This window comes from Oncorhynchus masou, chromosome 24, assembly GCF_036934945.1.
Source record: "Oncorhynchus masou masou isolate Uvic2021 chromosome 24, UVic_Omas_1.1, whole genome shotgun sequence".
Lineage (NCBI taxonomy): Eukaryota > Metazoa > Chordata > Actinopteri > Salmoniformes > Salmonidae > Oncorhynchus > Oncorhynchus masou.
The window spans coordinates 63,426,879-63,498,967 of record NC_088235.1 but is presented as its reverse complement, the minus strand read 5'-3'; the positions used below and the strand labels follow the sequence as shown (position 1 = coordinate 63,498,967).

The following is a 72,089-nucleotide window of genomic DNA, read 5'->3' as shown; positions in this document are numbered from 1 at the left end:
TGAGCCGGGTGTTTGAGTAACTAAACTAGCTAGCTGCATTTGCTAGCTAAGTAAGTGAAACTGAAAGTAATTTGTTTTGAAGAAATGTATTTGTTGAAAACTGTTCAACTATTGTCTTTCTCGCTTTTTGAGTCAACTACTCACCACATTTTATGCACTGCAGTGCTAGCTAGTTGTAGCTTATGCTTTCAGTACTCGATTCATTCACTGATTCTTTGATTGGGTGGACAACATGTCAGTACAAGCTACAAGAGCTCTGATAGGTTGGAGGATGTCCTCCAGAAGTTGTTCCTAATTACTGTGTAAGTCTATGGAAGGGGGTGAGAACCAAGAGCCTAGATTTTGCATTGAAGTCAATGTACCAAGAGGAGGACAAAAGCTAGCTGTCCTCAGGCTACACAAGGGTGATACCCTACAGAGTCTGTTGAGGCTACTGTAGACCTTCATTGCAAAACAGTGTGTTTTAATCAATTATTTGGTGACTTAAATATATTTATTATAGTTTTAATCAGAAGGGATAACTTTTTTAATGTTTCACTATTTTTCATTTTTATGAAATTCACTGAGGAGGATGGTCCTCCCCTTCCTCCTCTGAGGAGCCTCCACTGGACCCCACAGACCTTAAATTTCCCTTGACAGGAGAGAATGTGAAGGTGCATCTTGTGCTTCGCTGTTGTGATGCCGCTCTCTTTCATATCTGGAATTACCACAGGGAGTTCTATACAAGCAATCTACAATCCAATTTGTTGATGATTTCCCATGAATCAAAAATACCTTGGATGTTACAGTGACATGGTAGATGGGTCATTCCATGAATTGAGTGCCTTTTATGTCTCTCAGACATTATGTGTGTTGATAAAACACTCAATTTAACAATTGGATCACATACATCTACACTCTAACAAAATAATTCCAATAGGGTCGTTCCATGTCATTTCAGTAAGCCATGACACCCACCATCTCAGGTTGTTCTGAAATCATTTCTGTAGTTAAAATCAGATACGATTTAGCCTTCTTGTTACATTATTTTGTTGAAATATAATTTGATCCCTGAGATGTTAAGCTAATCGATTGCACCCAAATTGGCCATTTTAATTTATAGGATTCATATGATATTAAATAAATATAGTAGCTAACATCCGATTTGAACCAAACTTTTTTCTAACAATGACTAAGACATGAGGAATCCAAAGACATCAAAAGCCATCCATGAACCCCCCACGCCAATCCCAACCCAACAACAAGTACACAATAACAGTTCTCTATGTCTGACAAGTAGCATGGCGCTGCAGCTGGGAGTATTGTTTATTCATCATTCCTTTCTTAATTTTCTAATTTAACTGTAAGATGTAAACATTTTTATTGTTCCTGGGGGATGTTGCCATAGTGATAACCAAAAGATACCTGTGTTTCCCGGAGGCTCTTCCTGGAGGCTGTTGCCATAGTGATAACCAAAAGATACCTGCGTTTTGCAATGTTGTTTTACTCCTGTTCAGAGAAATTAGTTATAGAAGTTAGGTTTAAGTTCCATCCTACATCGTGATATTACCAGGTTCTAGTTTTTGAAAAACCCAATTCTAACATTTAATCCTATCCAATTGCCAAAATCTGATCAGTTAACTTTGAAAAACTGGGCCATGGTGTGGAAATCAGAGATTACTATTCAGGAACACCTTTCTGCTTCACTTGCCGCCCTCTAAACATGCATCAATAATGAACCATCACATAAAGATGGAAACATATAAACGTGACATGTGCCAAATGAATACATTTTCTCCCATGAGGACAAAAGTTGACTAAACAGACTGAACACGCAGTAAACCAAACTCACAGTCCTTCTGTCTCTCATTCAATCTCTCCCTCACATATACAACATGTTTCACATAGACCCATACACACAGAGAGATAGTCGTACAGAGACATGCACTTGTACGCAAGGACACATGCAAGCACATGCTTGCACACACACACAATCATGGCAGGACCGAGATAAAGTTGACCAAGATCATCAAATTCAAATTTATTTGATGAATAGTTAATTGCTGACTCTGTTTTAAAATGCACTATAAACTTCAAGGTTTTCATTTAATTTAGTTGTGTGCTCTGAACGCTCAGAGAGCAAAACGCTCTGAATTTAGGAAAGGAAAATCTGACAATGCTCTGAATTTACGTACTTCCAGGGCGCACTCTAAGCTCTGGCACTCCAGAATTTACAAACCCACCCTATGTTAGCTTTATCCTCAGTTAGATATTGTGTTTTCACTTATTGCATCTGCATGCTTGTTATGTTCTCCCTGGTGCACTCGTCCATTTATGACGTGAGATGGCTGCTTGTTCTAAATAGCATAGACCAAATCAGAATGTTTGTAAACCATTCTGGTAGTTCAGGTTTTCCATTCATTGAGGAAAGGCTCTAGCCTTACAAAGGTACATTGCCTTGGTTGCAGCTGCCCTGTATGCTAGCCAGAGCCATGCATTGTATTTGTATGTATTTAAAAAAAATACATAGCCAGCCAGCTAGCTCTATTTGCAATGTTGGATAGATAGCTAATCGGTTCCATTTATGGAAATAACAACATTTATCTAACGGTATTTTAATTTTAACTTCACTTACTGACATTGCACAGCATGCATGTTTGCAAAAACAGCAGCTAACTAATATTAGCTAGCTTATCAGTTGCCCCCAACTACCTAGCTAGTTAGCTAGCTGAGTTCCAGTTACTGTCTTATTATTTTTCAACTATCTTGTTTGAACACCGAATGACAGCAAGCTGCCTTGCCAGAGGGTGCGGTAGCAAGTATCAGTGTGTTTGATGCCATTCCATTTGGTCCTTTCCCGTCATTATTATGAGCGTTCCTCCCCTTAGCAGCCTCCACTGATGTCAACCTGTAATCATTGCCATGTGAATGTTTCCACAACTTGATTGGAATCTATCTGATTGGAGTCTAACCTTTCCTCATAGAATTTTGCCGGTGCTTAACTCTATTCCAAGCATACTCATAACATGATGCAGCCACCACCATGCTTAAAAATATGAAGAGTGGTATGTTTGGCACCATGAGTGAAGGAGATTTTGTTGCGAAATAGGAAGCCGATTCTAGATTTAATTTTGGATTGGAGATGTTTGATGTGAGTCTGGAAGGAGAGTTTACACTCTAACCAGACACCTAGGTATTTGTAGTTGTCCACATATTCTAGGTCAGAACTGTCCAGAGTAGTGATGCTAGTCGGACGGGAGGGTACGGGAACAAATCGGTTGAAGAGCATGCACTTAGTTTTACTAGCATTTAAAAGCAGTTGGAGGCCACGGAATGAGTGTTGTATGGCGTTGAAGTTCGTTTGGAGGTTTGTTAGCACAGTGTCCAAAGAAGGACCAGATGTACAGTATACAGAATGGTGTCGTCTGCGTAGAGGTGGATCAGAGAATCACCAGCAGCAAGAGTGGCATCATTGATATATACAGACAAAATAGTCGGCCCGAGAATTGAACCCTGTGGCACCCCCACTGAGACTGCCAGAGGACCGGACAACAGACCCTCCGATTTGAAACACTGGACTCTATCTGAGAAGTAGTTGGTGAACCAGGCATGGCAGTCATATGAGACGTCAAGGCTGTTGAGTCTGCCGATAAGAATGCGGTGATTGACAGAGTTGAAAGCCTTGGCCAGGTCGATGAAGACGGCTGCACAGTACTGTCTTTATCGATGGCGGATATGATATCGTTTAGGACCTTGAGCGAGGCTGAGGTGCACCCATGACCAGCTCGAGAAACCAGATTGCATAATGGAGAAGGTACGGTGGGAATTGAAATGGTCGGTGATCTGTTTATTAACTTGGCTTTCGAAGATTTTAGAAAGGCAGGGCAGGATGGATATAGGTCTATTACAGTTTGGGTCTAGAGTGTCTCCCCCTTCAAAGAGGGGGATGACCGTTGCAGCTTTCCAATCTTTGGGGATCTCAGATGATACAAAAGAGAGGTTGAATAGGCTAGTATAATAGGGGTTGCAACAATTTTGGCAGATAATGTTAGAAAGAGAGGGTCCAGATTTTCTAGCCCAGCTGATTTGTAGGGATCCAGATTAAGCAGCTCTTTCAGAACATCAGCTATCTGGATTAGGGTTTATGAGAAGCGTGGGGGGGTGCAAGTTGCTGCAGGGGGTGCTGAGATGTTGGTCGGGGTAGGGGTAGCCAGGAGGAAAGCATGGCCAGCCGTAGAAAAATGCTTATTGAAATGATTGATTATCATGGATTTATCGGTGGTGACAGTGTTTCCTATCCTCAGTGCAATGGGCAGCTGAGAGGAGGTGCTCTTATTCTCCATGGACTTTACAGTGTCTGAAAACTTTTTGGAATTAGAGCTACAGGAAGCAAATTTCTGTTCAGGTCAGTCAAGTCTGGGGTGAACCAATGTCTATATCTGTTCTTAGTTCTACTTAAGATGGAGAGGAAAGCAATTTTGAAGAGCAACCAACCATCCTATACTGACGGGATGAGGTCAATATCATTCCAAGATACCCGGGCCAGGTCGATTAGAAGGGCCTGCTCGCTGAAGCGTTATTGGGGGCGTTTAAGAGAGATGAATGATGGTCGTTTGACCGCGGACCCATTACGCACGCAGGCAATGAGGCAGTGATCGCTGAGATCCTGGTTGAAGACAGTAGAGGTGTATTTAGAGGGCAAGTTGGTCAGGATGATCTCTCAGAGGGTGCCCATGGTTACGGATTTAAAGTTGTACCTGGTAGGTTCCTTGATAATTTGTGTGAGATTGCGGGCATCTAGCTTACATTGTAGGACAGCCAGGGTGTGAAGCATGTCCAAGTTTAGGTCACCTAGAGGTACGAACTCTGAAGATAGATGGGGGGCGATCAATTCACAAATGGTGTTCAGGGCACAGCTAGGGGCTGACAGGGTCTATAGCAAGCGGCAACTGTGAGAGACTTGTTTCTGGAAAGGTGGATTTTTAAAAGTAGAAGCTCAAATTGTTTGGGCACAGACCTGGATTGTATGACAGAACTCTGTAGGCTATCTATGCAGTAGATTGCAACTCCGCCCCCTTTGGCAGTTCTATCTTGTCAGAAAATGTTATAGTTTGGTTTGGAAATTTCAGGATTTTTGGTGGCCTTCCTAAGCCAGGATTCAGACAAGGCTAAGACATCCGGGTTGGCAGAGTGAATAAAGCAGTGAATAAAACAAACTTAGGGAGGAGGCTTCTAATGTTAACATGCATGAAACCAATGCTTTTACGGTTACAGAAGTCAACAAATGAGAGCGCCTGGGGAATGTTCCAGAGGACAGAGGAGGAGTAGGATAAGAGTACGGCTAAAGGCTAAAAGAACTGGTCGTCTAGTGCGTTCAGAACAGAGAGTAAAAGGAGCAGATTTCTGGGTGCGGAAGAATAGATTGAAGGCATAATGTACAGACAAGGGTATGGTAGGGTGTTAGTACAGTGGAGGTAAGCCTAGGCATTGAGTGACGATGAGAGAGGTTTTGTCTCTATAGGCACCATTTAAGCCAGGTGAGGTCCCCACATGTGTGGGGGGTGGAACAAAAGGGCTAGCTAAGGCATATTGAGCAGGCCTGGAGGCTCTACAGGAAAATAGACAAAAATCACTAACCAAAACAGCAATAGACAAGCCATATTGACATTAGGGAGAGGCATGTGTAGCCGAGTGATCATAGGGTCCAGTTGGTAGCTAGGCAAGCTGGAGGCACGGCGATTCAGACAGCTAGCAGGCCGGGGCTAGCAGGCTAGATGATGGGGCTCAGGGGGATGTCGCAACGGGAGAGCCTGTTGAAACCCCCTCGGACGGTTAGAGGTATTGAAGCCCAGGAATTGTCTGATGGATCTCTTCGGCTAGCCGGGAGATGGGCCTAACTTGTGGCTAGCTCCATGCTAACTGGTGCTTGCTTCGGGACAGAAACCCCATCAGACGGTTACGTCGGCAGACCAGTCGCGATGGATCGGTGGGGCTCCGTGTCGGCAGCAAAGGGTGCAGGGCAATTGGCAAAAGAGGTAATTGAGCCCAGGAATAGTCTGATGGAACTCTTCGGCTAGCCGGGAGATGGGCCTAGCTCGAGGTTAGCTCCAGGCTAACTGGTGCTTGCTTCGGGACAGAGACGTTAGCCAGGAATAGCCATTCGGATATCAGCTAGCTAGCTGTGATGATCCAGAGTAAGGTTCAGAGCTTGCGGTAGGAATCCAGAGATGTGGTAGATAAAAAGCAGTCCAACATGCTCTGGCTTGATATCGCACTGTGCAGACTGGCAGGAATTGATCTGGCTGAGGCTGGCAGATGTCTGAGTTAATGGTGATGACCGCTAGCAGTGGCTAACTGACTACTAGCTAGTAGCTAGTTAGCTGGCTAGCTTCTGAACGTGGTTCCGGTTCTACAGTATAAAAAATAGCAGATCCATACCACATTGGGTGAGGCGGGTTGCAGGAGAGTATGTTCAGTCCGTAGATGGAAATTGAGATTAAAAATATTAAAAATATATACAAAATATGTACAAAGAAAAATGATATATACATGAGTGTACTGATACACCATCCAAAGTTTAATTTAAACTTCACCATGCACAAAGAGATATCATTTACATTTACTTATGTAAATGTAATATTTCAGTTCTTTTATTTTTTATAAATTAGCAAAAATGTCTAAAACCTGTTTTTGCTTTGTCATTATGGAATATTGTGTGTAGATTGATGAGGGGATTTATTTTTAAATCCATTTTAGAATAAGGCTGTAAACTAACAAAATGTGGAAAAAGTCAAGGGGTCTCAATACTTTCCAAAGGCAGTGTATATCTATTGGCTGGTGGTTATGTTTAAATAACTCTTGTGGTAAACACGGAACAAAACACTCAGACATTCAATAGATGAAATCCAAGAGCCCTGAACCATGGACCACCGATTCTGTCCTTACATGAGGAGACTTCGACCTCCACAAAACATCCCCCCTTTATCCTCAAATCACTGGCTGTGCCTGATGTGGCATAACAAGGGAATAACTGGGTTAAATCTAATGGTATAAACAATACCCAATGACAGAAATAAATTGTCTGGTATTTTACTCTTTGGTTATCAGTCATTGACCTTCATTGGAAATCTTAATATTAGATTTTGAGTACGAGGCTGTATCACAATAAATTGGAATACATAAAGGAGTAGGAAGGAACAATTTGATGCATCTATCAAGGCTCAATGCGAGACCCAAATGCAGACACAGGAGGCTGATGATTGGAGTCTTACAATGTTTATTAATCCAAGGTAGTAGGCAAGAGAATGGTCATGGATAGGCAATAAGGTCAAAACCAGATCAGAGTCCAGGAGGTACAGAGTGGCAGACAGGCTCGTGATCAAGGCAGGCAGAATGGTCAGGCAGGTGGCTATAAAGTCCAGAAACGAGTTAGGGTCAAAACCAGGAGGACTAGAAAAAGGAGAATGCAAAAAGCAGGAGAACGGGGAAAAATAGTGGTTGACTTGGAAACATACAAGATGAACTGGCACAGAGAGACAGGAAACACAGGGATAAATACACTGGGGAAAATAAGCGACACCTGGAGGGGGTGGAGACAATCACAAGGACAGGTGAAACAGATCAGGGTGTAACAGCATCATTATTTTTTAAACTGAGGGTTGTCCAACATTTTCTTTTTCTTTGGGGAGGGTTATGTGTTTTTTTTATTGGAAACAGGAGAGGGTAGTGCGTTTTTCCCCCCTGGATTACATTCGTTCTTTTGCAGGTTTTACTATATAATTTCTTCCATCCGAGCCAAATTTCCTCATCCCCCTATATCAAGGTGTTTTGGTACTTCTCTTATGCACTACGCTTTTCTGTGTGCTAACTTTTACTATACAACAGGTCTGTAGTGGTAGGTAGATCGTGACAATAGTGGTAGGTATTATTTCCTATTATTCTGTACATATTCCAAATCACTCCATTTAGTATATGTTACGTTTAGTATAGTATGTATTAATTTGTGGATGTCCAAAACCCATTTCATAAGATACTATATATTACGAATTACAATTTGTATTATATGTTACTAATTTGCAAAATGTACAATATGTTACAAATGTACAAAATGTATATGTTCCAAATTCTTGCTAGTGTCAGAACAGAAATTACAAGACTATGTTCTAATACTGTTATTGCATCAAATGGATGTTTTATGTAACAGAATAGTTTTTTTTAGAACACTCATCTGTGTGTGGACTGAAAGTGGACCTCTGGGAGATTTAACACTGACAGTGGATTTACGATGGAATGGTGATAATACAACATTCAATTCCATGATTAGTGTCTGTGTGTCTGTCTGTCGGTAACCGGGAGAACCAATCTCCAGGTTCTTTAATGAAAGGATTTAGTATTCTAGGTTGCATTAGTATTTTTGTACAAGCAAGCAGTAAACGAACTAGAGACAGATATTTGGTGCCATTTAAATCTTGAGATCTGTTGCATGAGAGCAAAATGTGTCTTTGTATAAATTCTCTCATCTGTGATTAGTCATGAATATGTTCAGGATGGATTTTGCTAAAAAATGCTGTGGCTTAGTCCTGCTGGTTGGGCTCTCAACGAATCACCTACGGGGGGCTCGTTGACAAGCTCCATTACTGCAGTAATTAAATAATAAAGTTTACTTGTTTTGAAGAAATGTAGAAGTCTCTCCTTTTGATTACAATATTTCCAAGACACTAGGTGGCTGTTTGCTAGCTGGCTAACATTAGCTAGCCTAGGGGTTAGGGGTTAAGGTTAGGGCAAATGTTAGCTAAAGGGGTTAAGGTTAGGCTGAGGGGAAGTGTTATCTAACATGCTAAGTAGTTGCAAAGTAGCTCAAATGTAGTAAGTAGTTGAAAAGTTGCTAAAATGCTAAAGTTATCCGTGACGAGATTCGAACTCGCAATCTTTTGGGTTGCTAGACGTTCACGTTATACGTGAAGAGGGCATGACAAAACCTTTTCCCCCTCAGGAGACTGAAAAGATTTGGCATGGGGCCCCAGATCCTCAAACGGTTCTACAGCTGCACCATTGAGAGCATCCTGACCGGTTGCATCACCGCCTGGTATGGCAACTGCTCGGCATCTGACCGTAAGGCGCTACAGAGGGTAGTGCAAACGGCCCAGTACATCACTGGGGCCAAGCTTCCTACCATCCAGGACCTATATAATAGGCGGTGTCAAAGGAAAGCCCATAAAATTTTCAGAGACTCCAGTCACCCAAGTTATAGAGTGTTTTCTCTGCTATCGCACGGCAAGCTTTACCAGAGCGCCAAGTCTAGGACCAAAAGGCTCCTCAACAGCTTCTACCCCCAAGCCATTAGACTGCTGAACAATTCATAATATTGCAACCGGACAATTTACCCCCCTTACATTTACTATGTTATGTCTAGTCTATGAGAACAGGCTGAGCAATCATCACCCATAAAAACATTCAAAGGTGCATACATTGTTTTATATGAATCTACAAGAACAAATAGGAATAGCGGATAGGCCAAGTGCATCATTGCATATGAAAGAACAGTGAAGACATTTTTTTTAACCTTTATTTAACTAGGCAAGGTAAGAACAAATTCATATTTACAAAGACAGCCTACCAAGGTCAAACTCGGACGACGCTGGGCCAATTGTGCACCGCCCTATGGGACTCCCAATCACGGCTTGTTGTGATACAGCCTGGAATCAAACCAGGGTCTGTGCCTTAGACCACTGCGCTACTCGGGAGCCCCACAGCTAAAAAAATCTTGTTTATGGACAATACAATTATTCTACCTAGACTAGCCCACAACACCACAATGCACTGACTAATTGCATTAGAGTACAACATCCTAGCCTATTCTAGACTGCATTGAAAATGACATTTGAATAATGGCGCAAAAGCCCTGTGATTTGAATGTTTCAATTGATTTGGATCAGTTGTGGGTCTACTCAACAGTATATAAGGTCTTGAAAGATACAGTAGCAGGCAAGAATGGCTGTATTTTTACTTCTGATACTGAATGCGCTGTCTGTTGAAGATCATTCTCCAAAGTCATCCTATAATAATGTGGCCACATATTCTCCAGGCAGGCCCAGTTATTCGGGAAAGTTTAATACAAGCTCTGCCTCCTCTCCAATCCGAGCAGCTATTCCTTGTGCACCTATAACTTAACTCTTCAATATAGCCTAAATCTGTATAATTTACCTTTAAAAATGTATTACCTTTTATATGTGGCATACACAACCAATCACAATGATTTCATCTGATTAGGCTACTTCAAAAATCTCCTGTAGGCAATTCACATGTTCATCCAAAATATAATTCCGGCGTCCTCAAAATGGCTTGACATTAACTATGGTTCCATCCAACCTTTTAATGTGAGTAAAGTAGCTCACATGTCTGGTAAAAAAAATGTCACCACATAATGGGAAAGCATGCAGTTTATTAGGCTACAGATGAAGTAAGTTATGATGAACTTCACAGGGTGGTGATATTGCGCAGTGATGAGGTTGATGATCCTTTCAACAAATATCTAGGGTCTTATTCTTGGTCACAAGATGATCAATGCTTGGTTGCCCTTTGACAAATAAAAATAACCTCACACTTTTTTTCCATAATAATCTCATCATGTAGTAGGCCATACCTGCACTGTATCTGCAAGCTGTTACTTAGATGGTACGTGCCAATACCAGAGTGGGCACATTCGCTATACCTACGTCAACATTTTTGTGACAAAACCATTAGTATGCCCAGAGTTGAACATGCGATTTAATTCTACTTTGATTTTAAAGCGTAGATTTTTTTAATTCAGTACATTTAACCTCAAAAGGTATTTGTGTGTGCACTACGTATTTACGCACAGACCTTTATCTGAAACAAGTCAATTTGATGGAAACACAGCTCTGATGGGAAAATGCTCCCGCGTTTCCCTTGGCCGGTTGTTGCCGGGATTTGGCCGATAAAAAAATAAAAAGCCGATTAAATAAAATTGTAGCAGGCCAAATTGTCCAGGAGAGGCTGTCTATAATAGCCTACACCCTGGATTCGTGTTTCAGCATCACACTCTCTCTCTCATGCGTTGCACACACATGCGCCTGCTGCGGAGGAGAGCGAGAGCAACAAAGGAGCCTTGGCCTAGGCCACTGTTTATTGTGAAGATGGGGGCCTTTTCCATTGCAGTAAAACAAACGTTAGAGGAACAATAGTATGCCTATAGTGAAAAGCCTACAAGGGGAATTTAATATAAATTGTAATATTGTAGTGGACTAAGATGAGAAGAATGCAGGCTACTGTGCAACTCCCTATTTAAGCAGGATGACATTTTGGAACTAAAATATATTTATAATAATTTGTTTTATCAATATTATTATCATTGTGTGTCATTGTTATTATTGTAAACCTATTTATTAATCAAAACCAGTTCTTTAAATATGCTAAACTCGTTTTGTTTAATTCTGTTGAGACATTTTCATCAGCTAAATTAAATTCAATCTGTCTTTTTAATTGTGTGCTCCGTATTTAGTTTATGATAGGATATAACTAGGTCTGAACTGATTGCTGAACTGACTGATCACATCAAACAGATGTACAACAGACCACACACACAGTCTCAGTTTTTGATAACACAACCCTAGGTAACAGTACAGATGAAAAATGATCAGGCATATTGTACATCTTACTGTAGAAATTATTGCTGATAAAAAGTATAGGTTGGGACTGTTGTTAAAATACAATAAATAATTTTTATTCTGAACTGGAATAAACTAATTGATCACATCACACAGATGTAGACCAGAAAACACACACACACACAGTCCTCATGAGAGGTGTGTGACTGGTTGAAGTTTTCAACAAGCAGGTCTATTCTGGGTTCAGTTTGTGAAAGTGCAACCCTGAGGTCATGCTCAGCATTGAGTCTGTTTCTTTACTTGTTTCTTAAGTATGCTTTCGGAAAGTACTCAGACCCCTTGACTTTTTCCCCCTTGACTCATTCTAAAATGAAATAAATAAATACAAATCCTCAGCAACACACAATACCGTCCAATGACAAATCGGAAAAATATGTTTTTGAAGTTTTTGCTAATTTATTAAAAATAAAAAACAGAAATACCTTATTTACATAAGCATTCAGACCCTTTGCTATGAGACTCAAAATTGAGCTCAGGTGCATCCTGTTTCCATTGATCATCCTTCAGATAATTCTACATCTTGATTGGACTCTACCTGTGGTAAGTTCAACTGATTGGACATGATTTGGAAAGGCACACTATGTCTATATAAGGTCCGACAGTTGACAGTGCATGTCAGCACAAAAACCAAGCCATGAGGTCGTGGGAATTGTCCATAGAGCTCAGAGACAGGATTGTGTCGAGGCACAGATCTGGGGAAGGGTGTGTACCAAAAGATGTCTTCAGCATTGAAGGTCCCCAAGAACATAATGGCCTCCATCATTCTTAAATGGAAGAAGTTTGGAACCACCAAGACTCTTCCTAGAGCTGGCCGCCTGGCCAAACGGGAGAGAAGGGCCTTGGTCAGGGAGGTAACCAAGAACCTTATGTTAATGCATGCTCTTCAACCGATCGCTGCCCGCACCTGCATGCCCGTCCAGCATCGCTACTCTGGACGGTTCTGACTTAGAATATGTGGACAACTACAAATACCTGGGTGTCTGGTTAGTCTGTAAACTCTCCTTCCAGACTCACATCAAACATCTCCAATCCAAAATTAAATCGAGAATTGGCTTCCTATTTCGCAACAAAGCATCCTTAACTCATGCTGCCAAACATACCCTCGTAAAACTGACCATCCTACCAATCCTCTACTTCGGCGATGTCATTTACAAAATAGCCTCCAACACGCTACTCAACAAATTGGATGCAGTCTATCACAGTGCCATCCGTTTTGTCACCAAAGCCCCATATACTGCCCACCACTGCGACCTGTACGCTCTCGTTGGCTGGCCCACGCTTCATACTCGTCGCCAAACCCACTGGCTCCAGGTCATCTACAAGACCCTGCTAGGTAAAGCTCTGCCTTATCTCAGCTTGCTGGTCACCATAGCAGCACCCACCCGTAGCACGCGCTCCAGCAGGTAAATCTCACTGGTCACCCCCAAAGCCAATTTCTCATTTGGCCGCCTCTCCTTCCAGTTCTCTGCTGCCAATGACTGGAACGAACTACAAAAATCGCTGAAACTGGAGACACTTATCTCCCCCACTAGCTTTAAGCACCAGCTGTCAGAGCAGCTCACAGATCACTGCAGCTGTACAAAACCCATCTGTAAATAGCCCAAACAACTACCTCATCCCCTACTGTATTTATTTATTTATTTATCTTGCTCCTTTGCACCCCAGTATTTCTACTTTGCACATTCATCTACTGCACATCTACCATTCTAGTGTTTAATTGCTATATTGTATTTACTTCGCCTCCATGGCCTATTTATTGCCTTACCTCCCTTATCTCACCTCATTTGCACACATTGTATATAGACTTGTTTTTCTACTGTATTATTGACTGTATGTTTGTTTACTCCATGTGTAACTCTGTGTTGTTGTATGTGTCAAACTGCTTTGCATTATCTTGGCCAGGTCGCAGTTATAAATAAGAACTTGTTTTCAACTTGCCTACCTGTTTAAATAAAAAAAGGTGAAATAAATAAATAAATAAAACGTGATATTTCCATTTCCATTTTTTATAATTCAACCGGGGCGAAAGCTCGCCTTCCAACAGGACAACGACCCTAAGCACACAGCCAAGACAACAGAGTGGCTTTGGGACAAGTCTCTGAATTCCCTTGAGTTGCCCAGACAGAACCCGGACTTGAACCCGATGTAACATCTTTGGAGATACCTGAAAATTGCTGTGCAGCAACACTCCCCATCCAACCTGACAGAGTTTGAGAGGATTTGCAGAGAAGAATGGTAGTACTCAGTAAGACTCGAGGCTGTAATCACTGCCAAAACTGCTTCAACAAAGTACTGAGTAAAGGGTCTGAATACTTATGTAAATGTGATATTTATGTTTATATTTGTATAAATTAGCAACAAATTCTGAACCTGTTTTTTTGCTTTGACATTATTGGTTATTGTGTGTAGATTGATGGGGGAAAATATAATTTAATCAATTTTAGAAAAAGGCCTATTTGTTAGTTTTGAGAGACTCATTACTAAGCAATTCCCTGCACAAAACACATTGCTGGCGCTCCTCGTTATTTCTCGAAGTGTGTTTTAAACCAAGACAGAGAAACTCATCACTGTATTTGCGTTTCATGACAATTGAGCTCAGTCAGAACTTGTTGCTAGTTTGAGTCCATTCGATGACAGCGGTGAGTGATGACGAATGGGAATGACAAACCAGTGGCTGACAGCGCATAATAGGTTGATGAAGAACAGCGCTGCAGCGTGTGGGTTGCGGAGTGATTCTTAAGAAAACTGCCGGAAAAAGATCCGATAATCTTCCACCCACTCGCGCAGCTGCCAAACTGAGCAGAGTCACCCACCATCCATTAAAAGATACGCGCGACCCATACTTTGAAAGGCTGATATAGACTACTGCTCATTACGCACCACAAAAAAAAACATAACAGCCCATAGATGTAGCTATGTTAAAAAAATATTACGTGACCTCCGAAAGCGAGATGGAGATCTGTACATTAGAAGTGCATTCAGTCCTTATATTACGGTAGCATATGCTGCAGCAAAAGTAGGGACCACAATAGAATTAACACCCCGATTTTATTGGTCACTTTTACAATTATTTGTGTATACAAACTCAGCAAAAAAAGAAACATCCCTTTCTTTCAAAGATAATTCGTAAAAATCCAAATAACTTCACAGATCTTCACTGTAAAGTGTTTAAACACTTGTTTCCCATGCTTGTTCAATAAACTATGAACAATTAATGAACATGCACCTGTGGAACGGTCATTAAGACACTAACAGTTTACAGATGGTAGTCAATTAAGGTCACTGTTATGAAAACTTAAGACACTAAAGAGGCCTTTCTACTGACTCTGAAAAACATCAAAAGAAAGATGCCTAGGGTCCCTGCTCACCTGGGTGAACGTGCCTTAGGCATGCTGCAAGGAGGTATGATGACTACAGATGTGGCCAGGGCAATAAATTGCAATGTCTGTACTGTGAGACGCCTAAGACAGCGAGACAGTGAGACAGGATGGACAGCCGATGGTCCACGCAGTGGCAGACCATGTGTAACAACACCTGCACAGGATCGGTACATCCGAACATCACACCTGCAGGACAGGTACAGGATGGCAACAACAACTGCCTGAGTTACACCAGGAATGCACAATCCCTCCATCAGTGCTCAGACTGTCTGCAATAGGCTGAGAGAGGCTGGACTGAGGGCTTGTAGGCCTGTTGTAAGGCAGGTCCTCACCAGACATAACTGGCAACAACGTCGCCTATGGGTTTTGTGTCACCAGGGGTGATGGTCGGATTCGCGTTTATCGTCGAAGGAATGAGCGTTACACTGGGGTCTGTACTCTGGAGCGGGATCGATTTGGAGGTGAAGGGTCCGTCATGGTCTGGGGCGATGTGTCACAGCATCATTGGACTGAGCTTGTTGTCATTGCAGGCAATCTCAATGATGTGCATTACAGGGAAGACATCCTCTTCCCTCATGTGGTACCATTTCTGCAGGCTTATCCTGACATGACCCTCCAGCATGACAATGCAACCAGCCATACTGCTCGTTCTGTGTGTAATTTCCTGCATTGGATCGGAGGGTAAAGGCTAGGGCCATTCCCCCCAGAAATGTCCGGGAACTTGCAGGTGCCTTGGTGGAAGAGTGGGGTAACATCTCACAGCCAGAACTGACAAATCAGGTGCAGTCCACGAGGAGGAGATGCACTGCAGTACTTAATGCAGCTGGTGGCCACACCAGATACTGACTGTTACTTTTGATTTTTAACAGATTTTCAATTGTTGTATTACTCTTTGTTGACTCTCATTCTGGGGATTTTAATGATGAAAAGCAGCTCTGTTGTTTGAAAAGGCTTTGTCTGGCATGATTATCAAATTCCATGGTTTTACACACTTTGTTCAGGGACACATTATTCAATTTCTGTTAGTCACTTCTTTGGAACTTGTTCAGTTTATGTCTCAGTTGTTGAATTTGCTGAAAATAAACGGGGTTGACAGTGAGAGGTGTTTGTTTTTTCCTGAGCATATATTTTTTTTAACTGACAAATCAAATCTATCAATCAATCCAAACTGTGCAGGCAATTTGATGAATGGAAAGAGACATCTGTTACAAAACACCAAAAACATTTAATGACATTCAGAGATTGTCAAACAAAGCTTTCGATATGGGGACGCCTACAATTCAGGGAGGGGTGTGTTTTCTGTTTGTCGAGATTGACATAGTCTGTTTATTGCAGAGTTAAAAACGCAAATCATGTCGGTATGTTTTGTTTATTGGTTGTCTGGTGCATTGGCACAGAAACCTGTTGGTGGAAAATTGTATTTTCCCCTAGCTGATCATTGTCTGCTACCGGCTCTAATGATGAAGTAATTAAACACGCAGGGACAATGAACTCCTCTGTGGTGATCTGCGAATCACGAATGTATTTTTTCTTCAGTTAATTCCACTGAAGGGGAGGGAGTTCAATTTATTTTAAAATACAAGGGGAGGGTCGTGTGAAAATGTAGATATGTCCCGAACACAACTTTACCCGTCTGGGGGTACAGTACAGTGGATGCCAACTAATTATAGTGACGGATGGAAACTGCTGGGGATGTAACTCCTCGAGAAATACTCTACATTTGAGCCTTCCATCATCAGGAAAATTGCCCTGTTTTCTCAAAAGAGCTTTCGCACGTTTAACTGGTTTAGAGCAGCTTTAATAATCTGCAGCGCAGAAGATCTTCCCTCCTAGCCACACTAGACAGGTCATCGCGCACAATGTTTGGGAGCGAAGTTATTCAAGCAATAAATCCTGCGAATTTAGCTAGCACTGAAAAAAATACAGAAGAATATATATTTGCGGTTGGTACTTACAAACTTCTTGCTTTTGCCATCGGAACAATCGGAGTCTTCGGATTTTGCATTAATATGATTGTCATCGTGCTGTACTACAGATTCAAGATACTCCGGACGCCCACAAATTTGTTAATAGTAACCATTAGTATAAGTGACGTGTTGGTGTCTGTCATTGGAATCAACTTTACGTTTGTTTCGTGCATCAAAGGCGGATGGGTCTGGAACTCGGCAACATGCATCTGGGACGGATTCAGCAACAGTTTATTTGGTTAGTAGTACTTCAGTCCTTTCTGGGTGTCGCGCCGAGATTCACACATATTACAGGCGCAATCTGAAGATCAAACAATAACAAAGTTGATGATATATTCTACAATAATTAATGAGTAGCCTATATATAATTTAAATAAATGGATGTAGAAATCACATATTATCCCTTTATGAGTTAATTCAAAATATGTTTTTATATATTTGAAGTAATCCAAGTAATTTTAGTGGCATCCTTTCCATTTCATTTGTGTTTCATGTTTTTATGTGTTAAAACTACTCGGATAAAGAAGTTTAGTATTTTGAGCTATTGCATTTTCATAAGTGGTCCAATTAAAGTCTATTGCAGGGGACAATTCCCATCCATCTTATTCTAAGGGAGAACTGTTTAGCCCACTTTCTCCCTATTGATTTAGGAAACCAGTCTTTACATAGTTGTTGATGTTTATGAATGCCATTGCCACTATGCAGATCACTATATGGATGAAAACTTGAAGCTGGTTAGGGCCGTCTTCATTCTCTCTCTCTCTCTCTCTCTCTCTCTCTCTCTCTCTCTCTCTCTCTCTCTCTCTCTCTCTATTACCCTCATCTCTCTCAGGCACATGCAACCTACTGTTGGCTAACCACAAGGTTGACCTACTGTATTTATTATATGGGTGATTTTTCTCATCCTTCCGATATATAATACATATATGTAAACTTCTTACAATATCACATCATGATATTTCTGATCTCCAAAAACAAATGGTTAATTTTTGATGGCTGGATGGATGGGTGTTACCATAGTACATACTGTTACTGTAGTGGATAAAAACATGGTACATGCCCCAATACCTCACTACATTTACATTTAAGTCATTTAGCAGATGCCAGAGCCTTACAAATTGGTGAATTCACCTTCTGACATCCAGTGGAACACCACTTTACAATAATCTAAATCATTTAAGAAGGATTACTTATCCTATCCTAGGTATTCCTTGAAGAGGTGGGGTTTCAGGTGTCTCCGGAAGGTGGTGATTGACTCCGCTGTCTGCTTGTTTGTTCCACCATTGGGGGGCCAGAGCAGCGAACAGTTTTGACTATGCACCTCACTAAAGCGAGACACCTTGGTAAGACAGTGCTGTCTGTCCACTCAAACCATGAACTTTCTAATGACTGTCCACCTCGTGATGTTGTTTTTTCCAGCCTGGTCTCATAGACTAGAGGTAACATAGCAAATGTAAATCCAGGACACTCAATTTACACTGAACAAAAATATAAACGCAACATGTAAAGTGTAGGTCCCATGTTTTATGAGCTGAAATAAAAGATCCCAGAAATGTTCCATATGCACAAAAAGCTTAATTTCTCTAAAATGTTATTTCTCAAAAAGCGTATTTCTCTAAACACATTTGTTTTACATCCCTGTCAGTGAGCATTTTCCTTTGCCAAGATAATCCATCCACCTGAGAGGTGTGGCTTATGAAGGAGCTGATTCAACAGCATGATCAATACACAGGTGCACCTTGTGCTGAGGACAATAAAAGGCCACTCTAAAATGTGCAGTTTTGTCACACAACATCAGTAGTGACCCGTCATTCTGTTTTGAGCCCCACCTGTTTAGCTAAACATTTTTTTGTTGTTGCCTGTTTTGCATTTTATTTTGAAATTAATACTTGTTAATACCAGTTTGCAAGCAATGTAAAAATATATATTATCTTCTCTCATTGCCCTGTGATTGGCTCAGTGTTCTGTCACTCATGGAGACACTATGTCACCGCAAAATCTATGGGTAGAGCTCGGAAATGAAAGTATAGAGTAACATTAGAAGTGCCCATCCGGGGCCTCCATCCAGGGCCTCCCAGGTGGTGCAATGGTCTAGGCACTGCATCGCAGCGCTAGCTGTGCCACCAGAGACTCTGGGTTCGCGCCCAGGCTCTGTGGGGCGACGCACAATTGGCCTAGCGTCATCCGGGTTAGGGAGGGTTTGGCCTTGTCTCATCGCGCACCAGCGGCTCCCATGGTGGGCTGGGTGCAGTGCGCGCCAACCAAGGTCACCAGGTCCATGGTGATTCCTCTGACACATTGGTGCAGCTGGCTTCCGGGTTGGGTTGTGTTTCGGAAGATGCATGACTACATTCGTCTCTCCCGAGCCAATACGGGACTTTTAGTGATGAGACAAGATAGTAACTACTAATAATTGGATACTACGAAATTGGGGAGAAAAAGGGGGTAAAAATTCAACAAACAAAAAAGAAGAAAAAAAACAGAAGTGCCCATCCAAGAAGGTTTGGTCACTGATACAATTACATCAAATCACGTAACTTTGATTGGACTGATCTAATCAAATTTATTTATAAAAATAAAAATCATCAGTGCTGTACAGAAACCCAGCCTAAAACCCCAAACGGCAAGCAATGCAGGTGTAGAAGCACGGTGGCTAGGAAAAACTCCCTAGAAAGGCCAAAACCTAGGAAGAAGCCTAGAGAGAAACTTGTCAACATCATACATTCAAAATCTTAGCTAGCAAGCTAGCAGTCATCATTATGAATCAAGTTGACAATCTACTGACAAATCTTTTCAATCCTTGTCATATGAAGAGAAATTCTGAAGAGAAATTATTGATCAAATGTATCGGTGCTAATCGGCCATTGGACAAAAACATTACACAACAAGTTAGAAATCCCAAATTCAACAATGGAAGGAATCAGTGGCAAACGGCAAGCGTTGCAAAGCAATCACTAGCCTGCTATTCAGTGGAGTGGGTGTGTGGTCCAAGTATGGGTTTAAGGGTCTCTTTTCCAAGATTAAAAGGATAAACATTCAACACCATGGGCACTGGCCACGCTGTCAATCCAGCATGACTTCTGCAACCACTGGAAACTCGGAACGGGAAAATCTCAAACTTTAGCAGGGGTGTAAAATACTTAAGTAAAAATACTTGATCATACTACTTAAGTAGTTTTTTGGGGTATCTGTACTTTACTATTTATAATTTTTACAACTTTTACTTTTACTTCACTAAATCCCGAAAGAAAATTATGTACTTTCTACTCCATACATTTTCCCTGACACGGAAAAGTGGGAAAAGTACCCAATTGTCATACTTGAACACAAGTAAAGATAACTTAATAGAAAATCACTCAAGTAAAAGTGAGTTACCCAGTAAAATATTACTTGAGTAAAAGTCTAAAAGTATTTGGTTTTAAATATACTTAAGTATCAACAGTAAATGTAATTGCTAAAATATACTTAAGTATTGAAAGTAAAAGTAAAAGTATAAATAATTTAAATTCCCTGTATTAAGCAAACCAAACGGCCACATTTTCAAAAATGTTTACATTTACGGATAGCCAAGGACACACTCAAACACTCAGACATAATTTATAAACAATGCATATGTGTTTAGTGAGTCCACCAGATCAGAGGCAATAGGGATCACCAGGGATGTTCTCTTGGTAAGTGCATGATTTTGACAATTTTCCTGTCCTGCTAGTCATTCAAAATGTGATGAATACATTTGGGTGTTAGAGAAAATTTATGGAGTAAAAAGTACATTGTTTTCTTTAGGAATATAGTGAAGTAAAATTAAAAGTTGTCAAAAATGTAGATAGTAAAGAAAAGTACAGATACCCTCAAAAACTACTTAAGTAGTACTTTAAAGTATTTTTACTTAAGTATTTGCACCAGTGCTTTTACTTGAGTCATTTTCTATTAAGGTTTCTTTACTTTTACTCAATTTATGACAGTTGGTTACTTTTTCCACCACTGGACTTCAGTCAATTTAAGACAACTGGGATCTCTGAAAAAACAAGCTCTGACTGGGAAAATATGCTTTGAACAGTCATCCAACTCGGAATTCCAGGTCTGGAATTCAGGCCTCTTTCTGGAGCTCTGACCTGAAGATCACTGACGTCATGATTCGACTTTGTTTTTTTCTGAGTTCCCAATTGTCTTGAAAGCACCATAAATCCAGAGAATGCCAGACTTTGATGACAAAGGTTAATGACAAAATTTGCCCACAAGGACCACAGGGCCACCTTCCTGTTCAAGTGAGCACAGCACAACTAGGTGAGTCCAAAAATGTCTTGTATGTTGCAGCATACATATAAATGTCTTACATATAAATGTATTATATGTACTATGCCAGGGATATATGTATACTGTAGCTAAGATAGTAATACTAAGTGTATGTTGTGTAGTAAGCTGTTAGTAGCACATGTGCCTCACCCTAATAATTTAGTCCTTTCCCCCCTGACTTGGTGGTGCCTATAGCCTGTTTTATAGAAATGTAATCATTGAATATTGTAAGAGATTTCATTGTCTGCTTATATGCCCCCTTCATTTATGCTATGGTTCTGACTTGGTGTACAGGGAGAATACTGTAAGAACGGCCCATATTCTGAATTTTGTCGCTGTACATTTCAAAAGTGCTGAACAAATAGTTAGATTGACTACGGCCGTCCTAGCTGGCTCATTAATGTCTTAATCAAAATTATGGAATGCCTCTTATCCTGTTGATGTCCCCTTATGCCATAGTTTGTACATATAAATAAAATAAAATACAATTTTATTTGTCACATACACGTGTTTAACAGATGTTATTGCAGGTGTTATTGCGGGTGTAGCGACCTGCTTGCTTATCAATTGTCAGTAGAAACCACATTTGTTTAAGCAAGTCAGCCATATCAGCTTTGTTTTTTTAAACGGCAGTAAATGAGGCTGAAGGAACTGTTTCACAGCCAGACAAGGCCCTACTGATAGCCAGGTTTAGCAGTGGTAAGAATTCACCCCCATGGTGCTGAAAAGAAAGTTCTGCTGTTGGGACATCTTTCTGAAAGCCCTAACAGTTTGTGGGCACCATTATAGTGCAATTAATGTATTGTTTAGTGTCGTGTTTTTTTTTGCTGGCATAGCACAACACAATGCCACAGATGTCTCAAGTTTTGAGGGAGTGTGCAGTTGGCATCCTGACTGCAGGAATGTCCACCAAAGCTGTTGCCAAATAATTGAATGTTAATTTCTCCACCGTAAGCCCCCTCCAATGTTGTTTTAGAGAATTTGACAGTGCGTCCAGTGCGACTCAACTGCAGGTCACCCGACAGCTGATGAAACTGGAGAGTATTTCTGTCTGTAATAAAGCCCTTTTGTGGGGAAAAACTCATTCTGATTGACTGGGCCTGGCTCTACAGTGGCTGGGGGTGCAGACACGGGTGTGCCTGGGAGGGCATAGGCCCACCCACCAACTTTAGCATATTAGCAACTTTGCAACTACTTACTACATTTTAGCTACTTTGCAACTACTTAGCATGTTAGCTAACTTTAACCCTAACCCCTAGCCTAAATAACGTTAGCCAGATACCTAACATTAGTTTTTGCCACCTAGCTAACGTTAGCAACAATAAATTGGATTTCTTAACCTATCTTGGGTTTTTCAAGTTTGTAACCTATTGTGATTTTGCAAATTCGTAACATATTGTACGAATTGCAATTCATAGCATATCATGTGAAATGGATGATGGACATCCACAAATTAATACATATCATACGAAACGTAACATATCATACTAAATTGAGTGTCCTGTATTGTTTTTTCTAAATTGCTTGTATTCTTTGTTGCCTTAAAGCGCTTTGAGATTTTTTATGTAATGAATAGTGCTATACTAGTTGAATCAATTAATATTATTGTTATTATTATTACTACTATGATCCAAATTTGCTTTTGAACAGATCAGTAAAATGTGAAGGATTTTTTTAAGTGCACAAGAGTAGCCAAAACAGCCCAGAATATCATTCAATACCAGTGTGCCTGTCACGTTCTGACCATCATTCGGGTGTGTTTTCCTTGTTTTAGTGTTGGTCAGGACGTGAGCTGGGTGGGCATTCTATGTTGTGTGTCTGGTTTGTCTATTTCTATGTTTGGCCTGATATGGTTCTCAATCAGAGGCAGGTGTTAGTCATTGTCTCTGATTGGGAACCATATTTAGGTAGCCTGTTTAGTGTTGGGTTTTGTGGGTGATTTTTCCTGTCTCTGAGTTTGTTGCACCAGATAGGGCTGTTTTGGTTTTTCACATTTCTTGTTTTGTAGATTGTTCATCTTTATTAAAGATGTTTACAAGTAACCACTCTGGGTTTTGGTCCGCCTCTCATTCCCCAGAAGAAAACCGTTACAGTGCCCTACAGAAGAACAGCCTGCACCAATGCAGAGACACTGAAAAAGATGCTGTTTACAATTAATTATTAAATATAATATATATATAACAATTCATTATAATTAGCCTGCAGGCACTCTAAATCCACTCAGAAAAATAGTTCAATGCTAGAGATTATTGATACCATATTCATTTACTACAGCATGTGAAACCACTCACACATTATTCGACTCTAAATTTAGATGACTATCTAAGGACATCCTGCATCGGTTACACTTATTGCACTCATGCAGCGTGGTCCTGTCAGTTTGACCTGTACTGACACCTTATGTATAAGTTGTGTTATAGTGTCCAGTAACACTGTGCTCAAACAGCTCCCTCTATAATGCAACGCAGCTGTGCTGCAACACTTCAAATCAAATGTATTTGTCACGTACACATGGTTTGCAGGTGTTATTGCGAGTGTAGTGAAATGCTTGTGCTTCTCGTTCCGACCATGCAGTAATATCTAACAAGTAATCTAACCTAACAATTCCACAACAACTACCTTATACACACAAGTGTAAAGGAATTAATACGAATATGTACATAAAAATATATAAATGAGTGATGGCCGAACGGCATAGGCAAGATGCAGTAGATGTTAAGAGTACAGTATATACATATGAGATGAGTAATGTAGGGTATGAGGACATTATATAAAGTGGCATTGGTTAAAGTGGCTAGTGATACATTTAATTACATCAAGATGGCAAGATGTAGTAGATGGTATAGCGTACGGTATATACATATGGGATGAGTAATGTAGGGTATATAAAGTGACTAGTGATAAATTGCTTACATCAATTTTCCATTATTAAAGTGGCTGGAGTTGAGTTAGTATGTTGGCAGTGATGTTAGTGATGGCTGTTTAACAGTCTGATGGCCTTGAGATAGAAACTGTTTCTCAGTCTCTCGTTCCCCGCTTGATGCACCTTTACTGACCTCGCCTTCTGGATGATAGCGGGGTGAACAGGCAGTGGCTCGGGTGTTTGTTGTCCTTGATGATCTTTTTGGCCTTCCTGTGACATTGGGTGTTGTAGGATGTCCTGAAGGGCAGGTAGTTGATTGTTGATTGGACCAAATGTCTGGCAAAAGTAATTGCTGTACAATGGAGAAACTGAATGTAATTAAAGGGGATTTACACAAGAAAAATAAGGTGTTCCTTTTTTTGTTCCAGACCTTATGGATGGACTTTTGATGAGATTTAAGCATTGACATGGACTCAGACCATCCATTTGCGTTGTTTCTCTGTGAATAATTGTAATATTAAGAGTAGAACACAGAATAAAAAAATCCTAAAACAGGACAAATAAAACAGAGAAAACAGAATTCAGGAAAACACCAAATATTATTTTACGGGTCCACCTTAGAGTTGTTTATTAACCATTAGCTGGGTATATTGACAGAAAACACATATCTTGTACACCAAGGACCTGGGGAGGTGTTTCGGGGGTGGAGGAGAGAAGAAAGTACCTACTTTAATGGCTATCAAAAAATTGTAGCTTGTGACAAGTTACATTTTCTATGCTAGAAAGGGTTGGAGACCCCTGCAATAGGATATTTATGATATTGAATATCGAGTATATTGAGAAAATATTTGATTGAGGACTGAGTAATAACTGTAATAAAATCATCATCAGGTGGGTGCTTACATTGGTCCTATTTCACACATGTACAAGTGTGTATTATAATCATGTGAATTGGAAATTTGTTTTTTGCATATCCAAATCTCCCTGAGACACCCTCTGAGGTTTCACTGTGACCCTGGAGCAATTCATGTTAAGTGTCATGCTCAAGGGCACATCGGCAGATTTTTAGTCGGCTTTTAGCCGACCTTTCGGTTACTGGCCCAACTCTCTTAACTGCTAAGCTACCTGCCGCCCCCCAAGATAAGCTAGACTTTATTAGTCCAGACAGAAATGTATCTTCTTCTTTTACCCAACCCCTCCGATACACACACATACACATACACACAATCGGTTAGAGAGGCTAGAGCAGTGGGCAGCCGCAGTGCAGCGCCCAATGAGCAGTTTAGTTCAGATATTGATGCCAGCAACCATCCCTGTTCCCGGCTCACTCCCGCCAGATTTCTTTCCTCTGTCGGCACTGGGATTCAAACAGGGAACCTTCCAGTTGCTGGCTCGCTTCTCTAACTTTGGGGCTACCGTGTAGAGAACAACAGTGTAATAACCAATAGACAGTAACAATCAGGGCCTACCTACCGGTATATATATTTTGTAACCCAGATTCGCTAGTCATTACTCAGCATCACCACCCATCTCCCTCCTTTCCAGGCATCGTGTCCATCATGAGTCTCTCTGCCCTGGCCTATGAGCGCTACATCCGGGTGGTCCATGCTAAGGTGGTGGACTTCCCCTGGGCCTGGAGGTGCATCACTTACATCTGGCTCTACTCCCTGGTCTGGACAGGGGCTCCTCTCCTGGGGTGGAACCGCTACACTCTGGAGATCCACCAGTTAGGCTGCTCTCTGGACTGGACTTCCAAGGACCCTAACGATTGCTCCTTCGTCCTCTTCTTTCTCCTGGCCTGCTTCTTCGTACCAGTGGGCATTATGATCTACTGCTACGGGAACATTCTTTACACAGTGCAAATGGTAAGAACAAGGACAAGGCAGTCTTGCTGTCACTTTCTCCCATTTTCTTCTATTGCTTTATGTTTTAATATGGTGACCCTTCGCTAAGCCAGTCCCCGCCCCCCTTGGTTACTGTTGCAAACGAGGACAGAAGCTTAGTTCTCCATTCAACCACTGGCAAAATCCCCTCGCAATGATCTCACACTGTGTTTCTAATACACAATTAAATTAAACATGAACTACCCATTGCCAATCGGGAAACTTTTGGGTATGATGTGGTGGACTGTCATTGTAGCATAATAGCTGAATATACAAGACAGATGACCTGGGACATGGACTTATCTCAGCAGAGGACCACTTTCGAGGGCTAAAAACATCTGCCAAACTTTGATTTTGGAATGTAATATCCCTTCAACATACTGCACTGATGAACTAAAACAGTCAAATAAACTCTCTGTAAACGTTCACAATAATGTAATTTTGTCACTTGTGGTATGGCTATAGCGTATACAGATGTAGGATCTTAATTTGAGCCAATTTGCTTCAGCAGAAAAATCGATTATGTCGATTAAATGTACTGAACAATTTTGATAGGTGTTGATACGTTTTTTAATTAGGAAAAATCAAGTCTGACATTTTAAAGTGGAAAGTACAAACTTTAAAAGCCTTTTTAAACATTGAATACACTACAAGTTTGCTTTACCTGCTGTGCAACAAAAGAAGTATCCAATTAAAATCTTACATCTGTAGCATATGACATATGTTGACATGTTTAAGAGCAATTTAGGGCTGGATTCAATCCGTAGCAATGAAGATCCGCGATATAGCGTGATTTAAATTTAAAGGCAATGTTCCCGTGATCGCGAAACCTGCATTCTCGGTAAACACTGCACATGTTGGCTCAATCGGAAATTACCTTTACATTTCAAACGCCCTACAACGCTGATCCTTCAGAGCTACGAATTGTATCGAGCTCTTAATGTTAAAGTATTACCACTTTTTGGGGGAAAGTGAACAAATCAACAGATACATCTACATAATTCATTTAAAGGTTTAATGCAGCCATTTTTATAATATGAAATCATTTCTGAGTAACAGTTAATATAAGTACCTTACTGTGATTGTTTTCAAATTAAAATGGTAAAGAAAATGGTAAAGAATATATATATACTCCATCTCACTAAAACAGGCAGAACCTTCAGACGCTCATTTTCAAACAACTCTTACACTAAAAGGCATTATCATAATTTTCACAGTATTATTCCAACCTCATAGTGTATAAATATATATAAAACACAGAAAAATCACGTTTTAGACTGCACTGGGCCTTTAAATAAGGCATAAATCAAAGGTAGGCTAGTACTTACATTCATCAAGGATGCAAGACAAACAATGTGAACTCGACCAAACAATGGCAAAATGAGGTAGTAGCCTACAAATGAAATTCTAGCGCATGCGCTTGGGGATCTGAGGCCGATGCCAACATTAAGCACCACTGAATGGACAACGCCTCAGGTGTGGCTCCGCTACGCTGACAGGTATATCAGTAAACCCACTATCTCATGCAAACGGATACGTAGACTACATAATGATGCCATGGGACAATGTCATTGTGTCCTCTATGGCCTCATCTTTTTAAGCATAAGAAAGACGGAGACTTTTATCTTCTCTCCGACATTAACAACCACAGGATCAAGCATATCCTTTTTCAATAAAGATCCTCTCTTTATCTTCGGTAAAGGTCCGACAGAAGTAGCTGACATTCACATGCAGAGACAATCTTATTTTTAGTAGGGAGTGCATAATGTCAGTACAAGTGACATATAACCCACCCCTCAATTCCTCAGGGCATGGACACTACAAGGTGTTGAATGTTCCACAGTTATTGCTGGCCCATGTTGACACCGGTGCTTCCCACAGTTGTGTGAAATTGTCTGGATGTCCTTCGGGTAGTGGACCATTCATGATACACATGGGAAACTGTTGAGCATGGATAAACCCAGCAGCATTACAGTTCTTGACACAAACCCATGTGCCTGGCACCTACTACCATACCCCGTTCAAAGGCACTTAAATATTTTGTCTTGCCTATTCACCCTTTGAGTGGCATACAAACACAATCCATGTCTCCATTGTCTCAAGGCTTAAAAATCCTTCTTTTACCTGTCTCCTCCCCTTCATCTACACTGATTGAAGTGGATTTCACAAGTGACATCAATAAGGGATCCTACTGTAGCTTTCACCTGGTCAGTCTATGTCATGGAAAGAGCATGTGTTCTTAATGTTTTGTATGTTCAGTGTATAACTGGAATGTTTTTTGTTGTTTTTTACATATTCTAATTAGACCATTTTCGTGAGTGATGAGATTCTTTCCTATTGTCATTCCCAACAGCTCCGCTCCATCCAGGACCTTCAGACAGTGCAGATTATTAAGATCCTGCGCTACGAGAAAAAAGTGGCCGTCATGTTCCTCTTGATGATCTCCTGTTTCCTGGTGTGCTGGACGCCCTACGCCGTGGTGTCCATGATGGAAGCCTTTGGCAGGAAGAGCATGGTCACCCCTGCTGTCGCCATCATCCCCTCCTTCTTCGCCAAGTCCAGCACGGCCTATAACCCTCTCATCTACATCTCCATGAGCAGAAAGGTGATGGGACCTCTCACCTGACACACTAATGCTGATAGCAGAAAGGCTTTGAAACAAGCCTTTTCCCAAATTTAAAGGGAAACACACTTCAAAATCAAAGTTTATCTGATGTTTTCAGACCTCAATGTAGCATAATAGCTGAATATATAAAACAGATGACATGGACTTATCTCAGCAAAATACCACTTTTGAGGGCTAAAAACATCTGACAAACTTTGGAGTGTAATGTCCCTTCAACATACTACACTGATTAACTTCAACAATAAAATAACATCTCTGTAAACGTTCACGATAATGTTGTCACTTAGTTTTGCAGTATGGCTTGAATATCAAATCAAATCCAATTGTATTGGTCCTATAGACATATTTAGAAGATGTTATAGCGGGTGTAGTGAGATGCTTGTGTTCCTAGCTCCAGCAGTACAGTAATATCTAACAATTCACAACAATACACACAGATCTAAAAGTAAAATAATGTAATTAAGAAATATATAAATATTAGGACGAGCAATGTTGGAGTCTGGAGTATAACTATATATACAGTACCAGTGAAAGGTTTGAACACACCTACTCATTTGTACTATTTTCTACATTGTAGAGTAATAGTGAAGACATCAACTATGAAATAACACATATGGAGTCATGCAGTAACCAAAAAAGTGTTAAACAAATCAATAAATATTTTATATTTGAGAATCTTTAAAGTAGCAAGCCTTGATGACAGCTTTGCACACTCTTGGCATTCTCTCAACCAGCTTCATGAGGTAGTCACCTGGAATGCATTTCAATTAACAGGTGTGCCTTGTTAAAAGTTCATTTGTGGAATTTCTTTCCTTCTTAATACGTTTGAGCCAATCAGTTTTGTTGTGACAAGGTAGGGGTGGGAAACAGAAGAGAGCCCTATTTGATAAAATATCATACAGCACGACAGGAAGCTCTCAATGGTTCATCTGTAAAAGTTTGTGATCTTGTAGGATCTTAATTTGAGCCAGTTTGCTACAGCAGGAAAGTAATCCTACAGCAACAGGAAATTCACGGTAAACGCTGCATATGCCGTCTCAATCTGAGGCTACCTTAAAATGTCAATCGCCCAACAACGCTTTGAACAAATTGACTCGAACACTTAATGTTAAAGCATTACCATGGTGTCTTTTCTTTTTGGAAAAGTGAACAAATACTTACATTTGAGTAACACCACTCTTCCCTCTCTCTTTTTTCTCCTCTTCCTCCTGTTCCTCTGGCAGTTCCGGCGCTGCTTGCTGCAGCTGTTGTGCTCCCGGCTCTCGTGGATTCAGCACAGCGTCAAGAACCGCCCCCTGGCCCGGAGCATCGAGCGGCCCATCCGCCCAATCTTCATGTCCCACAGAGGAGATGGGGAACGACCAAAGAAGAGGGTGACCTTCAGCTCCTCCTCCATCATCTTCATCATCGCCAACAACGACATTCACCACCTGGACACCACCTCCAAGAGCGGCCGTATGTTGTCAGAGGTCATCCAGGTGCGGCCGCTGTGACAGAGCATTATCGGTATTGCAGTACGTCATGCTACACCCAGGCCACCATGGGGACTAATCACCTCCATCTAACACCTGTTCCTCTGTATACCTCAGGACTTCCTCTCATGATGCAGTAAACCCGGAGGTGTTTCCTCTCAAAAGCCAAAACACCTTTTTGACCCAAGACTACTGGAAGTGTTTAATGTCCTGTTCTCAGACTGTCTCGCCAGGAAACACTTTTTCTACCAACAGTTGTGGTAAACAAATGATGTAGCTGTGAATTTGTGACGTATCTCTCTTAACTTGTACCCTGTTATTTTCAACAGCGCCTATGTAATCGTGTCAGCCAGCCTTCGACATAGTCTCATCCTGAGTTTAGTGTTTTTGAACAGGACCTCCTGTGCGATGCCGGAGGCTAGCAGTGTTAATGGATCACTGATTGGCTGAGGAAGTGATGTTGATAATTATTATTTCCCTGGTTGGCAGCAGTGCAGTGCAGTGCAGCAGTGCTGAATGACTGATGGGAAAAGCCTTACAATATTGCAGCAGCACATTCTGCACAATACTCTCTCTGCCTTTATTGTATCTGGATGTGAGAAAGAAATCATATTTTAAGAAAGCCACAAATGAGATGTATTTAAAAAAAAAAATCTTCCTAATTTAATTGTCACCATACTCGCTAGCGTGATAAGTGCAATCACTGTGAAATTACATTTCGTGGAATTATTTATGTCGAATAATATGAATGTAACTAAAGAGGGAGGAGATTGTGGTCAAGATCAGACTGGTTCCACAGGCAGCAGTGATAAGAAACTCCAGCGGCTCCAGGTTGCAGACAGAGATCCCTTCATAAGCCTCCCGAGTCGTCCCTTATGAGTAGAGTTGATGAGGAGATGATCTTATTCAGCTCTATATAGGCACCATGTCATCATATATGTACATCTGTGGTGACCTGAGACTGTCGTAAGAGCAAGCCATTCATAAGCCTAGCTAGTAGCTACCACTTTGAGCTTGACATTTACAGTAGAATTATAGGCCTGGTTTATCCCACAGAAAACATTTTTTCATAAAAATGTGTGCGCCTTAGATGTTTGTCCTTTTTCACTCAAAACATGTTATGCTGTGTGAAGGACTCCATGATTAAGAAGTGAGCAAGTGTGAAAGAGCTCAAATTCATTAATTCATCAAACAGGTTTTGCAAGCCATAACTCCGCCACAAGCAACTGCAAATTCATTAATTCAATAACACTCACATCAAGGCAAATTGTATTAACAATGTTTCTAACTTTAATGATAAATAATTATTTGTCAACACGGGTCATGCAGCCATGGCTACTACAGTTGTATTGTTGAGCAGTAGCATTGTGATCATGGGACAGCATTAAGACAGGTGGCAGGGTAGCCTAGTGGTTAGAGCGGAAGGTTGCAAGTTCAAACCCCCTGAGCTGACAAGGTACAAATCTGTCGTTCTGCCCCTGAACAGGCAGTTTACCCACTGTTCCTAGGCCGTCATTGAAAATAAGAATTTGTTCATAACTGTCTTGCCTAGATAAATAAAGGAACTTTGCAGTTGCAACCTCAATCAAAAAAATAATACTGTGGTCTAATGTAATGCCCTCGAAGATAAGAACATTATTTTCTGTATTTATGTTTGATTCAACACACCCACAAAAAAAGCCACTTAAGTTATTTTCTGGCATGTTGACATGGAACTGGGACAATAATATGCCACAAATTATTTGGAATGTTTAATTACTGCAACATGACTGACACGAGTTGGATGTTGGTTAATAAACACTTGAGTAAATGAGGGACACAAAGTATTTTTAAAGTAGGTGCTTCCACACAGGTGTGGTTACTGAGTTAAATAAGAAATTAACAGCCTATTTGTAACGGTTTTCTTGACTTGAAGGAGAGGCAGACCAAAACGCAGCGTGGTGATTATTCATGGTTCTTTAACAAAACAATAACGTATGATAACCTAAACAGCCTATCTGGTGAAAACAGAGACAGGAACAATCACCCACAAAACCCAACACCAAACAGGCTACCTAAATATGGTTCCCAATCAGAGACAATTACTAACACCTGCCTCTGATTGAGAACCATATCAGGCCAGACATAGAAATAGACAAACAAGACATCCAACTTAGAATGCCCACTCAGATCACACCCTGACCAAACAAAACATAGAAACATACAAAGCAAACTATGGTCAGGGTGTGACACTATTATGCCTAGGGTTATGTATAAAAATGCCCAGTTATTTTGGTTACCATGGCTAGAAGAAGAATTCTCATTAACTTTGAAAGAGGGGTAATCATTTTGGTAGTTACATGTACATTAACACAAAATGTGCCCCACAGGCCTTCAATTACAGTCAATAAAATGTACATTATGAAAAAATTACATTGGTAATTGGGTCACAGAACACTGTATTTTTCCATCTTGTTTCTAGCTCTGTTTTCACCCCTTTATCTGGGACGAAGAGGTATTAGCCCACAAAACCTCAGAAGGGACTCTTGAGGGCCTGCAGCCTGGTCCACAGCTGCTCAATGGAGATGTTGGGCATGTTAGGGGGGTATCTGAATAGAAGGTAGGAGCCCCCCACAACAGATGCTGCCACACATAACAGGCCTTGGTTGATCACCTGAGGGGAACAAAATAATTCAGTTTCTTAAAAATTGGAAATCAAATGATCTTCCATCGTTAAGACTATTTAAATATTGAAAATGTGGGCTACAGAAAAACAAAATAGCACAATTTGAGTTTTAAAAGCACTAGAAATGAGCACAAGGTGAAAGGAAATTAAAAGTGAAAGGAAATGTTATGAGAATAAAACAAGAAAAGTGTTTAAGTAACAACAACAAAAATCAGATGACTGAAACTTTAGTCTCAGATCGATTGTCTATAGCCAAGTTAACCTCCCCTTTCATGTAAGAAAGTAATGACAATCATGCTTTTTTGGAAAGAGCTTAATTTTGTACATATATTAAACTGTTGAGATTGACCAATTCCAGTCCCCTTGCGTAGAAGGACTGAAAAACTCAATTTTGGTGACTTTTTAAGAAGACATTCTATTCCAAAATGTATGAAAATCTAACTGTACTGACACCATCTAAAATATAATTTCCACATCCAAAAATGGGCCAAATAACATATTGGACCATGTACAGTTGAAGTCGGAAGTTTACATACACCTTAGCCAAATACATACAGTTTTTCACAATTCCAGACATTTAATCCTAGTAAAAAATTACCTGTCTTAGGTCAGTTAGGATCACCACTTTATGATTAATTTCAGCTTTTATTTCTTTCATCACATTCCCAGTAGGTCAGACGTTTACATACACTCAATTAGTATTTGGTAGCATTGCCTTTAAATTGTTTAACATGGGACAAACGTTTCGGGTAGCCTTCCACAAGCATCCCACAATAAGTTGAGTGAATTTTGGCCCATTTCTCTTGACAGAGCTGGAGTAACTGAGTCAGGTTTGTAGGCCTCCTTGCTCGCACACGCTTTCTCAGTTCTGCCCACACATTTTCTATAGGATTGAGGTCAGGGCTTTGTGATGGCCACTCCAATACCTTGACTTTGTTGTCCTTAAGCCATTTTGTCACAACTTTGGAAGTATGCTTGGGGTCATTGTCCATTTGGAAGACCCATTTGTGACCAAGCTTTAACTTCCTGACTGCTGTCTTGAGATGTTGCTTCAATATATCCATATAATTTTCCTACCTCATGATGCCATCTATTTTGTGAAGTGCGCAGCCCCTACTGCAGCAAAACACCCCCACAACATGTTGCTGCCACCCCTGTGCTTCATGGTTGGGATGGTGTCTTCAGCTTGCAAGCATCCCCCCTTTTCCTCCAAACGTAACGATGGTCATTATGGCCAAACAGTTATATTTTTGTTTCATCAGACCAGAGGACATTTCTCCAAAAAGTACGATCTTTGTCCCCATGTGCAGTTGCAAACTGTAGTCTGACAGTGGCAGTTTTGGAGCAGTGGCTTCTTCCTTGCTGAGCAGCCTTTCAGGTTATGTGTATATAAGACTCGTTTTACTGTGGATATAGATACTTTGTACCTGTTTCCTCCAGCATCTTCACAAGGTCCTTTGCTGTTGTTCTGGGATTGATTTGCACTTTTCGCACCAAAGTACGTTCATCTCTAGGAGACAGAACGCGTCTCCTTCTTGAGCAGTATGACGGCTGCGTGGTTCCATGGCTCCCAAGGATGAACCAGACTTGTGGAGGTCTCCAATTGTTTTTCAGAGGTCTTGGCTGATTTCTTTTGATTTTCCCATGATGTCAAGCAAAGAGGCACTGAGTTTAAGGTTGGCGTTGAAATACATCCACAGGTATACCTCCAATTGACTCAAATGATGTCAATTAGCCTATCAGAAGTTTCTAAAGCCATGACATAATTTTCTGGAATTTTCCAAGCTGTTTAAAGGCACAGTCAACTTAGCGTATGTAAACTTCTGACCCACTGGAATTGTGATACAGTGAATTAGAAGTGAAATAATCTGTCTGTAAACAATTGTTGGAAAAATTACTTGTGTCATGCACAAAGTACATGTCCTAACCGACTTGCCAAATCTCTAGTTTGTTAACAAGAAATTTGTGGAGTGGTTGAAAAAAATAGTTTTAATGACTCCAACCTAAGTGTATGTAAACTTTGGACTTCAACTGTATATAGCCTATGCATGGTCTATATTATCAGATGTGCTATTAGCAATAAGCATTATCACCTGTTGCCCAACTGAGGCAGCATAGTGGTTATAAAATTTACAGGCTGAATCATGGGGTTTGTCCATCTGCATTTACCCTATTGGACACAACATCCTGGTTGTTATTATTAATAATCATTATTTTCAATATGAATATATAAATTATTATGAATTATTATTCACTGGTGGGAAAAATGGGTTTCTATTACAAAGTAGGCTGTCATTGCCCTTTTAAGACGCCATTGCCCCTTTAAGAGCTCTGTTGCACAGCTGCAGGTAAATCATGCTTGAACTGCATTTGAAAAACAATGCCAGGCACGCAATTAAAAGGAATAGAGAAATACATGTGGTAGCAATGGAAAACTGGGATCTGCCTCTCTTTTTAACTAAAGGTCAAAACTGCTTTCAAAATAAATTTTCCAAAACTGCTTTTGCATTAACTGTTTGAGCTGCAATCCTGTTAACGGGATGATATGACAACAGCCAGTGAAAGTGCATGGCGCCAAATTCAAAACAGTAATCTCATAATTAAAATTCCTCAAACATACATGTATCTTATACTGTTTTAAGGGTAGTCTTGTTAACCTCACCACAGTGTCCAATTTCAAATATGCTTTTCAGCGAAAGCACCACAAATGATTATGTTGGGTCACCACCAAACCACAATAAAAACAGCCATTGTCCCAGCCAAAGAGAGGAGTCACAAAAAGCACAAATAGCGATAAAATGAATCACTAACCTTTGATGATCTTCAACAGATGACACTCATAGGACTTCATGTTACACAATACATGTATGTTTTGTTTGATAAAGTTCATATTTATATAAGAAAATCTGAGTTTACATTGGCGCGTTACATTTACTAGTTCCAAAAACATCCAGTGATTTTGCATAGCCACATCGATTCAGCAGAAATATGCATCATAAATGTAGATGATAATACAAGTTATACACATGGAATTATAGATATACCTATCCTTAATGCAACCGCTGTGTCAGATTTCAAAAAAACTTTACGGAAAAAGCAAACCATGCAATAATCTGAGACGGCGCTCAGAACAATAGTCAAATTAGCCGCCATGTTGTAGTCAAAATAAACCATAAATTACATGCTAAATATTCCCTTGCCTTTGATGATCTTCATCAGAATGCACTCCCAGGAATCCCAGGTCCACAATAAATGCTTGATTTGTTCAATAATGTCCGTTATTTATGTCCAATTAGCTACTTTTGTTAGTGCGTTTGGTGCACCTATCCAAACGCTGGTGCTGGTCGACCATTTTTGCGGACAAAATCTTCAAAAAGTTATATTACAGGTAGAAGAAACATTTCAAACTAAGTACAGAATCAATCATTAAGATGTTTTAAACATATATCTTCAATAAAGTTCCAACAGGAGAATTCCTTTGTGTCTTTGGGAGGAACGGAACGCAGGCAGATAACATGTGCTATGCGCGTGACCTGGAACTGGATCTCTGACAGAAGTCTGATGCATTCTGTTATTATTCAGTCCCACAACACAGTAGAAGCCTCATTCACATTTCAATAGATGGTTGACATCTAGTGGAAGCGCTAGGAAGTGACTCTTCATTCATATCTAACAGGGATTACAATAGGCAATGGTTTGAAAATATATCAACCTCAGATTTCTCACTTCCTGTTTGGATTTCTTCTCAGGTTCTTGCCTGCCATATGAGTTCTGTTATACTCACAGACGTCATTCAAACAGTTTCAGAAACGTCAGAGTGTTTTCTATCCAATACTAATAATATTATGCATATATTAGCAACTGAGACTGAGGAGCAGGCCGTTTACTCTGGGCACCTTTCATCCAAGCTACTCAATAGTGCCCCTGCAGCCATAAGAAGTTTTAAGAGTGTTTTCCTGCTATTGCGTTAAGAATTGTTGTGCATTGACTGCTTGTCAGAATAAATGATTTATGTATACACTAGATGACTGGTAAGGGGCGCTGAGTCGAATCTACCTTGCCTCCATCTTGGCACTCCCCCACTGTTGTAAAATATATTTGGGAAGCTATAGAAATGTATTTATTAATGTCTACATTCATTTTACAACATGTATTATATTAGACACACCTGAATGCATATGTTTCAATTATATTATGTGAGCTAAACATAAAAATATATATATATATATATATATATATATATAAATATAAACATTTTCCTTAAAGTATAATGAGATTACTAATGTTACTGTCCCCACTACAAAAAAATATCTAAAATACTGTAGAAAGCCTCTCAATGGGCAATACATAGCATCAACAATCCATGGTTTATATACATTGAGTATAGCAAACATTAGGAACAACTTCCTAATATTGAGTTGCACCCCCGCTCTTTTGCCCTCAGAACAGCCTCAATTAGTCGGGGTATGGACTCTAAACGTGTCAAAAGTATTCCACAGGGATGCTGGCCCATGTTGAGTCTAATGCTTCTCAAGGTTGTGTCAAGTTGGCTGGATGTCCTTTGGGTGGTGGACAATTCTTGATACACACAGGAAAGTGTTGAGCGTGAAAAACCCAGCAGCGTTGCAGTTCTTGACACAAACCGGTGCAATGTTCAAAGGCATAAATCGTTTGTCTTGCCTATTCACCCTCTGAATGGCACAAATACACAATCCATGTCTCAATTGCTCAATTGACTCTAGGCTTAAAAATTATTCTTTAACCTGTCTCAGCTTTATCTACACTGATTTGACGGGGATTTAACATTTGACATCAATAAAGGATCATAGCTTCACCTGGATTCACTTGCTCAGTCTATGTCATGGAAAGAGAACGTGTTCTTAATGTTTTGAATGCTCAGTGTACGTCATTGGTCAGAATACATGCTTCCCTCAAATGGTCCTCCCAACTTCCTTGAGAAGCTACAGTAGGCTACACACCGCTGTTTGAGTTGAGCACTGTGGTGGTGCACATTATAGACTACTTCATTCCCTTCATCTGAACATCGGAGTGTCAGCAACAATCACGCATGTCAGTTCAGTTCACACAGCATAACAGACTAAATAAAACATTTGAGGATACATTTATTTGGGAATATATTTCGTAGAATAGACATACTTCTGTCTATATTAAGCTATGTCATTTCCAAACCATCTCCAAACCTTTTGTCTATGGCTATTGTCTAAAAGCCAATATGAAATAAAATCAAACAAAAAAAATAATTTCGATTTTCAAATAGATTTCAGTATTCATTGCAAAATCCCCCCCCCCCCCCACACACACATCCATTTGTTATTCTCTTTATTAAATAAATGACACGTCATCAAACAATTTGAGGCAGTGCCAGGGCCAACAGGCTCGACGAATAACCTCAACCTCATCTCTTTGTCAGACAGGGAACTACATCTTCTTTTTGGTTGCAACAAGATAAGCGCTGTGTCACTCTGGTTATAATCATTTCCCCTTTTCTGACCTTGCTTTTGAAAATATTTTTGTAAAAGCAGTAGTACTGTAGGTTAATGGATTGCGCAGTTTCAAAATGTCAGAAAGGGCACACAAAGAACATTCTAAATGCATGCACTCAAAGACCCTTGTACAATGAAGAATGTGCAATGTCATTACTTACTTTGTCTTGCCAGTGCCAGCGTTTTACTGCCTCATGGTACCTTGTCCTAGTAAATGTAACCTGGGAACAGGGAATGGTGAAACACCGAGACATTAAGAGAAACAAATACAGAAACACATAGAAATAGACTTTTAGAATCCTTCACAGTAATGCAAACTTAAAATCGTATTAAATGTACTATCAATTGGAGTGAAATGTATTATGAAAAAACTTGCCATGGTATATAAGGGGATTACTGTCCTTGGCATAATAATGTGGAGGGTATTGTCTACGTATTTTCGGAACAGGAACCACTTGGAATTGACATGTGACCGCATCTAAAAAGATACAAAATACATGTCAGCAAATCGAGCCACCTTTGCTCTGGATGAACCTGATTCATTACATGTACCCATCATACTGAAAACCCCATTATTTCTCCTGGAATACATGTAATTTTCAAAATGACCATATACCCACCACTTTGACATGCATTACCTGCCCTTTTTAACATTTCACCTCCACAAACACCATGAACAAACAAGCTCATTAAAAGGGCATTGGGTGCCAATTTTCTCAATTATATATAGAGTGAAGGCTACATTTAGCTCTGGAATCAGGTGTTGTTATGATTGTAATGGAGTCTCGCCAAGGTGCTGTGGCTGGTTGTGTCCCGTGCGATCTCGGGGAAGAATGGCTGCACGGCTAATGTGGCAGTATACAAGTGGAGGGTAACACTTAAGACCAATTACCGTCTTTGTGCACAGAAGGATGAATTAAAGGATGGACATTTAGTGAGATCACTGCTTCCTGTCAGCATGTGATGTCGCATTGGCAGCTCGCCTGCTGTCAATTACTCCGGACTCAATCAACTCAATCTCCCCAACCTCTGCCCAAGCAGAGGGAAATGTTAGTACACCCCTCTGCTGTGCCTGTGGACAGTCTCTCTGAACATCTTGGAAGACAGGAGCTATGAAAAATGAAATAACAGTAATCTTTGATGCTAATTAGATGGCAATAATTGTCATAACCGAGGCTGCAAATCACATGGGATTCAGAGAACCTTTGGTTTTGGTCTTAGTGTTATCTTGTCTTCTTGGTGCCACTAATTCATTCAGTGTGGCATCACTAAATGTTGGAGATTATACAGATGAATCCATCTATTAAATCACACACTGTCTTTGAGAAATGATGTTGAATCGATGAGAATGGCCGTTAAAGCTATTGATTGATGCAAACAGAGGCCAAGCTAAGTAGATAACCTATTACGTTACACAGATATGATGTTCAGCTCACATTATCTCTTTCATTGATTAAAATGGTTGACACCATGGCTACATTATCTAAACAGAGCTTTTTCATCATAGAGTTCTCCAGATCCAGTGTCGCTGAAATCAGGCGTGCGTGCTCAGAGGTGCGTGCTTAGTCCCCTCCTGTACTCCCTGTTCATCCACGACTGCTTGGCCAAGCACAACTCCAACACCATCATTAAGTTTGCTGACGAAACAACGGTGGTAGTCCTGATCACCGACAACGATGAGACAGCCTATAGGGAGGAAGTCAGAGAACTGGCAGTGTGGTGCCAGGAAATCAACCCCTTCCTCAACGTGAGCAAGACAAAGGAGATGATTGTGGACTACAGGAAAAGGAGGGCCGAACACGCCGCCATTCACATCAACGGGGCTGTAGTGGAGCGTGTTGAGAGTTTTGGTGTCCACATCACCAACAAACTATCATGGTCCAAACACACCAAGAAAGTCGTGAACAGGTCGCGACAACGCCTTTTCCCCCTTGACATGGGTCCACAGATCCTCAATAAGTTCTACAGCGGCACCATCGAGAGCATCCTGAAAGGTTGCATCACCACCTTGTATGCTACAGAGGGTAGTGTGTACGGTCCAGTACATCACAGGGGCAAGTTTCCTGCCATCCAGGACCTATATACTAGGCGGTGTGAGAGGAAAACCCCCCAAAATAGTCAAAGACTCCAGTCACCTAAGTCATAGATTTATCTCTGCTACCGCACGGCAAGTGGTACCGGAGCACCAAGTCTAGGTTCAAAAGGCTCCTTAACAGCTTTTACCCCAAGCCATAAGACTGCTGAACAATTCATCAAATGGCCACCCGGACTATTTGCATTGACAACCCCCCCCCCCTTTGTTTATACACTGATGTTACTCGCTGTTCACTATCTATGCATAGTCACTTTACCCCTACCTACATGTACAAATGACCTCGACTAACCTGCAACCCAACACATTGGCTCAGTACTGGTACCCCCTGTATATAGCCTCATTAAAATGGCATTGTTGATTAAGGGCTTGTAAGTAAGCATTTCACGGTAAGGTTGTATTTGGCACATGTGGCAAATAACATTTGATTTGTATAGTTTGATCACTGTAGTTGTACTGTGCCTGGCAAAACTGGGTTGTATTGGGCACCAAACCGTATAAAACATACTGAAACAGGGAGTAGCTACTTGGACTTGCCCAATAAGAAATGGTCATTTCCGTTTCTGTTGCAAAATGTTTGAAAACGTCTGCCCTGATGAATAAGACCCTGGTAATGGATCTTGTACTAGGCTAAATGGGTACTCAATTACTTCGACGTAGTTGTACATGGCCAGGTCTGCGATGGCATGGTCGTCTGGGACTCGGACTCGAGTGTACTCAGGCAGAACAGCACCTGAAAGAACCAGAATGAATATAATAAAATATATAAAGTAGATTATATATTTTCCCAACATCCACAGACACACACAGGTACATGAAATGAAACATGTATATTCAGCTCCACCAACAAAACAAACCCATCTAGCTGGTTGTTGTAGAAGTACTTTGACGTCAGGGGAAATGGATTTGAATGCTATGGTCCTCTGGCTGTCAAAGTACATTTGCTGTGCAGTCTGTAATGTGCAGTGTGTTCACTCACTGAAATCTTCGTTGAGCTGGTCCATGATTTCGTTGAAAACAAGGCAGTCTTCAAAGCCCTGGAAATAAGCTTAGTTAACTATTTGTTTCAAATGACGTTGAATCAACAATATTTTGGAAATGACATTAAATCAAGGTGTCATATTTTATAATAAGAATAATAATGTGTGTCCTGTCCAGGGGGTGTACTCGCGACAGAAACAGGCACCCCTGCTGCGTATGTACAGTGCCTTCAAAAAGTATCCATGACTTTTTCCACATTTCATTCGGTTACAGCCTGAATTCAAAATCAACTATTTTTCTCACCGGTCTACACACAATACCCCATAATAACAAATAGAAAACATGTTTTTAGAAAGTTTTGCAAAAGTATTGAAAATTAAATACGGACATATCTCCTTTACATATATATCCCTGAGTGGTTTCCTTCCTCTCCGGCAACTGAGCTAGGAAGGACACCTGTATCTTTATAGTGACTGGGTGTATTGATACACCATCCAAAGTGTCAATCCCTTCTTTGCAATTTATTGGAAAACCTCCCTGGTCTTTGTGGCTGAATATTGGTTTGAAATTCACTACTCGGCTGAGGGACCTTACAGATAATTGCATGTGTGGGGTACAGAGATGAGGTAGTTATTAAAAAGTCATGTTAAACAATATTATTGCACACAGAGCGCAACTTATTATGTGACTTGTTAAGCAGATTTTTACTCCTAAACGTATTTAGGCTTGCCATAACAAAGGAGTTGAATACTTATTGACTCAAGACATTTCAGCTTTTAATTTTTAATAAATAAATTAAAACATACTTCCACTTTGACATTATGGGGTATTGTGTGTAAGCCAGTGACAAAAAAAAGAAAGAATTGAATTAATTTTGAATTTAGGCTGTAACACAAACATTTTGAAAAAAGCAAAGGGGTGTGAACACTTTCTGTTTTTACTTCTTTAAGGCACTGTATGTGCTAAGAGACACAGTGAAACCATGACCTTTGCCCTATGACCTTGACAGCGCCATGCTCGTAACTGAGCCACACAGGACCACGCAGGTCTCATATCTTCCATCCTCCTCCCCCTCTTGCTGTTCCCCTCTGTATATACTGCATATACTTCGACTTACTGCGTTCATCCCCTGTCCGTAGAATGGCACCACAGCGTGGGCTGCATCCCCCATAAGGACACACTTATCACTAAGGTGATATGGAGAGCACTTCACGGACACCATGGCCTGGGCTGGTAGACGGAAATAATCCCTCTTAAGAGCATCCCTGTGAAAGAGGGTAGAAGAGAGACACACAATGACCGCTATGACATTGATATGCATAGTGTATGGTACATGCTATATTTCTTATACAGCCACACTGCAGGACCTTATCCATGCGCTCTTTTCAACCATTGTATCTAATGAGAGAAGAATATGGTCATACTCTCCGGCCTTGCATTGGCAGAGGAGGGCAGCTAGGATTAAAAAACAAACACATCAGCTAGTTGTGTTATATTGTAGGTGTTACATTCTTTATTTCAAAATAAATTACATAATTTAACTTTGGATTTAGACAGTGGGTGGGGGATCTAAAACAAAACAGCATTTAAGCTGTTTCTGCTGCTGCCTTTCAAGTCAAGTCAACCCTGAAAAAACTATACGAGTTACACACCTCAGCTGCAATGCTGTTCAGCTCAATAAAAAACTCAGCTCTCCAGGCTATGTAATGGTGGGTCAGTAACTTCACCCTTGAGATGATGGATGTGGTTTGACCTGCCCTGATGCAATAAAAAAATGTAAGTGGGCCGGAGGGATAAAGGGAAAGGAGGATAGATGGAGGGATGGAAGGACACGGGGAGGGGAGGGGAAAGTCACTTACGCTCCTATTAGTGGGATGGCGTCGGGAAAGTATTTCTGGAAGAACTCAATGACCTGGTCGCCCGTGGTGACATTTTCAAACTCGTCAAACGGCATGAAGAGTGTGCAGGTGAAAGTCTTGTCCTGAGAACAAACAGTATGGAGATTAATGCAGTAAGCCTAACAAATGGATGCTTCACATGAACTGATGGATGTGTCGCAGCGAGATGGTAATGGTGGGTGCGTTAGCAGGCCAGCCTATCCTAGAAGTCCTAAGAGTGTCGCTACCTTGGTGGCAATGCAATGCATTTTTGCAATGCAATGCATTTTTCACCATCCTCCCAATGCACCCTTGAGCTGTACTGAGTGACAGTGCTAATGTACCCTTGAATTAGGTGCATTAACCTGGCTACACTCAAACAGAACAGCTGTTCCTCTTTCGCTGAATAGGCCAGAACTTTAATAATGGTATTAATAGTAGCAGCGGTGGAGGCTGAGAGGTGGGATTTACTGCCTATCTGCTATAAATGCTTTGCTGACATTTTGTGGGAGCGTTCACCTCTGTTAAAAAGTAGGGCTCGACCTGTGGGACCCAGAGTAATTGAGAAGTGAAGATGTTGGTGAAAAAGTTTAGTGGCTAAAAGTTTATTTGAGATAAAGTGAATGTATAGACCTGGACCAGGAGAATGATTTTTTATTTCACCTTTATTTAACCAGGTAGGCTAGTTGAGAACAAGTTCTCATTTGCAACTGCGACCTGGCCAAGATAAAGTGTAGCAATTCGACACATACAACAACAGAGTTACACATGGAATAAACAAAACATACAGTCAACAATACAGTACAACAAAAGAAAAGAAAAAGTTTATATACAGTGAGTGCAAATGAGGTAAGTTAAGAAAATAAATAGGCCATGGTGGCGAAGTAATTACAATATAGCAATTAAACACTGGAATGGTAGATCGGCTGAAGCTGAATGTGCAGGTAGAGATACTGGGGTGCAAAGGAGCAAAATAAATAAATAAATACCAGTATGGGGATGAGGTAGGTCGATAGATGGGCTGTTTACAGATAGGCTAAGTACAGGTACAGTGATCTGAATATGGCTCTGACAGCTGGTGCTTAAAGCTAGTGAGGGAGATGTGAGTCTCCAGCTTCAGAGATTTTTGCAATTCGTTCCAGTCATGGGCAGCAGAGAACTGGAAGGAAAGACGACCAAAGGAGGAATTGGCTTTGGGGGTGACCAGTGAGATATACCTGCTGGAGCGCGTGGTACGAGTGGGTGCTGCTATGGTGACCAGTGAGCTGAGATAAGGCGGGGCTTTACCTAGCAGAGACTTGTAGATAACCTGTAGCCAGTGGGTTTGGCGACGAGTATGAAACGAGGGCCAACCAACGAGAGCGTACAGGTCGCAATGGTGGGTAGTGTATGGGGCTTTGGTGACAAAACGGATGGCACTGTGATAGACTGCATCCAGTTTGTTGAGTAGAGTGTTGGAGGCTATTTTATATATGACATCACCGAAGTCGAGGATCGGTAGGTCAGTTTTACGAGGGTATGTTTGGCAGCATGAGTGAAGGATGCTTTGTTGCGATATAGGAAGCCGATTCTAGATTTAATTTTGGATTGGAGATACTTAATGTGAATCTGGAAGGAGAGTTTACAGCCTAACCAGACACCCAGGTATTTGTAGTTGTCCACATATTCTAAGTCAGAGCCGTCCAGAGTAGTGATGCTGGACGGGCGAGCAGGTGCGGGCAGCGATCGATTGAAAAGCATGCATTTAGTTTTACTTGCGTTTAAGAGCAGTTGGAGGCCACGGAAGGAGAGTTGTAAGGCATTGAAGCTCGTCTGGAGGTTAGTTAACACAGTGTCCAAGGAGTCCAGAAGTATACAAAATGGTGTCGTCTGCATTGAGGTGGATCAGAGAATCACCAGCAGCAAGAGCAACATCATTGATGTATACAGAAAAGAAAGTCGGCCCAAGAATTGAACCCTGTGGCACACCCATAGAGACTGTCAGATGTCCAGACAACAGGCCCTCCGATTTGATACACTGAACTCTATCAGATAAGTAGTTGGTAAACCAGGCAAGGCAATCATTTGAGAAACCAAGGCTGTCGAGTCTGCCAATAAGAATGTTGTGATTGGCAGAGTCGAAAGCCTTGGCCAGGTCGATGAAGAAGGCTGCACAGTAATGTCTCTTATCGATGGCGGTTTAGAACCTTGAGCATGGCTGAGGTGCACCCATGACCAGCTCTGAAACCAGATTGCATAGCGGAGAAGGTATGGTGGGATTCAAAATGGTCAGTAATCTGTTTGTTAACTTGGCTTTCGAAGACCTTAGAAAGACAGGGTAGGATAGATATACGTCTGTAGCAGTTTGGGTCTAGAGTGTCACCCCCTTTGAAGAGGGGGATGACCGTGGCAGCTTTCCAATCTTTGGGAATCTCAGACGATACGAAAGAGAGGTTGAACAGGCTAGTAATAGGGGTTGCAACAATTTTGGCAGATAATTTTAGAAAGAGAAGGTCCAGATTGTCTAGCCCGGCTGATTTGTAGGGGTCCAGATTTTGCAGCTCTTTCAGAACATCGGCTATCTGGATTTGGGTAAGAAGAAATGGTGGGGGCTTTGGCGGGTTGCTGTGGAGGGTGCCGGGCAGTTGAACGGGGTAGGGGTAGCCATGTGGAAAGCATGGCAGGCCGTAGAGAAATGCTTATTGAAATTCTCAATTATAATGGATTTATCAGTGGTGACAATGTTTCCTAGCCTCAGAGCAGTGGGCAGCTGGGAGGAGGTGCTCTTATCCGCCATGGACTTTACAGTGTCCCAGAACTTTTTTGAGTTAGTATTAACAGGATGCAAATTTCTATTTGAAAAAGCTTGCCTTAGCTTTTCTAACTGCCTGTGTATATTTTTTCCTAACTTCCCTGAAAAGTTGCATATCACGGGGGCTATTCGATGCTAATGCAGAATGCCACAGGATGTTTTTGTGCTGGTCAAGGGCAGACAGGTCTGGTGTGAACCAAGGACTTTATCTATTCCTAGCTCTACATTTTTTGAGAGGGGCATGCTTATTTAAGATGGTGAGGAAGGCACTTTTAAAGAACAGCCAGGCATCATCTACTGACAGGATGAGGTCAATGTCATTCCAGGATACCCCAGCCAGGTCGATTAGAAAGGCCTGCTCGCAGAAGTGTTTCAGGGAGCGTTTGACAGTGATGAGGGGTGGTCGTTTGGTCGCAGACCCATTACGGATGCAGGCAATGAGGCAGTGATCGCTGAGATCTTGACTGAAAACAGCAGAGGTGTATTTGGAGGGCAAATTAGTTAGGATGACATCTATGAGGGTGCCCGTGTTTACTGATTTGGGGTTGTACCTGGTAGGTTCATTGATAATTTGTGTGACATTGAGGGCATCAAGCTTAGTTTGTAGGATGGCCGGGGTGTTAAGCATGTCCCAGTTTAGGTCACTTAGTAGCACGAGCTCAGAACATTCATGGGGGACAATCAGATCACATATAGTATCGAGGGCACAGCTGGGGGCAGAGGGAGGTCTATAGCAAGCGGCAACAGTGAGAGACTTGTTTCTGGAAAGGTGATTTTTTAGAAGTAGAAGCTCAAATTGTTTGGGTACAGACTTAGAAAGTAATACAGAACTCTGCAGGCTATCTTTGCAGTAGATTGCAACACCACCCCCTTTGGCAGTTCTATCTTGGCGGAAAACGTTATAGTTAGCAATTGAGATTTCAGGGTTTTTGGTGGTTTTCCTAAGCCAGGATTCAGACACGGCTAAGACATCTGGGTTGGCAGAGTGTGCTAAAGCAGTGAGTAAAACAAACTTAGGGAGTAGGCTTCTAATGTTAACATGGTCATGAAACCAAGGCTTTTACGTTTACAGAAGTCAACAAATGAGAGCACCTGGGGGGTGGGAGTGGAGCTAGGTACTGCAGGACCTGGATTAACCTCCACATCACCAGAGGAACAGAGGAGAAGTAGGATAAAGGTACGACTAAGGACTATACGAACTGGCCGTCTCGCAGAGAGCAAAAGGAGCAGGTTTCTGGGCATGATAGCATAGATTCAAGCCATTGTGTACAGACAAAGGTAAGGTAGGATGTGAGTACATTGGAGGTAAACCTAGGCATTGAGCAATGAAGAGAGAGAGATATAGTCTCTAGAGATGTTTAAACTAGGTGATGTCATCGCATATGTAGGAGGTGGAACAACATGGTTGGTTAAGGCATATTGAGCAGGGCTCGAGGCTCTACAGTGAAATAAGACAGTAATCACTAACCGGGACAGTAATGGACAAGGCATATTGATATTAGAGAGAGGCATGCGTAGCCATGTGAACATATGGGTCCAGTGAGTGGTTGGGCTGGCTGGGGACACGGCGATTTCAGACAGTTAGCAGGCTAACAAGCTAACAGTTAGTAGGCCGGAGCTAAACAAACCAGCAGCTAGTAGACCAGGACAAGCTAGCAGTTAGCAGGCCAGGTTAGCAAGCAAGCAGTTAGCATGGGCTAGTAGTTAGTAGACCAGGGCAAGCTAGCAGTTAGCAGACCGGGTTAGCAAAGCAAGCAGTTAGCAAGGGCTAGCAGTTAGCAGACCGGGCAGGCAAGCTAGCAGTTAGCAGACCGGGTTAGCAAGCAAGCAGTTAGCAAGGGCCAGCAGTTAGCAGACCGGGCAGGCAAGCTAGCAGTTAGCAGACCAGGGCCCGGCAGTTTAGCAGTTAGCAGACCGGGTTAGCAAGCAAGCAGATAGCAGGGGCTAGAAAGTTAGCCTTTGGGGGGGTGACGTCGCGATGGGGGTAAGTCTGTTTTTGCCTCTTCGTGCGGTGATGTCGATAGACCAGTCGTGGAATTAGTAGGGTTCCAAGTTGCTCTAGGTAGCTAGCAGGCCGATATTGTAGCCCAGGAGTAGGCTTCGGTGGTAGCACAGGAGCCCTGGCCGGGCTAGCTTCAAGCTAAATTGGTGCTTGCTCTGGGATGGAAACGCTAGCCAGGAGTAGTCATCCGGGATTGCGGTTAGCTAGTTGTGAAGATCCAGATGAAAAAATGTTCAGTTTGCGGTAGGAGTCCGGGGATAAAAATAACAGATCCGTTATGCTCTGGTTAGAGTCACGTTGTTCAAACTGGCGAGAGCTTTCCGAGCTGAAGGTTAGCTGATGACCGCTGGCAATGGTTTGCTGACTGATATCTGGTAGTTAGCTGGCTAGCTTCAGTTGAGGGATTCCAGATCCGAAGTAAATATAAATAGTAAATATAAATATAAATATAAAAAAAGCAGATCCACGCCACATTGGGTGAGGTGGGTTGCAGGAGAGTATTTAGATGATGAGGTTTAGCAAAATATTTTAAAGGATATGCGACGAAAAATATGTAAAACGATATATACAAGGGACACGACAGGACAAAGACGTCTGACTGCTACGCCATCTTGAATTAATGATTAATGATGTTCAGAGGTCAAGGGTCAAATATCCCTGTTTACACTGTGACCTCCTGCAGGTGATTAGCCAGTTTTGCAATGTGACATATACATTTGGTAAATAGTTTTGGTAAATGCAGCCACAATGCTAAGGCGTCATTGGCACCACTACACTCTTAAACTCTTGATGGTTGCTAGGCAGTGCCAGTTAGCCACCCTCCTGCCAGTTCTAAACTTTGCGAGGCATGTCACTTCTCCCATCTCTTTGCATAGCCCACCACTAAGTATGCACTGTTTTCTTAACCACAACTGGATCCATAAAGAAATATCACTGAATGATTGTAACATTTGTCGTCGGAAGGAGACCAAGGTGCAGCGTGGTAGGCGTACATTCTTTTATTTAAATGTGCCACCAAGAACAACAATACAACGACTGAACCTACATGCACTCAAGCAAAGACAAGCTCCCACACTGAAGGAGGGGAAAAGGGACAATGGAAGACAGCTGCCTCTGATTTGGAACCACACTCGGTCAAACACAAAGAAATAGAGAACATAGAATGCCCACCCAAATCACACCCTGACCTAACCAAACATAGAGAATAACAAGGATCTCTAAGGTCAGGGCGTGACAATGATTCAAATATTGGAATAGAGTAGGCTAATGCAATTGAAGGCTCAAATCAAATTGTAGCTTACTGAAACTGCCAAAGTCATCCATTTATTGGAATAAATTTTAAGCAATATCCTAACCATATGTGGTCAACTAGATGAACATTTCAGCACTGTTTTGATTGGGACAGCACCATCATGCTGCTTTGAAACAAGCGTGGGGACTCGTCTTGATAAATCAACGAATGTCCGATTTCACTGAATCCCCATTTGGACATTGTTTAGGCTATGCTGGTTTGATTTGAATTAGGCTGTGGAAATGTTAGCTAAGTTGAGGTGAGTGCTGCTCATGATCATCTTGTCAAGTTTTGCTCTTCACAACGCTTCATAGCCTAGGCCTACTCCCGACCACACAAAAAAAAAAGCCTGTGACTTCACTGACTTGTCTCAATCAATGTGATTTTGATTCCCTGAACCTCCGTCTGCATATGCTATTTGGTTAACATTACATTACATTACATTTAAGTCATTTAGCAGACGCTCTTATCCAGAGCGACTTACAAATTGGTGAGTTCACCTTCTGACATCCAGTGGAACAGCCACTTTACAATAGTGCATCTAAATCATTAAGGGGGGGGGTGGTGAGAAGGATTACTTATCTTATCCTAGGTATTCCTTGAAGAGGTGGGGTTTCAGGTGTCTCCGGAAGGTGGTGGTTGACTCCGCTGTCCTGGCGTCATGAGGGAGTTTGTTCCACCATTGGGGGGCCAGAGCAGCGAACAGTTTTGACTGGGCTGAGCGGGAACTGTACTTCCTCAATGGTAGGGAGGCGAGCAGGCCAGAGGTGGATGAACGCAGTGCCCTTGCTTGGGTGTAGGGCCTGATCAGAGCCTGGAGGTACTGCGGTGCCGTTCCCCTCACAGCTCCGTAGGCAAGCACCATGGTCTTGTAGCGGATGCGAGCTTCAACTGGAAGCCAGTGGAGAGAGCGGAGGAGCGGGGTGACGTGAGAGAACTTGGGAAGGTTGAACACCAGACGGGCTGCGGCGTTCTGGATGAGTTGTAGGGGTTTAATGGCACAGGCAGGGAGCCCAGCCAACAGCGAGTTGCAGTAATCCAGACGGGAGATGACAAGTGCCTGGATTAGGACCTGCGCCGCTTCCTGTGTGAGGCAGGGTCGTACTCTGCGGATGTTGTAGAGCATGAACCTACAGGAACGGGCCACCGCCATGATGTTGGTTGAGAACGACAGGGTGTTGTCCAGGATCACGCCAAGGTTCTCAGCGCTCTGGGAGGAGGACACAATGGAGTTGTCAACCGTGATGGCGAGATCATGGAACGGGCAGTCCTTCCCCGGGAGGAAGAGCAGCTCCGTCTTGCCGAGGTTCAGCTTGAGGTGGTGATCCGTCATCCACACTGATATGTCTGCCAGACATGCAGAGATGCGATTCGCCACCTGGTCATCAGAAGGGGGAAAGGAGAAGATTAATTGTGTGTCGTCTGCATAGCAATGATAGGAGAGACCATGTGAGGTTATGACAGAGCCAAGTGACTTGGTGTATAGCGAGAATAGGAGAGGGCCTAGAACAGAGCCCTGGGGGACACCAGTGGTGAGAGCGCGTGGCGAGGAGACAGATTCTCGACACGCCACCTGGTAGGAGCGACCTGTCAGGTAGGACGCAATCCAAGCGTGGGCCGCGCCGGAGATGCCCAACTCGGAGAGGGTGGAGAGGAGGATCTGATGGTTCACAGTATCGAAGGCAGCCGATAGGTCTAGAAGGATGAGAGCAGAGGAGAGAGAGTTAGCTTTAGCAGTGCGGAGCGCCTCCGTGATACAGAGAAGAGCAGTCTCAGTTGAATGACTAGTCTTGAAACCTGACTGATTTGGATCAAGAAGGTCATTCTGAGAGAGATAGCGGGAGAGCTGGCCAAGGACGGCACGTTCAAGAGTTTTGGAGAGAAAAGAAAGAAGGGATACTGGTCTGTAGTTGTTGACATCGGAGGGATCGAGTGTAGGTTTTTTCAGAAGGGGTGCAACTCTCGCTCTCTTGAAGACGGAAGGGACGTAGCCAGCGGTCAGGGATGAGTTGATGAGCGAGGTGAGGTAAGGGAGAAGGTCCCCGGAAATGGTCTGGAGAAGAGAGGAGGGGATAGGGTCAAGCGGGCAGGTTGTTGGGCGGCCGGCCGTCACAAGAAGCGAGATTTCATCTGGAGAGAGAGGGGAGAAAGAGGTCAGAGCACAGGGTAGGGCAGTGTGAGCAGAACCAGCGGTGTCGTTTGACTTAGCAAACGAGGATCGGATGTCGTCGACCTTCTTTTCAAAATGGTTGACGAAGTCATCTGCAGAGAGGGAGGAGGGGGGAGGGGGAGGAGGATTCAGGAGGGAGGAGAAGGTGGCAAAGAGCTTCCTAGGGTTAGAGGCAGATGCTTGGAATTTAGAGTGGTAGAAAGTGGCTTTAGCAGCAGAGACAGAGGAGGAAAATGTAGAGAGGAGGGAGTGAAAGGATGCCAGGTCCGCAGGGAGGCGAGTTTTCCTCCATTTCCGCTCGGCTGCCCGGAGCTCTGTTCTGTGAGCTCGCAATGAGTCATCGAGCCACGGAGCGGGAGGGGAGGACCGAGCCGGCCTGGAGGATAGGGGACATAGAGAGTCAAAGGATGCAGAAAGGGAAGAGAGGAGGGTTGAGGAGGCAGACTCAGGAGAAAGGTTGGAGAAGGTATGAGCAGAGGGAAGAGATGATAGGATGGAAGAGGAGAGAGTAGCGGGGGAGAGAGAGCGAAGGTTGGGACGGCGCGATACCATCCGAGTAGGGGCAGTGTGGGAAGTGTTGGATGAGAGCGAGAGGGAAAAGGATACAAGGTAGTGGTCGGAGACTTGGAGGGAGTTGCAATGAGGTTAGTGGAAGAACAGCATCTAGTAAAGATGAGGTCGAGCGTATTGCCTGCCTTGTGAGTAGGGGGAAGGTGAGAGGGTGAGGTCAAAAGAGGAGAGGAGTGGAAAGAAGGAGGCAGAGAGGAATGAGTCAAAGGTAGACGTGGGGAGGTTAAAGTCGCCCAGGACTGTGAGAGGTGAGCCGTCCTCAGGAAAGGAGCTTATCAAGGCATCAAGCTCATTGATGAACTCTCCGAGGGAACCTGGAGGGCGATAAATGATCAGGATGTTAAGCTTGAAAGGGCTGGTAACTGTGACAGCATGGAATTCAAAGGAGGCGATAGATAGATGGGTAAGGGGAGAGAGAGAGAATGACCACTTGGGAGAGATGAGGATCCCGGTGCCACCACCCCGCTGACCAGAAGCTCTCGGGGTGTGCGAGAACACGTGGGCGGACGAAGAGAGAGCAGTAGGAGTAGCAGTGTTATCTGTGGTGATCCATGTTTCCGTCAGTGCCAGGAAGTCGAGGGACTGGAGGGAGGCATAGGCTGAGATGAACTCTGCCTTGTTGGCCGCAGATCGGCAGTTCCAGAGGCTACCGGAGACCAGGAACTCCACGTGGGTCGTGCGCGCTGGGACCACCAGATTAGGGTGGCCGCGGCCACGCGGTGTGGAGCGTTTGTATGGTCTGTGCAGAGAGGAGAGAACAGGGATAGATAGACACATAGTTGACAGGGTACAGAAGAGGCTACGCTAATGCAAAGGAGATTGGAATGACAAGTGGACTACACGTCTCGAATGTTCAGAAAGTTAAGCTTACGTAGCAAGAATCTTATAGACTAAAATGATTGAAATGATACAGTACTGCTGGAGTAGGCTAGCTGGTAGTGGCTGCGATGTAGCTAACCTAGAAAATCGCTCTAGGCTAAACAATTGACTTAGATACAAAGACGGCTATGTAGCTAACTGGTTAACTGGTTTCCCGCTGGTCAAATAAGTGGAGGTGGTATAGCTCATCTATTCATTTGCTCATCTATCACTGATCAGAAACATTTAGCATTTCATAATGTAGCCCACATCAAGTGTAGGCCTCTTATTTTGCTTGATTGCAACTAGGCAACTCCAAAAGCCTGCGGGGGTTGTGAAAAATGAACACAAGATCCACATGCTTTTGAAAATAGGATTGCTATTATTTTCTTTTGGAATCATGATGAAGACACTTGATGTAAGAACCTATGCCTGCAGGAGTGGGTTAGAAAGAGATTGAAGCTTGGACTGGCTCCACACATTTCCATGACACAGCGGTTCCACACATTTCCATAACACAGGTTGTGTGGGGAAAAATATTATTTGTATTTTATTCTGATATATTTCATTATATTCTTACAACAAAATATATGTGTGTTGACTACGATCGGGTAGGTGTGTCTTGTCTGTTTAATGAACAAAATAGTGTTACATCCATTAATTTGGACGTAACATAATTAAACTAACAATATACAATTCTATTTTTTATTAGTCTTGTAATGTTTATTAGGACCTGCCAAAAGCCGGGTGTACACAATGATTTTGGCCTCGATTTTGCTGTCCCAGACAAGCTTTTGAGATGGTAGAAAAAAATCCCTGTGTCGTTGCCTACTCGGGGTACCCGGCCGTCGCCGACTCTCATTTAATGTGAGCGGGTCAGAGATGCAATCTGAGGGCTAGTGAGCTAATCTTTGAGCAGTTGCAGACGTCCCAATATTTTCAAACATGTCTGCAATGCTCAAAATCTGCACAAAATCTGCAATGCTCTTGTAGTGTGAGATGTGCAACAACAAGTTTTGAGAATAGTTATCAGCAATAGCCAATGAGAGCTTGCCAGGAAGAAGCCAGTGAGATGACGTTGTTTCACATCCCCCAGAATGTGTAGAATCTCGAGCAGGAGCCATACTTGCCTTTAACCAAAGCCAAAGACAACGTGTTAAATCATTACAGCTCTGAAGTTCACAAGCAATGTTATTCACTTCAAAATGTTGGCTATATTTTAACTCTTGTATGGCAAGCGTGAATGTCTGACTGAAAACGTCTAAGAGGCTGCTTTGAGCCACAGCTCATTGTAGCTACGTTAAATCTAATCACATCATTACATAATTTTTTCCTTAAGACAGCGTGGTATCGAGAATCCTTATGTCCAAGTGAAGAATCTTGTAGTGTGTGACGCACCATCTGTGCCACATTGTTAAGTGCGCGCACCACTACAATGGCAAGTAAAAAAATAAAAATACAGGAAAGACGGTTGTTTAATGTGAGAGGCTCAGTGATGTTAGGACTTTGAAAGTCATGTAACATACACCTGGCTTAAATTAAATAATGGATTTATATTTAATGGATTTATTAAAATATACGCCCACCCACATCTGCACACCAGTGTAACCACTTGTCTCCGGTATGCTGGCATGCGCACGGTTTAATGCACAGGGCACATGCAGGCAAGAATGTTGTTAAAATGGGCCTGTTTGTAAGGGGGTTAAATAAAAACCAGTAGGAGGCCTCCCGAGTGGCGCAGTGGTCTAAGGCACTGCATCGCAGTGCTTGAGGCGTCACTACAGATCCGGGTTCAATCCTGGTCTGTGTTGCAGCTGGCCACGACCGGGAAACCCATGAGGCGAAGTGCAATTAGCCCAGCGTCGTCCGGGTTAGGGGAGAGCTTGGCCGGGGTGTCCTTGTCCCATCGCACTCTAGCGTCTTCTGTGCGGCTGGGTTAAGCGAGCAGTGTGTCAAGAACCAGGGTCACGTTTTGGAAGATGCATTGCTCTCGACCTTCGCCTCTCCCGAGTCCGTAGGGGAGTTGCAGCTATGGGGCAGGACTAATAAAAAGCACTACATCTCTTTAGAGAGATTTTCTTATACCGTATTCACTTCACAAAAGCACCTCTCCAACATGTTTAAACTTACCTACCTACCTTCTATTATCAAGTAGAGCACATGATAATGAAGCTGAGAGGATAGCTAGAGTATGTAGAAGAGGGTAAACAAACACGGTGTTCTATTTATACTCACCAAGTTGGGTAGAGCAATCATCATGAATGTGTTGCGCGGCCATATGTGCAGATAATTAGGCTTCATGGCAAACTGGGAGCAAAGTAAAAGAAATGACGGCATTATAACAGCATAAAGAAGATAAACACATTATACACAACAGACACAGTAGCATTGCATTAACCAAAAGTTGATCAACAAACGAGATGACACCTGATTCCCTATGAAATACTATGCTGATACAATGAACATCCTCTGATGAAGGTTGACTGACAGAAAGATAAGTTATTAAAATAAATGTGCATCTGACTGGTAGTATGCAGAGACTTTTTCCTGTTGATACAATGATCTATAAAAAAATATCAGTTCAGATTTAGGTTCAAATAGTATTTAATTTCAAATACTTTTTAGTGTTTGATTGAGCCTGACTGGTGTGGCGGATGGGTGGGGTATACACTTTTGGGACTATAGCATTGGTTCCATTGCACCAGTAAAGCTCATTGAAGCGTAGCTTAAGTATTTGAAAGAACATTTAAAACTATTTGAAACATGGGCTGTATTCAAAAAAATGACTTCGAGTAGGAGTGCTGATCTAGGATCTGCTCCCCACTGTCCATATAATTTTATTCATTATAATCTAAAAGGCAAAACTGATCCGAGCACTGCTACTCCGAAACTGTTTTTGAATATGGCCCCTGATCTGATCCTGTGCCATGTTCTGAGCATCAGAGGACCAACCTCTCCATTGATGGGGGGCATGGTGAGCTCCAGGTACCCATGGGGGATGTAGGTCTGACTGAAGTTGAAACGGCTCTGACGGAGGAACTGTTTCCGAACTGCAGAGAACGCTCCATCACACCCCACAATCAAGTCTGCCTGGATCTCCTCCTTTGCACCATCAGCCCTAAGGCACACCATACAGTACCACCAACATCATTGAATTAAACGTGATCATTTAAAAACTTCAATGTCAATAAAGTTGTCAGATTATAATTAATTTTAAATAGGTAGAATGTTAGTGAATAAGCCCTAAATTAATAATTCACTGTGCGGCAGTGCTAATTCTCACAGCGGTAGGGGGGTTTTACTGCTAATTTGGTTGTAAATTGTATGACACAATTACCTCAAGGCCACCCAATTTCAGACCAATAAAAAAAGTTATGCATAGAGGCTTAAAAGCAACACGTATATTATGACCCTATGACACATATGGTGTTGAACACACACTAGGCCACATGCAATTAAATGCAGGAACAAAGTCCAACGAAAAACAATAAAACAAGAGCAAGGCAACTTTAGAAAGAGAGGGAGATATATAATAGAGAGAGAATGTGTGTGTGTGTGTGTGTGTGTGTGTGTGTGTGTGTGTGTGTGTGTGTGTGTGTGTGTGTGTGTGTGTGTGTGTGTGTGTGTGTGTGTGTGTGTGTGTGTGTGTGTGTGTGCGCGTGTGATTACTAACTATTTACCTGAGAAAGGTCATTGCTCCTGTTTCAGTGCTCCAGTTGAGTAGTTTGTGGGCGAAGTTCAGCTTTGTGTTTGAATACGTCTCTGCCGCTGCAGTTACAGAACAACACATTACAAAAACAGACTTACATGACACAGCAAACATTGGGCAAAACCTTACAAAAAAAGGGGGGGGGCAAGAATTGACTACATTTAAGCAATAAATGGGGCGGCAGGGTAGCCTAGTGGTTAGAGTGTTGGACTAATAACCAGAAGATTGTAAGTTTAAACCGCTGAGCTGACAAGGTACAAATCTGTCCTTCTGCCCCTGAACAGGCAGTTAACCCACTGTTCCTCAAAAATAAGAATTTGTTCTTAACTGACTTGCCTGGTAAAATAAAAAAATAAGGCACAAGGGGATGTGGTATATGGCCAATATACTATGGATAAGGGCTGTTCTTAGGGGGGTTGGGGGACCATTTTTTGTTAATTCCATGCAATTCTACACATTTTGCAATGCGGATGGAGAGAAGATTTCACAATTTTATAGCAGATTTCATGCAATTTTACACATTTTGCAATAGTGCGGAGAGAAATGTTTGTAGTTTTTAATATGATATTTGAGTGAGACTGATCAAACAAATCTACTGGGGCCGCCATCGACTACGATAACAAGTTTATATTGCTAAATTAGTTTAATGACCAGCTATCTAAAACATGTAAGCCGACATGGGCTAATCGACTGACTATCAGTGACTGACATAACAAGAGAAAAACTGCTGATTCACAACCAAATTTCTAAATTGCACCTTGTGTATTCTACTATTCTAACTAGCCTTCAAAAGGAGGGATGCTGCCAGTTGCCCATCCCTGATATGGACTATTAGAAAACCCATAAGAGAAACCGCTATGTGTCTCATTAGTCAGACGAATCATGCTCTCACTAACCTATTATCTCTACCCCAAGGCTGTGGAGCTTCATTTAACATATTTTTAGGCCTAAAAAATACCTTACATTTCAAGTTTATTTGTTGTACAGGATAAACATGGTATACACCGTCCAACACTGTGGATTGATCGCAGCATTCGTGTGAAACTGAAAGCGCAAACCACTGCTTCTAATCAGGGCTACCTGTGGGCTCTCCTTCACTGCAGCCAATGTGAGTAAAACATTTAAACGTGTTAACCCTCGAAAGGCTGCCGGCCTAGATGGCATCCCCAGCCGCGTCCTCAGAGCATGCGCAGACCAGCTGGCTGGTGTGTTAATGGACATATTCAAACAATCCTTATCCCAGTCTGCTGTTCCCACATGCTTCAAGTGCTTTGAGAGACTAGTCAAGGCCCATATCACCTCCACCCAACCTGAAACCCTAGACCCACTCCAATTTGCTTTCCACCCCAATAGGTCCACAGACGACGCAATCACAATCACACTGCACACTGCCCTAACCCATCTGGACAAGAGGAATACCTATGTAAGAATGCTGTTCATCGACTACAGCTCAGCATTTAACACCATAGTACCCTCCAAACTCGTCATTAAGCTCGAGACCCTGGGTCTCAACGCCATCCTGTGCAACTGGGTCGTGGACTTCCTGACGGGCCGCCCCCAGGTGGTGAGTGTAGGTAACAACATCTCCACCCCGCTGATCCTCAACACTGGGGACCCACAAGGGTGCGTTCTCAGCCCTCTCCTGTACTCCCTGTTCACCCATGACTGCACGGCCACGCACGCCTCCAACTCAATCATCAAGTTTGCAGACGACACTACAGTGGTAGGCTTGATTACCAACAACGACAAGACAGCCTACAGGGAGGAGGTGAGGGCCCTCGGAGTTTGGTGTCAGGAAAAAAAATTCACACTCAATGTCAACAAAACAAAGGAGATGATCGTGGACTTCAGGAAACAGCAGAGGGAGCAGCCCCCTATCCACATCGACGGGACAGTAGTGGAGAAGGTGGAAAGTTTTAAGTTCCTCGGCGTACACATCACGGACAAGCTGAAATGGTCCACCCACACAGACAGAGTGGTATACAGATGCACAATCGAGAGCATCCTGTCGGGCTATCATTCAGAAGGCGAGGTCAGTACAGGTGCATCAAAGCGGGGAGACTGAAAAACAGCTTCTATCTCAAGGCCATCAGACTGTTAAACAGCCATCACTAACATTGAGTGGCTCCTGCCAACATACTGTCTCATCTCTAGCCACTTTTATAATGAAAAATTGATGTAATAAATGTATCACTAGCCACTTTAAACAATGCCATTTAATATAATGTTTACATACCCTACATTACTCATCTCATATGTATATACTGTACTCTATACCATCTACTGCATCTTGCCTATGCCGTTCGTCCATCGCTCATTCATATATTTTTATGTACATATTCTTATTCATTCCTTTACACTTGTGTGTATAAATAAGGTAGTTGTTGTGAAATTGTTAGGTTAGATTACTTATTAGATATTACTGCTTGGTCGGAACGAGAAGCACAAGCATTTCACTACACTCACATTAACATCTGTTACCATGTGTATGTGACAAGTAAAATTTGATTGGAGTTTAACTAAATTCTTACTTGAATGTTCGTTCTCGACAATGCAACAATAAGAAATATTACAATATAAGAATACAAAGTAAATGGCTCAGTAGAATAGAATATTTTTTTTAGCATAAGTATAACACTGGAAGGTTACAGAAGTCCAATACTTACACGTTTTTTTGGAGAAAGTGGGAATTGGGGGAAAGTATTTAAATGGTACAGCATTTAACATCTAAGTCTTCATCCACTTTAATGAGAACCATGAAAATACGTTAAACCCAGGGGAAATCTATATATTGTAGATTGTATTAAAATTATTTTTTAAATGTCAGTGGTTTAGTGGAAAGAAAGAGACACGTCTCTATTTAACCTTAGACTTTACAGCTTGTTTTAAGACAGTACTTTTAACAAGCACATCAAATCAAACTTTATTTGCCACACGCGCCAAATACAACTGTATACTTTATCGTGAAATGATTACTTACTTAACCAACAGTGCAGTTCAAGAAGAAGAAAATATTTACCAAGTAGGCTAAAATGAAAAGTACTAATAAAAAGTAACACAATAAAGATAACAATTATGAGGCTATATACAGGTGGCACCAGTACCGAGTGAGTGTGCAGGGGTACAGGCTAGTTGAGGTAATCTGTACATGAAGGTGGGGGCGTGGGGGGTCAATGTAAATTGTCCGGTGGCGATTTTTATGAATTGGGGGTAGAAGCTGTTGAGGAACCTTTTAATCCTAGACTTGGCGCTCCAGTTACCGTGTGGTAGCAGAGAAAACAGTCAAAAAATTGGGTGACTGGGGCTTTCCTCTGACACCGCTTATTATATAGGTCCTGGATGGCAGGAAGCTTGGCTCCAGTGATGTACTGGGCCATTCGCACTACCCTCTTTAGTGCTTTACGATCAGATGCCATACCAGGCGGTGATGCAACCGGTCAGGATGCTCTCGATGGTGCAGCTGTGGAACCTTTTGAGGATCTGGGGCCCCATGCCAAAATGTTTCAGTCTCCTGAGGGGGAAAAGGTTTTGTCATGCCCTCTTCACGATTGTCTTGGTATGTTTGGACATGATAGTTCGTTGGTGATGTGGACACCAAGGATCTTGAAACTCGCGACCCGCTCCACTACAGCCCCGTCGATGTTAATGGGGGCCTGGTCGGCCCGCCCTTTCCTGTAGTCCACGATCATCTCCTTTGTCTTGCTCACAGTGAGGGAGAGGTTGTTGCCCTGGCACCACACTGCCAGTTTTCTGACCTCCCTACATGCCGTCTCATCGTTGTCGGTAATCAGGCGAGAGAAACTATTCATATTCATCTTAATAATCCATATTATTTTATTGTAGAAATGGCAGATTGGCATCAGGCAGATAATACAATATTAACCTATTTGCCATTCAAGATGAGTGGATAAGCATACTGCATTTCAATAAGCACATACAATATTGAGAATCTGATGAGCTCTCCAGAGCCCTATACATAGTTAGCGAGGTAACTTTCGGTCAACTCTGAGTTCAACTCTGGATAACCGGTACCACAAAAATGGCTCACCTTTTAGCCAGGTAAATTTCTATGGCAACGAATCCTTCAGCACTAACATGCTCCCGGGCAGGCTAACTTAGACCAATGAAATCAGATTCCCCCGTCTCGCAAAGATTGCATCATCATCCCCTTCATTTGACGACGACGACTGATAAAATATGTTATTAATCAAATGTGTTGTTGTGTTTCAAAAAATTATAATGTTACATAATGTTACATAATGCATTTGAAACTTCATGCACATAAAACTTGTGAATAACTTAATATCATTATTTTATCTATAGGAGTGGGAAAAAAGGTGCTTGTGCATTCATAAGCACACCAAAGACGGCGTTAACAATAAGTAATACAATAAAGACGCACTTCAACAAGCATATTTAACACCATAGCCTGCTGAATTTGCAAGCTAACTTTTCTTTCATTTTGATTTCGGCACAAATTACAAATGTGGCACTGACTCGCCCATAGATAGATGTTTCAGCATTGCCTCAATGAAGAGTCTGGCGTTCGACTGGGTATGTGCGACATCCAGGCGCAGTTCCAAGCCTACTAGAGTTAGCGGCAGGCGGACAAGCAATAGCCACTGTTGTAGTATGGATGAAGCCTAAACTGGAATGTGAATCTAACTGAAGCTGGCAAGCTTTAGAAAACCCAGAGTAGATTTTTCTTCAATCGAAGTGTCCCCCTCAGGCATGATGGGAATAAGGATTTTCATTCTCCTACCTGACAACAGTTCTTTGTTGAGGTTGGCTCTGTCAACAGACAGGATGTACTGAAAAGAGAACAGGCTGTTACATTACCTCTCAACTACACAGAATAATGTGACGCTGTAACACTGACACTATCACTTTTTTATACAAAAAAATACTTATGAAAATGTCAACAATGAATACATTTCAAATACATTTAGAAGCAATGCTCGGGAGTCCTAAAACATTCAGTGACTGAAATGTGAGTGGGATCGGGGAGTCTGTTTATTGTCTAGTAAGAATTACTGAGTTGATAGCTAGAGTAAGCTTTGGTTCAAACCATCTTTTGAAGTGTTGAGTGGATGGGATAATTGATTTAGCGGAACATCCATTGGAAGTGCCCTTTTTATCTTGTCCTTTCTACTTGAACAATTTGGTAGAATAAAATCCCTCTCTTTCCCACGGAAGAAATAAATACTTCTCGAATTAGCTACCATGTCTTCTCCCTCCACCCCTCTATCCATCATCACTCTCTGCCTAGCCGACCTCACCTAATTATTTTTCATAACCTTTTTTTACAGTATATGTCTGATCGTGTCTTCTCATTTTTTATTCACTTTTTCCTCATCTACATTTTTTCCCTAACATCCTGTCTTCCCACTTCTCTTAATGAAGGATTACTGAGTTTAGTGGGCTACTATGAAGATATTTGCCTAAATATAGTTCCTCTTTAAAGACAGAATAGAACAGAGGTTAACCCCTTTCTAAAACACGACTCCCAACAGCTCTGTGTAGACAATAGGGCTCCCCTCCATCATCATATTGCAGGGTACCTGTCCTGAGCTGAGCATCACCTTTAATATGGGGTGGATTTACAGCTCATATCATCTATCATAGGTAGAACCAAACAGAAACATGTGACAATGTTGGGAAGTTTACACCACACAGGACAAGACAGGTGTTCAAATATTATAATTTCAAAATTTTAGCTGTGCTTGATTTAGCTTGCTTGTTGAAATGGTACCAATAATAAATTCAGAAATGCAAACATCACGCACCTGGCACTCCAGGCAGTCTGAGGCAAATGCTTAAAGCATCTGAAAAAGTGCAAATACTATTTGAAAAAATGTCTGCAATGGTCACGGTGGGCTGGTGTACATTTTACAGTATTGTCTGAAGTCAAAAGCTATGTAATAGATGAAAAAGCTTCCTCTCAAACTAAAATAAATAACACTTACCTGTGGGGTGACAGGTACAATGTGCTTTGTTTCAGGTCTGTATTATGACCCTCCTTGACCTCAGCAGCCAACTGTGACCAGTGCAGACATGAGTTCAAATACTAGTTGTACTCTTTCAAATACTTTAAGCATTTGCTTTAGCCTGCATGGAGTGCCAAGTAGGCAGGGTTTGTACTTTGGCAAGTTTTCTATTGGTTCCATTTCACAAAGCAAGCTCAATCAAGCAAAGCCAAAGTATTTAAAATGATAGTATTTGACCACAGGTCTGGTTATATCTCAAATTAACACCTATTAAGAAAATAAACAATTATTGGTTTAAAGATGTAATCCGCAGTAAGGGGAAAAGCGCCACTGCTGCCCCATGGCCGTTGTTATTGTTCGATGAAGCAGAGCTGGGGAGCATCCCGCATTGTTGTAAAAAAGTGCAGTACATATGCTGCTGTTTTATAACACGTGCAATGACGTCAGAGCGAAAAACAACAACAATGTTATTGTAATATCGCAAACGGATGTGGCAGTTTCACCGTTAACGATTCCAGCTTTAACAGACTATTCACACTGTGAGAACCTACAGTACCAGTCAAAAGTTTGGACACACCTACTCATTCAAGGGTCATTTTTTTCTTCTCTTCTACATTGTAAGATAATAGTGAAGACATCAAAACTATGAAATAACATATGGAATCATGTAGTAACCAAAAGAGTGTTAAACAAATCAACAAGTATTTTAGATTCTTCAAAGTAGCCAGCTTTTGCCTTGATGACAGATTTGCAAACTCTTGGCATTCTCTTAACCAGCTTGACTTGGAATGCTTTTCCAACAGTCTTGAAGGAGCTCTCACATATACTGAGCACTTGTTGGCTGCTTTTCCTTCACTCTGCGGTCCAACTCAGCCCAAACCATCTCAACTGGGTTGAGAACGGGGGATTGTGGGTGCCAGGCCATCTGATGCAGCACTCCATCACTCTCCTTATTGGTCAAATAGCCCTTACACAGCCTGGAGGTGTGTTGGGTCATTGTCCTGTTTAAAAACAAATGATTGTCCCACTAAGCGCAAACCAGATGGGATGGTGTATCGCTGCAGAATGCTATGGTAGCCATGCTGGTTAAGTGTGCCTTGAATTCTAAATACATCTCTGACAGTTTCACCAACAAAACACCCCCACACTTCCTCCTCCATGCTTCACAGTGGGAACCACACATGTGGAGATCTGTTAACCTACTCTGCGTCTCACAAAGACAAGGGGTTGGAACCAAAAATCAAACATTTGGACTCATCAGACCAAAGGACAGATTTCCACCAATCTAATGTCCATTGCTCGTGTTTCTTGGCCCAAGCAAGTCTCTTCTTCTAATTGGTGTCCTTTAGTAGCAGTTTCTTTGCAGCGATTTGACCATGAAGGCCTGATTCACGCAGTCTCTTCTGAACATTTGATGTTTAGATGCGTCTGTTACTTGAACTCTGTGAAGCATTTATTTGGGCTGCAATTTCTGAGGCTTGTAACTCTAATGAACTTATCCTTCCTTTCCTGTGGCGGCCCTCATGAGAGCCAGTTTCATCATAGCGCTTGATGGTTTTTGGGACTGCACTTGAAGAAACTTGACAGAACTTTATGTCTCAAAGTAATGACTAGTTAAATAAAGGTTAAATAAAAATAAATACAAATTATTTGAGCTTTTCTTGCCATAATATGGACTTGGTCTTTTACCAAATAGGGCTATCTTCTGTATACCACCCTAACTTGTCAAAACACAACTGATTGGCTCATTTATTTATTTTATTTATTTAACCTTTATTTAACCAGGAAGGGCTCATTGAGATTAAAATCTCTTTTTCAAGAGTGCCCTGTCCAAGATAGGCAGCACCAAGTCATTACAAAAAAATTACAGACAGAAATGAAAAACTACAAGTAATCTAGTAAACACCATTGAATTCACAAGAGTATAAAACAGCTAATTAAAAACATTGACAGGTCAGGGAATCAGTGATTTAAAAACACCAATCGGGACAAGTTCTTCCAGTTTAAAAGTATTTTGTAAGGTGTTCCAAGACGATGGCGCAGAGTACATAAAATCCCTTTTACCAAATTCAGTTCGGACATTTGGAACAGTTAGCAGGATAAAGTCCAGCAAACGAAGAGAGTACCCACCACATTTCTGAACAATAAAAATGCACAAATAAAAAGGTAGTAAACCCAAAATGGCTTTGTAAATAAAAGTATACCAGTGACTGAGCCTACGAGTGACTAGAGAAGGCCAGCCAACCCTGGTATACAAAGTGCAGTGGTGCGTATGGGTTTTGCAGTATAATATAAATTTCAAAGTGCCATGGTAAAGAGTGTCAATTGATCTCAAACACTGAGCGGAAGCATTCATATATAAAATATACCCATAGTCTAGTAAAGGCATAAATGTAGCTGACACTAGCCTCCTTCTGGCTTCAAAAGAAAAACAGCCCTTATTCCTAAAATAAAATCCCAATTTCAGATTAAATTTTTTTGTAAGTTATTGAATATGCAATTTAAAAGAGAGGCCGTCATCAATTAAAATTCCAAGATATTTATATGAGGTTACAACCTCAATCTCCTTGCCCTGACAGGTAGTAATAGGTGAAAGGTTCAGAAGTCTATTTCTTGCATTAGAAAACACCATTAGTTTAGTTTTGTCAGTATTGAGGATAAGCTTCAATTGACACAAGGTATGTTGAACAGTATAAAAAGCAGTTTACATGTTCTGGAAAGCTTTTGTAAGAGACGAGGCACAACAGTAAATAACAGTATCATCAGCATAAAAATGAAGTTGTGCATTTTGCTGCTCAAACACATTAAGAAGGAAAGAAATTCCACAAATGAACTTTTAACAAGGCACACATGTTAATTGAAATGCATTCCAGGTGACTACCTCATGAAGCTGGTTGAGAGAATTCCAAGTGTGTGCAAAACTGTCATCAAGGCAAAGGGTGGCTACTTTGAAGAATCTCAAATATAAAATATATTTTGATTTGTTTAACACTTTTTAGGTTACTACATGATTCCATATGTGTTATTTCATAGTTGATGACTTCACTATTATTCTACAATGTAGAAAATAGTAAAAATAAACAAAAACCCTGGAATGAGAAGGTGTGTCAACTTTTGACTGGTACTGTAAAATAGGTGTTAATTTGAAATTAAATTAAATCAAGTATTCTGGGATTTAAATAAAGGCCTGCTTTGTTTAGGGGATTTTTGAGATGATGTATCACACAAACCTCATTCCCTTTGCTCCTTGTTGCAAAGAAGTGTAATGATTAACAGAGTCCCTTTGGGATGGAAGAGGTCCTGTTGATTCAGTAAATCTGAGGCCATTGACCATTGTTTGTGTCTCAATGAACTTTCTATGATGAAAGTCTATTAAAGTGTTGAAGTGACATTTGCATCTCTTGCCTTTGCAACCATGATTTTTATGGTTGCAAAGGCAAGGGACGCAAATGCCACTCCAATTCAAGAATGAAGGAAGCGCAAGATTCCTTCTTTTGCACGAGTGAAGTGAGTTCGGAAAAACTGAAAGTATCTTAGAATTAGTTTTCACATACAAACTTTATATGTCCGAACTCAGAATCAAATAGTTTTCACAAAAATAACATGGTCGCTGTGTTAGAACGTGTGTTTTGATTGCTGATTTTCTACATTTATCAAAGTCCCATCGGGTAGTCTGATTTCAGATGTGTCCATGTAAACAGGATTATTAGGGGAATCGTTCTTCTTCTTGCAAAGCATGTAAACGTTTTAAATCAAACTATTATATTAATCTGACTATTCATAATAATCGTATCATTTTGTGCATGTAACCGTACTCAATGATGTATTTAAGTAACTGTAATTATACATAAATAATACAAAAGGCTGACAGACTACTGTGCTACAAGGTAATGGTCATACTTTGTCTTGCGTGGAGAATTAATTCTTAATCTATCGAATGGGAGTTACAGTGTGGTGTGTCTAGGCGTTGCAGCAGCAGAGTTACCTGTCCTTTCTTGCCATAAGGAATGGGGGACTGTGTCCCATTCAAGGAGTGGATCATTCTGGAATGCATGGGGATTCCTTTGGAGACAATCTAGAGAAGAAATCAAACTGGTCAGATCTGCTCACGGAATTACATTGTCAGTGTATAACATGTGTAATAACATGATGACATGATGAAGACACGCATATTGAATAAGGAATCCAGCACTAAATCAAATCAAACTTTGTCACATGCGCCAAAACCATCCCTTAACCAAGAATGCAGTTCAAGAAAGAGTTAAGAAAATATTTACCAAATAAACTAAAGTAAAAAATCATAAAAAGAAACAATAAAATAACATTAACGAGGCTATATACACAGGGGGTACCGGTACCGAGTCAATTTGCATGGATACAGGTTAGTTGAAGTAATTTGTAGTTAGGGGTAAAGTGACAGTATATTGTAGGTAATAAACAGCGAGTGTGTGTGTGTGTGTGGGGGGGGGGGTCAATGTAAATTGTCCAGATGGCCATTTGATTAATTGTTCAGCAGTCTTATGGCTTGGGGGTAGAAGCTGTTAAGGAGCCTGTTGGTCCTAAACTAGACGCTCGGTACCTCTTGCCATACGGTAGCAGAGAGCACCGTCTATGGGTGACTGGAGTCTTTGACAATTTTTGGGGGACTTTCCATTGACATAACCTAGTATTTAGGTCCTGGATGGCAGGAAGCTTGCCCCCAGTGTGGAGTACGATTGAGACTGTGGATTTGTTGGGGCGGTATGCGAATTGGAGTGGGTCTTGGATATCCAGGATGATGCTGTTGATGTGAGCCATGACCAACCTTTCCTATCAACATGAGTGCTACAGGGTGGTAATAATTTAGGCAGGTTAACTTCGCTTCCTTGGGCACCGGGACTATGGTGGTCTGCTTGAAACATGTAGGTGTTACAGACTCGGTCAGGGAGAGGTTGAATAGGTCAGTGAAGACACTTGCCAGTTGGTTATCTCACAGTTGTCCGGAACAGCTGGTGCTCTCATGTATGCGTCAGTGTTGCTTGCCCCGAAGCGAGCATAAAAGGCATTTAGCTTGTCTGATAAGCTTGCATCACTAGGCAGCTCACGTCTGGGTTTCCCTTTGTAGTCCTTAATAGTTTTCAAGCCCTGCCACATCCGATGAGCGTCAGTGCCGGTGTAGTAGGATTCAGTCTTAATCCTGCATTGACGCTTTGCTTGTTTGATGGTTTGTCTGAGGGCATGGAGGGATTTCTTATAAGCGTCCGGATTAGTGTCCTGCTCCTTGAAAGCGGCAGCTCTAACCGTTAGCTCGATGCTGGTGTTGCCTGTAATCCATGGCTTCTGGTTGGGATATGTACATACGGTCACTGTGGGGACGACATCGTCGATGCACTTATTGATGAAGCCGATGACTGAGGTGGTATACTCCTCAATGCCATTGGATGAATCCCGGGAACATATTCTAGTCTCTGCTAGCAAAACAGTCCTGTAGCGTAGCATCCGCGTCATCTGACCACTTCCGTATTGAGCGAGTCACTGGTACTTCCTGCTTTAGTTTTCGCTTGTAAGCAGGAATCAGGAGGATAGAATTATGTTCAGATTTGCCAAATCGTAGGCGAGGGAGAGCTTTGAATGCATCTCTGTATGTGGAGTAAAGGTGGTCTATGTTTTTTTTCATCTGGTTGCACATGTGACATGCTGGTAGAAATGAGGTAAAATGGATTTAAGTATTAAAGTCACCGGCAACTAGGAGCGCCGCTTCTGGATGAGCATTTTCTTGTTTGCTTATTGTCTTATACAGCTCGTTGAGTGCGGTCTTAGTGTCAGCATTGGTTTGTGATGATAAATAGACGGTTACGAATAAATAGACGGCTACGAATAATATGGATGAGAACTCTCTTGGTAGATAGTGTGGTCTACATTGTGCACCAGTTGTTATTGACAAATGGACATATACCCACACCCCTCGTCTTACCAAACACAGCTTCTCTGTCCTGCCGATGCATGGAAAATCCCGCCAGGTCTATATTATCCGTGTCGTCGTTCAGCCACGACTCGGCGAAACATAAGATATTACAGTTTTTAATGTCCCGTTGGTAGGATGGTCTTGATCGTATATCATTAATTTCGATTGCACGTTGGCTATTAGAACAAATGGTAGTGGAGGTTCATTCACTCGCCTACAAATCTCAGAAGGTAGCCTAACCTCCACCCCCTTTTTCTCCGTCTTTTCTTCATGCAAATGACGGATGTTTGGGCCTGTTCCCGATAAAGCAGTATATCCTTTACATCAGACTCATTAAAGAAAAGATCTTTGTCCTGTTTGAGGTGAGTAATTGCTGTTCTGATGTCCAGAAGTTATTTTTGGTCATAAGAGATGGTAGCAGCAACATTATGTACAAAATAAGTTGCAAAATAAGTTACAAACAATGCGAAAAACCAAACAAAATAGCACAGTTGGTTTGGAGATTGTCAAACATCAGCCATCTTCTCTGGCGCCATTTTAGTTCTCTAGCAACAACAATTGGCAAAACATTTAAAACACATCTATCCGTTCAGCCATAGTTCAGGAAAGTGGATATTATTGGCTCTAAATATGGGCTACCTAAGTTCATTCTGTCCTCATCATGACTGCCCTTGAAGGTTTACTTGAAAAGCTGGCAAAGCCCAGGCTCTCTTCCCAGGGGGCATGGGCACTTTGAATATTTCATCATTATGAATACTGTAAAATAACAACAAAGAGCAACTGCCTGGTTCAGTTTTCATTGCTTAGGTGCTGTTGAGACTAGGAATTCAATTTCCCACAGTGGTAGCCAAGAAGGACAAAACAGAACAACATACCGTGTCTTCCATTCCCACTTGTTTCAATGCCTGGCGACCCCTGTGAGATAGAGCTAGATTGATGCTTCTTCCCTTGACTATTTTGGCTTGGCGGATATCTGGTCAGGATCAGAGATGGAGAGATCAAACATTCAGGTATGATGATACTCAAGTCTAACATACACAAGCTACTAGTCAATCCAAATGTAATTTCACTGCATCTGATGAATGCTTGTGAAACCAATGTAATATGCCAATCATAACTTATATTGAAATACATGTTTAGATTGCTGTTTGATTGCTATCAGGACAGAAGCCATCCCAGCTAGCACAGTGGATCTGGGACGATTCTGGCTGAGCGTCGGGGCACTTGGCTGAGAGTCAGACTCGGCCGACGTCATGTGGCCCGAGAATGGGCCGCCTTCGGCAGTATTACTTATGGCTAGGATGTGGGGATTGAGTTCGGGCCGATTCCGGTGTGAGTTTTCTGGCTGCATTATGTAATTAACATTTCATTATTTATTTTTCCTTATTTTCTCATTGTTTCTGTGATCAAAAAATAAAATGATCGTTTCAATGAAATACTTTAAGAGTCCTGTGTAGTATTTTAGTATTTTGATACTCTGTGCAAGGCAATTGATAAGCATTAAAAACTTTGTGGATGGAGCCTCCTGAGTGGCTCAGCGGTCTATGACCCTGCATCGCAGTGCAAACTGCATTTATTTCAGATGCTGGTACGAGAACCGTACCAGCCACGTTCGGGAGACCCATGAGGCAGCGCACAATCGCGCTGTAGCGACTCCTGTGGCGGGCCAGGCGCATGCACGCTGACACGGTCACCAGGTGTATGGTGTTTCCTCCGACAAAATGTTTTTTTTTTTTTGTGGATGGGTATGATTTGTATGTATAACATTTAGAATAGTAATATTTCAAATTTCTAAAATCGGCTAATTTTGTATACATTTATTTCAATTTGCATCGGGTCGCTTCTGGGGGGATTCTGGAAAGATACCGGCAAAGTCGGCCCGATGTACTTGGGCCGATTCTGGACAGTCATTCATTGTGATTCCGGGCCGAGTCCGACTCCCGATTCCGGGCCGATTCAATCAGTTCCGGCCCACCGGAAGAGGGCCGCTTCTGGGCCAATTGCTCATTGCCAGCGGGGATTGTGCTTTGTTGTTAGGAATATTGTAATGACTAATGACTGCATGCAGTGCATACTTCCAAAAATAGATGGACTACTGTGTAGCTGTTCAAAATAAGAGGAAGCACTTTATATGTTGTGTAATCAAGTGTTTACCTTCTCGAGATTCAAAGACCTCTACTTGAAAACCTCTTTTTGCAAAGTAGCAGGCATTCAAGGCGCCGACCTGAGAGAGGGTTGATTGCATTAGTTCATGGTGCAGGCAGCATCTATTTTCATTTTTATCACTTGTGATGAAAATGGAAATGGATTTTAAAAAATGTACATGGTTGCTGCACAGCAATATCAAAGGAAGAGATCAAAACAGTCATATTGACCTTAAGGCACTTTGCTTTGTCAATGGTAGGCTACAATAAGGACCAAGTAGTTTAAAGTGTCAATTACTGTTAGGCTTTACTCTTCCTTACATGATATTGCTTTAAGAGGCCTGCAAGGAAAGTATTAAAAAAACGATACTGTTTGTTTTCAACCAAAATACTGTTAGCTCAGACCTGCCTTTTTCACCATCAACCCTATTGAGTCAATGGGGCCATCTGCAGTTTAGCAAATTGGCAAAACCAAACATTGTTCTATAACCTCAAGAAAATAAGGCTCAGATTACACTTAAATAGATTACATTTATATTTTATTAATAGATTACACATAGATTAGATAACCTTGTCACAACATGAACATTTTTTCATTACAACAAATCTCAGCAGCCTGTTTACATTATTCACACTTCCATTTTGACTTCTTACCAAACCACCTCCCACCACAGCCACCACTTTATTCTTGCTGGTTGATTTGCTGTCATTGGTTGAACAATCCATTGTAGTTTATGTCGTTATACTGAAGTCTTGCAGTGTCCGTTTTGCCTTTCAGTGATCTTGGACACTGAAATAAATTACTGCCTGTGCCGATTCAATTAAAACGTTTTTACTGTGACACTCGGGGTTTTGAGGGAGGCGCGACCAGGATCTCATAAATGTCGTCCTCGTAGTGGTTGGTTCGCTTTTCCCCACAATGCAAACAAAACAGAGAGATAGTTCAGAGTTGAGGAATTTCCCATTAGCAGCTGAAGCGCACACACCGCGCAGAGAAACAGAAAGATTACAAGAGCCGCTGGATTTACACACCTTTTACTAGGAACTGCTGTGTGAATGATCTGATAGGTGATTATGTTGTAGTGAAAAAAATAATCACTTCAATAAAAAAAAATGTCTGTGGTCCAGAGTTAGTAGTTTATCGCTAATCAATCTTGTGAAAAAAAGAGCATAGATCCCTAATGATGCCTATACTGACATTAGGAGAAATTACACATTTACTCTGAAATTCAACCATTGGAAGCTGGTTTAATTTAAATTGCTCATGCTGCTGCTGATGAACTTTTCAGAGACAAAAGAAAAAAGATCCACAGAGACAAGGCCTGCGCATTCGCCCATCGCTGGGATCGATAAA

At 41.8% G+C, this 72,089-nt stretch overlaps 2 protein-coding genes across 3 annotated transcripts; one reads left to right on the top strand and one right to left on the bottom strand.

Annotated features, from left to right (window-relative positions):
* Positions 1-16,804: 16,804 nt before the first annotated feature.
* Positions 16,805-31,424, top strand: LOC135512453 (opsin-3-like). The gene is made up of 4 exons (XM_064934499.1): positions 16,805-17,251; positions 25,715-26,034; positions 28,406-28,657; positions 29,902-31,424. The coding sequence occupies exons 1-4, from the start codon at positions 16,906-16,908 to the stop codon at positions 30,169-30,171; spliced, it is 1,188 nt and encodes a 395-aa protein (XP_064790571.1). The 5' UTR covers positions 16,805-16,905; the 3' UTR covers positions 30,172-31,424.
* Positions 31,418-71,683, bottom strand: LOC135512452 (kynurenine 3-monooxygenase-like). 2 transcript variants are annotated; one of them, XM_064934498.1, is made up of 15 exons: positions 71,390-71,675; positions 70,746-70,815; positions 69,467-69,564; positions 66,633-66,722; positions 61,423-61,471; positions 56,632-56,719; positions 55,904-56,069; positions 55,187-55,258; positions 43,252-43,373; positions 42,510-42,657; positions 41,391-41,448; positions 41,062-41,144; positions 38,696-38,797; positions 38,481-38,540; positions 31,418-32,803 (listed from the first exon to the last, which is right to left on the bottom strand). In XM_064934498.1, exons 1-15 carry the CDS (start codon positions 71,459-71,461, stop codon positions 32,663-32,665), a joined length of 1,419 nt encoding a protein of 472 aa, XP_064790570.1. In that variant the 5' UTR covers positions 71,462-71,675; the 3' UTR covers positions 31,418-32,662. The 2 variants fall into 2 exon arrangements, with proteins under 2 accessions (XP_064790570.1, XP_064790569.1); XM_064934497.1 differs by lacking the exons at positions 31,418-32,803; positions 38,481-38,540; positions 38,696-38,797; ... (2 more) ...; positions 42,510-42,657; positions 43,252-43,373 and adding an exon at positions 49,913-50,731 and having other exon boundaries at positions 71,390-71,683.
* Positions 71,684-72,089: the final 406 nt, after the last annotated feature.

Coding starts and splice junctions, on each gene's coding strand:
- LOC135512453 (XM_064934499.1), top strand. CDS start 16,906: ATGTTTGGGAGCGAAGTTATTCAAGCAATAAATCCTGCGAATTTAGCT. Junction 17,252..25,714: donor ATTCAGCAACAGTTTATTTG/GTTAGTAGTACT, acceptor CCTCCTTTCCAG/GCATCGTGTCCATCATGAGT. Junction 26,035..28,405: donor TTCTTTACACAGTGCAAATG/GTAAGAACAAGG, acceptor CATTCCCAACAG/CTCCGCTCCATCCAGGACCT.
- LOC135512452 (XM_064934497.1), bottom strand. CDS start 71,461: ATGGATTGTTCAACCAATGACAGCAAATCAACCAGCAAGAATAAAGTG. Junction 56,720..61,422: donor CAACAAAGAACTGTTGTCAG/GTAGGAGAATGA, acceptor CTGTAACTGCAG/CGGCAGAGACGTATTCAAAC. Junction 55,259..55,903: donor TGCCCCCCATCAATGGAGAG/GTTGGTCCTCTG, acceptor CTTTGCTCCCAG/TTTGCCATGAAGCCTAATTA.